At 43.6% G+C, this 51,832-nt stretch overlaps 4 protein-coding genes across 7 annotated transcripts in view; 1 reads left to right on the top strand and 3 right to left on the bottom strand.

The window, feature by feature from the left end:
* Nucleotides 1–960: 960 nt before the first annotated feature.
* On the top strand, nucleotides 961–18,171 carry KATNAL2 (katanin catalytic subunit A1 like 2). Of its 3 annotated transcripts, none has more exons than XM_048931609.1 (16): nucleotides 961–1,130; nucleotides 4,093–4,163; nucleotides 4,566–4,732; nucleotides 5,382–5,421; nucleotides 5,557–5,674; nucleotides 6,079–6,180; nucleotides 6,359–6,454; nucleotides 7,043–7,120; nucleotides 7,748–7,846; nucleotides 8,350–8,413; nucleotides 8,930–9,048; nucleotides 10,152–10,243; nucleotides 13,194–13,304; nucleotides 16,403–16,565; nucleotides 17,092–17,194; nucleotides 17,498–18,171. In XM_048931609.1, the coding sequence occupies exons 1-16, from the start codon at nucleotides 1,080–1,082 to the stop codon at nucleotides 17,635–17,637; spliced, it is 1,614 nt and encodes a 537-aa protein (XP_048787566.1). In that variant the 5' UTR covers nucleotides 961–1,079; the 3' UTR covers nucleotides 17,638–18,171. The 3 variants fall into 3 exon arrangements, with proteins under 3 accessions (XP_048787566.1, XP_048787565.1, XP_048787567.1); XM_048931608.1 differs by having other exon boundaries at nucleotides 5,379–5,421; XM_048931610.1 differs by lacking the exon at nucleotides 4,093–4,163 and having other exon boundaries at nucleotides 1,025–1,130; nucleotides 5,379–5,421.
* Nucleotides 18,172–18,847: 676 nt separating this feature from the next.
* On the bottom strand, nucleotides 18,848–25,895 carry HDHD2 (haloacid dehalogenase like hydrolase domain containing 2). Of its 2 annotated transcripts, XM_048931644.1 has the most exons (8): nucleotides 25,445–25,507; nucleotides 24,925–25,027; nucleotides 24,255–24,356; nucleotides 23,051–23,259; nucleotides 21,759–21,843; nucleotides 20,234–20,450; nucleotides 20,046–20,109; nucleotides 18,848–19,592 (listed from the first exon to the last, which is right to left on the bottom strand). In XM_048931644.1, exons 3-8 carry the CDS (start codon nucleotides 24,353–24,355, stop codon nucleotides 19,489–19,491), a joined length of 780 nt encoding a protein of 259 aa, XP_048787601.1. In that variant the 5' UTR covers nucleotide 24,356; nucleotides 24,925–25,027; nucleotides 25,445–25,507; the 3' UTR covers nucleotides 18,848–19,488. The 2 variants fall into 2 exon arrangements, with proteins under 2 accessions (XP_048787601.1, XP_048787600.1); XM_048931643.1 differs by lacking the exon at nucleotides 24,925–25,027 and having other exon boundaries at nucleotides 25,445–25,895.
* A 2,028-nt stretch (nucleotides 25,896–27,923) lies between these two features.
* On the bottom strand, nucleotides 27,924–29,470 carry IER3IP1 (immediate early response 3 interacting protein 1). Its single transcript, XM_048931653.1, has 3 exons — nucleotides 29,339–29,470; nucleotides 28,500–28,601; nucleotides 27,924–28,121 (listed from the first exon to the last, which is right to left on the bottom strand). The coding sequence occupies exons 1-3, from the start codon at nucleotides 29,427–29,429 to the stop codon at nucleotides 28,066–28,068; spliced, it is 249 nt and encodes an 82-aa protein (XP_048787610.1). The 5' UTR covers nucleotides 29,430–29,470; the 3' UTR covers nucleotides 27,924–28,065.
* A 9,627-nt stretch (nucleotides 29,471–39,097) lies between these two features.
* Nucleotides 39,098–51,832, bottom strand: part of SKOR2 (SKI family transcriptional corepressor 2) — an 18,916-nt gene continuing 6,181 nt past the window's right edge. Inside the window, exons 4-8 of the mRNA XM_048931716.1 lie at nucleotides 49,097–49,162; nucleotides 48,591–48,689; nucleotides 45,132–45,199; nucleotides 41,436–41,500; nucleotides 39,098–39,835 (exon numbers count right to left, since the gene is read on the bottom strand). Of these exons, the coding sequence (XP_048787673.1) occupies nucleotides 41,438–41,500; nucleotides 45,132–45,199; nucleotides 48,591–48,689; nucleotides 49,097–49,162 (296 nt within the window). The 3' untranslated portion in view covers nucleotides 39,098–39,835; nucleotides 41,436–41,437. The remainder of the gene's footprint in view (nucleotides 39,836–41,435; nucleotides 41,501–45,131; nucleotides 45,200–48,590; nucleotides 48,690–49,096; nucleotides 49,163–51,832) is intronic.

Raw genomic sequence — 51,832 nt, 5'->3', positions numbered from 1 at the left:
TACCATATACTCACTAATGCCATTGTTTCCCTCTCCTCTCAGCAATCACAACTCATGTACATGTGCAATTTGCTCTTGAAAGAAGTTCTTTACAGCTGCACAGCCCAATAAGAAGCTTTTTGGACAAGCAAGAGACCGCAGCCGCTTTATGTTTATGGTCTCTTCATGAACACAAAGTAGTTTGACAGAACTCTGGGAAACAGCACTGGATAATTCCAGCACTTGTGTGGTCCAGAAATAAATTTTTCCACAAAAATCCCGTTCTGCTTCTTTTTAAACTTTTTCTGACCACTCATTAACAAGGAAGCACACTTGTGACACCTTTCCAATTAAGTCTGCCGATCTACGTGGGGCTGGAAATGAGGAGCACTGCTAGAAAGAGCAACTCGTGCCTTGGGATGGTTGAGGAGATCTGTAAGGACCCTCAACAGAGATGAAGTTACACTGGAGCTGAGGGAACCTCTGTATTACGGGCAGTTTTGCTTTGGAGCAGCTCTAGCCCGGTTCCTACGTCACACATCAGAGTCCTCCAAAGCTGGATGCACCCCATGTGACAGTGAACGGAAGTATTTTCTTTGGAGGTTTCCAATGCGCTCAGCTCTCTGAACACAAAGCTTGACTCATTCCACTGCTACTCCATTTTTTAAGCACTGTTCTTCGGGCCCTCACGGGCTCCTGAGCTCTTCGCCTCCATTCTAACACCCACTGCCTCCGCCACGGGAGGCTGCCTTGGTGAGATGGCAACACCTCTCAGGTGTTTGGGTTGGTTTTGGTTTTGTGCGATTTCACCCGGTTTGATTTCAGCCAGCTTTGCCTCACCCGTCACCGCCCACTGCTCCTGTAAGCCCGGCAGCGATTGGTCAGTACCACTTCCAGCCCAGCCCTTTCTCCCGACAGTGATTGGCTCATCGCTTAAACCGCCATCACTTTCTCCACCTCCGATTGGGCGGCTCTGCAATCATTCATTTGCCTTCGGACGCTTCGATTGGCTGCGAGAAGGACGAGCGGAGCCGCGGGCCTCGGCGGTTTGCGGCGCCTCTGTCGTTCCCCGTTCACCGCGTCTTTCAGCTGCCCGTCCGATGGAGCTCTCCTGCCAGGCGCTGCGAGCCGCGCGCCAGGCGAGGGAGGCGGTAAGAACGCCAGGCCGCGCGTCCGGTTGCTATGGGAACAGCGCTGGGTTCTGCGCATGCTCGGCGTGCGGGCGCAGTGCGCAGGCGCTGAGAGCTGACTTGATGTCTTGCCTGAGGGGGGGGGGGGGGTGTGGGTTGTGGGTTGTGTTGTGACGTGGGGGCTGTTGCTGCACTTGGGCGACTTTCGTAACCCTCCTCTGGACGCGCTCTGACAGCTTTACAGCTTTCCTGTGCTGAGGGCACGCTCCAACTGGGGCCTTATGAAGGCAGAGCAGAGGGAACAGCCCCCTCCCTGCCTGCTTGGCCTTGTTGGACCTCATTGGATTCACGTGGACACGCTGCTCCAGGCTGTCCTGGACCCTCTGGATGACATCCCCTCCTTCTGTTGAGTCTGTATGCCACTTAGCCTTGTGCCATTAGCAAACTGCTGAGGGTGCATTCAATTCCATCATTTGTGTCACTGATAAAAGAGTACTGGTCCCACACTGGCCGCTGGGATGCACCACTTGTAACCAGGTGCCACTTCGACATAGAGTTATTGCGGCCATCCAACCAATTCCTTATCCAGCAGATAGCCTGTCCTTCAAACTCTCATCTCTCCAATTTAGAGATAGGAGTGTGGTGCGGGACCATGTCAAAGGCCTTGGACAAGTCCGCACAGGTGACATAGCCTGCCCTTAGTTTGTCCACCAGTGCCTCCTCTCCATCATAGAAAGTTACCAGAATGGTGGGAAGATTCAAATTGTGCTGCCATACCAACAACAACCACATCTGACATCATGGGCCAACATAACAAAGTGGGAGGCACTACTTTTGGAGCATCCCGTGTGGATGGTGTATTTACCCAGGAGTAGGGGGGGCTCCATGACAGTCCCTTCCTGGGCCCAGATACACAGAATCACAGAATCACAGAATGGCCCTGGTTGGAAGGGACCTCAAGGATCACAAAGTTCCAACCCCCTGCCGCACGCAGGGCCACCAACCTCCACATTTCATAGCAGCCCAGGCTGCCCAGGGCCCCATCCAACCTGGCCTTCAACACCTCCAGGGATGGACGGGGCATCACAGCCTCTCTGGGCAGCTGTTCCAGCACCTTACCAGTCTCTCTGTAAAGAACTTCCCCTGACATCCAACCTCAATCTTCCCTCCCTCAACTTCAAGCCATTTCCCCTTGTCCTGCAGTTATCTCCCCTTTCCAAGAGTTGACTCCCCTCCTGTTTGTAGGCTCCCTTTAGGTACTGAAAGGCTGCCATCAGGTCACCCCGCAGCCTTCTTTTCTCCATGCTGAACAAGCCCAGCTCCCTCATCTTGTCCTCGTAGGGGAGGTGCTCCAGTCCCCTGATCATCTCTGTGGCTCCTCTGGACCCTCTCCCAACTAGAGGGCTTAGGCAGCACAGAAGGGATCTGTTTTGAAACCTCCCCAGTGGGGATTTGTGAAAATTATTTCAAAGAATAAACTATAATGAACGTAGTCCAGCTGCAGGAGTGGGTGTTCACTGTTGTATAACTGAATTTGTACAAATTAGAAGGAGTTAATTCTTTCTAATTAATTTGTAAACTCAGCATCTTTAGTTTGTGTTATTTGTGTTATTTGTGTCCTTCACACATCATACATATTCACACCAAAATCTGGGACCAAATACTAACGAAATACTATAGAATAAAATTAGTCTTTTAGTAGCCCAATCAGTTTGAAGGAATTGCACAAAACTAAGTTGATTCTTGAAGTAAATGCATTTTAGTAAAAGGGAGGGAAATAAGAAAATGAATTCAATTAGAAAATACATGGTTCTGCTAGAATTTACTTTCAAATGCCTGCTAAGAGAGGGATATGTTGCATGCTTTTGTTAAGCAAGAAATAAATAAAATGTTCTCTAACTGTTGGAGATAATTGGTTAAGTGCTCAATTGTGTAGTTTTTAACAGAAGATCACACTTAAGTGCCTTAAGCTTTTATTAATTGCACGGACCCCTAAATCCCCTGTGGTAATTGAAAATGTAATTACATCCATTTTTTGTTCTTTTAAGAATAGAAGCTTATTAAACTTTAAGCGCTCAAACATCCTCTGAAATACCAGTGGCTCTAAACAACGTGCAATTCCAACGACTAATTAAACACTATAAAGCTAAGCTGAATTTTAAGTAACTTTGCACTCAGAAGTTCTCCTGTTTTTTCACGCAGCAGAAGATTTACCATTTCCTCTCTACACGCAGTTGAAGTCCTGCAGAAGTAGGAAAACATCCACAATTCAGAATGTTTACTGAAGATCAGCAGTTTGGAAAAGTGAAAGATCCCTCTACAGCAGGATGCTGATGAGGAATCATTGCTCATGAGCATGAACTGGTTCCTTTCTTTTTGCAGCACCTCACTGGAATACACCACCAGCCCCTTTGATTCCTTTGTCTCCAAAGCCAGAAGGAAAATGTTACTGATCTGTTTAGTAATACGTAAAATACATTTCCAACTGATAAGAAATGTTCAAACGAACTCCCGGCCCTTCCTCATTTTTCCACCAGATGGCCCCACGCCCGCAGGAAAATCATGGAAATACCTGTTCTGCTCAGCCACTGTTTGCTTGCTCTACCCAGTGCCTTTTGCTGGTTGTGCTATCTCAAATGTGTACCTTTGCAGGATGCTGTATGTTATTCTGTAAGAACCCTACCACACAATGCCCAGCAACTTGAAGCTGGTGGAGATCCACAGTCACAGCAAGGTCATAAGTTATTTGTCAACCTGAGTTTTTTGCTTTCTTCTAGGAGCAGTTTTCCACCCATCCAGTAGCTCTGATAACGTGTAAGAAAAATAACATGAAAGCCACATGAGTTCTGCTTATTAGCAGTGCATTGTTTTGCAGTTCTTGCATGCTGTTGCCTTGATCTTTTTCCATAGGCTGCACTGAGATGCTGTTTACAGCAATAAAGTGAACATTACATCTGATCTCAAGTCCTGTCTTCATTCACAGGATGAGCTGAGAGCAGAAGGTCGGCGGAAAAATCTCCTAATTCTCATCTTGCATTACTTAATGGAGGAAGGGTATGTTGTCTAAGCAACAGTGCCCCACGTCTGTGTCAATGTCTGACCTCCCACTCTGTCTTCTGATGGGTGAATGGACAGCATGGCCAAGCAGGAGCTGATCTGCTATTAAATATCTTGATGATTCTGCTTATTTGTTTGAGTTTCTGCAGCAACAGCATCCTGTGTCATTTTCAAGCACATTTAGCAATCCCTTGCTGAAAGGATTTTTAAATACAGTTTGTGGATTTGATGACAGGTAGAGGTTAAAAATACCATTTACTTACTAATGCCATTGTTTCCCTTTTCTCTCAGAAACCACAATGAGGTAATAATTCACAATGTTGTGTTCTGTAGTAACTCACAACTTTCCATTCTGTACAAGTCACAGCTTTTTGCTCATTGCTTTCTTGTAATTACCAGGTACATGGATGCTGCAAACACTTTGGAACGAGAGACAAAATTAGGTTTACGTGGCTTTGAAGTTTGTGACAACGTTGACCTTGAGACAATTTTGATGGAATATGAAAGCTATTACTTTGTAAAATTTCAAAAGTATCCTAAAATCACAAGGAAAGTCCTGGACACCGGTATGTATTCCAAAAGAAAGCCCTTTTTTTCCATCAAAACCTAATATGATACCCTCTTGGCACTTCTGTACCTCTGTGCTCACTGCGTGAATGCTCTTACTATACTTGTAGGACATGCACTAAAGCTAATGTGCCAAACAAGTAGTTGGCTTATTTTCTCCCGAGGGCTTAAGGGCTTAAAGGTGTGAGATATAAATGAATGATGCAGAATAAGGCAAACCAGAACATGAGCATTCTGTTACAACTCTGAGAGCCTGAGTGGTTCTGTGCTTCAGCGCAAAATGTGACGTATGGAAGTCCTAAGAAGTAAGTTCTGAAGAGCTTGGAGGGTGCAGAAAACTCCAACATCTCTTCCTACACTTCTTGTAAGAAAAAAAAACTAAAAAAATCAGCAGGATAGGGGTGAGGGTGTGGGAGTATCTCTGAGCAGCTTTCAACATTTCATATGTCTGAGAGCAACACTGAGATCCAAAGGAAATGGAGTATCTTGGGTTGGGAGGACCCACAGGGACATTCTTGTTTTTGCATCACTATTTCCAAGATCATTAAAATATGCTCCAAAATATTTCTGAGAGGGAAAGAAAGCAAGTTGTTATTTTTTAAAATTCTGTGTCTTAATTCCCTTTCGATATTGATTTTGCCACAGCAGAAAATAAACAGCAGCTGGGAACTGGAGGAAGGCAAAGAAGGTAAGGAGAATGCATGGGGCTTTTTCCAAGCAGGACATTTTCCTCTAACAACATACAGCACAGTTATAATAATGTTGTACTGAAGTAAGAAAGAGGTTGTGAATGCCTTTGAAGCCTTAATTTGTTGTATTGTAGGGCAGCGAGCTCTCAGAATCTCCCAAGGATCAAGCAGCAGCTGATGCAACAACCATCATCAAAAACCTCATTGGGGAGTACAGAACTAAAATCACCCACCAAGGAGAGCCCAAAACAGGTTGAAATGTGTTTAATCTTGGCAACATTGCAGTTGAGATCGGTGGGATTTTATCTGGAGTAGCTAGAGTCAGTGAGATGACCATACAATTTTTGTGACTTCGGGATTTTCCTAATTCTGCAATTTAAGCAGTATAGAATCATAGAATCATTAAGGTTGGTAAAGACTAACATCATCAAGTCCCACATCAATGAACATAATTGACTACTGAAGAGAAATTGCTTTCTAGCTGTCAGCTGGGGGGGCAAGTCACAAATCAAAATCAGAGGAAGAGAAGTCATGTAACTCAACTTATGTGAAATCAGTGGTCTTTCCGTTAATTTAAGCATTCACCATTAATCACCCTCGCAAAAATGTAGCTCTTAAACAACAATGTATTGTCTTAAAATGGTTATTTTTTTCAGAATAATGAGAGCACAGTAACTCTGGAGCAACCTGACTTTGGCTTAAGCATCTCAGCAATCAACAGAACTGGAGGAGGAGGAGAAGGCCCTCCCCCAAGAAGGGTTGGTGGAATCCTAACCTGCTTTATGATAGCAGTGTGTGCAGATTCCTCAGTCAGCTGTTTCCTGTATTTGAAATCTGCAGCAAAGAATCTAATTGCTATAGTGTTAAGCACAATTTTGACCCAGTGTGTTTTTAATAGTGGAGCTACCATCCCTATCACATTATCTTCTTCTTTAGGGCCAAGTAGTTGACTTGCATGGGATGGTCCAGGATGTCAAAGTATCCCCAAATGGAGTAGGTTTAAACAGCCTTACTTGGGATCCAGACCCATCGGTAAGTGTTCCTTTTTGTATTTCCTCTCAGCATACGTTAAAGTAAGGTTTATATAACCAGGAACAAAATAAAATACCACCGTGATGCTTCCAAAGTGCTACAGGTCTTGGGTTTTGGAGTGGTGTATTTCTTCCTTCAGTCATACCTGATGCTGCCTGACTTCTTGACAGTTTTGTTGGCTCTTTGAACACAAAAGTAGGCAGCAGATACAAATTGTGCCTTGTGATTCAGAACCCACAATACTTCAGTGGCTGGGCAGTTGCTACACTTGAAAGTTTCAAAACAGAGTCTGTGGCAATGTGATGACGTGCCTACATTTTTCACTTAATTTACGTATGGCATGTTCAGGATTACATCTGCAATAAGAGAGCCGCTCATTTTCATGTTAACTTGGGGTTAGGTTCTGTCAGTTGAAAAGATGAGTTACTACCAATATGGCTTGTTTCAAAAGCATTATTCTTACCCATATTCTACATCTTTCAAAGTTGCTATTGCTATGATGCACCGTTTTATTTCTGAAACTATTTTACGGTTTATCTATTTAAAAATAACTGAAGTCTGGTAAGAATTTATTCTTTTTAATTTTAGGAACGCTTACTGAAACCCCTTAGTGCTTTTATTGGCATGAATGGTGAGATGAGAGAACTTGCAACTGTTGTAAGCAAAGTAAGGTCGGATTCTTATTTCATTTGTTTAGAGATCTTGGCTATCTTTGTTAGCTGGAAATGCTGTTTGTTGCTTTATGATATGCTTTTTAAGGGATATGTTTTTTAAATTGCCTAGTTGCTATGGTAATCATCACTGTGTAAATCAATAAAAATAAATAGCATGTAGTATCTATTTCACAGCACAATCTAATTTAATTTGGAAACAGTTATGGAAGCCTCTACTTGGTGTCATAAATCTGATTCATCTTAATTTGCTGTTAATAGAAAGGGAAAGTGTAATCTACTCTATATAAATAATTTTTCTAATTGTATTAAATCAAATTTTCCCCTTGGACACAAGCACATAATTTTTCTTCAGTCTCTGGAGCCTGCCTGTTTTTATTAGAGAGCTGAATGTATCCCAAGTACTTATACTGAGGATATCTTCTGCAGAACAATTAGTCTCTGGAAGGCAAAGACACAAAGTACTACTAATGGAAAGGAAAGATTCGTAGAAGACTTGGATAGTTTGTACTATTACATAAGACTAAATGTTAATTATGTAACAGTATGACTTTATAACAGAGTTGATTTTTCACTTTGCCGGAGGCGAAGTTTTGCTCACAGGATGTGACATGTGTTGCAGGACATTTATCTCCATAACCCAAACGTGAAATGGGATGATATCATTGGCCTGGATGCAGCTAAGAGGCTCGTCAAGGAAGCAGTTGTTTATCCTATAAGGGTAAGACACTAAATAGATGAAAACAATTGTTGGTCTCGTTAACATTTGTCTTGTGATTAGAGTGGGGGTCACATTTTCCACCAATTTTGGTGCTTTTGTAGGCATTTCCTGCTAGAACTGTTCCCGCTTCCTAGAAGGGGCATTCTTGTATAGGAAAACATCCTTTCAGTATAAAAACTGAAGGTTGGGGTCCTATTCTTTGACACTTCTGGCAGTGTAAAAGGCTCAGGGTTTGGCCTATGCTAATTCAATGTGAGATAATGTACAGAAGAGAATATCCTTGAAGAATGGAAGCATTTGAGTGATAGACTTAAAACAATTTCAGATGGTCAGTGCAGTATTTTTCTCAATACTCAGGTTGAGTATATTGCATTGTTTTGTTTCTTCTCTGTTCTTAGATTCCCTGAGTGCAGTAGGAGCAGCAGGGGTAGGGTTTACAACCCCTTGTGTTTTGTTACAGATAATACAGTAACAATCCATGAATTCCTTTTTGGTTCCCACAGTACCCTCAGCTATTTACAGGCATTCTGTCTCCATGGAAAGGCTTATTGCTGTATGGACCACCAGGTATGGGGATCTTTACAACCCTTCCAGTTTTTTGTCCGTTCTATTTTTGTACTACAAATGAATCACTGATTAACGAGATCTTGCGTATTAATGTATTGCTAAGAAAATGTTCTGTAATTTGAAATGAGAGAGACAGTTAATGTTGGTTACATCTCTCTCTCACTCTCTAACCTGTCCATTTGCCTTTCTCACAATCCCAACAGCTTCTACATTGGAATCTTACAAAATACAATATTTCAGGAGAAACAAGAATTAGTATTAGATCTCTGCTGCTCAGCTTAAGCCACATGAATCAACTTTGCCTTGAGATGAAGTCACAGAGTCACACAATTGTAGGAGTTGAAAGGGGCCTCTGGAGGTCATCCAGTCCAACCCCTAGGCGATCCTGGGTGGACTTTTCCTACTTAATCTGACTAATAGGAAGATGAGGGGAACTATTCAAAAATTTAAATTGTATTCCTTTAGAAAGTGAATTTCTTCAACTTTTTTTTTTTACTTTTTTTTTTTATTTTGTAGGTACTGGCAAAACATTGCTTGCTAAGGCTGTTGCCACAGAGTGCAACACAACATTTTTCAACATATCAGCATCCACCATTGTCAGCAAATGGAGAGGTGATTCAGAAAAGCTTGTCCGGGTGAGAATGATTATCTTCTTCATTACACAAACATCAGGTTCCTGCTTAAAGAACTGGAGTTTAAAACAGAACTGTAAGGGTGTGTTCCTCTGATACTCATAATCCTTTCTGTCTCAGACAAAACGTAAGTCTGTATCTAGTTCTTAAAATGGGAACATCACCTCTGCAGAAGATTTAAAATAGATTCTTGGTGTGGAGTTTTGTTTTGTAATGCAAAATGAAGCCAGCAAACATTTTTTGGCTCATTGAATAAGGGATAGCCAAGCAGAACTGCTAACTGAACTTAATGATTCCTTCAAAGTGCTTCTCAGCCTTTCTGCAAGGGTCAGCTCCAAGGCTCCCTCGTTTCCCTCCTGTCAAAGAAGGGAAGTCTGTTTTTTGACACACCACCACCCAAAAGGTATTTGTGAATATGATACAGCACTTGCAATGATACCACTAAATCTGTGGTATTTCACCACAGAAAAAAAAGGACTATATGTTCCTACTACTAATGTAAATCTCTCCCCGATTCCAGAAAAAATAGGTGAAGTTTTTTTTTTCAGAATGACAGACCCAGATTTTGTCAGTCAGTTTAGTATTCCATTTTTTAATCTAGCCCTGGTGGTTCAAGCAGTTTATGTTTGTTTCATCAGGAGAAACAAAATAACTGCATAATTCTCAGCAAGGGAATAAGTCCATTTTTTTTCACTACGGTGGGGTTTGTTGGTTTTTTTTCCCTCAAATTCTTATTTAAAAAACTAGAAATGGAGCACCAGTAAAAGACAGTTTATTTAATATCCGATAACAATGCAGGAGTTCCCAGAATCCTCTGAGGGATCATTTTCTTCTATCCCATTATTCTCAGGGTACTCTGATAGGATTTGGCTAGAAAGATTTACATATAAAGACAGGATTACATCCTGTGTTCTTTATATCTCCTTTACAAACCTTTCAGAATTTGAGAGGATTCAGGGACCCTCAGCCTACCCAGAGCACATACCTTCTTTTTCCCTGCAAGCTTGGTGTCTGGGCTCTATTATTGATCTTCTGTACCAGAGTATCTTGTTGCTTTTTTTAATTTACTTTTCTTTATTTCTTCTGCCTCTTTTCTCTCTAAACAGGTGCTGTTTGAGCTGGCCCGCTACCATGCTCCTTCCACAATTTTCTTGGATGAACTGGAGTCTGTGATGAGCCAAAGAGGCACCATCTCTGGGTAACTAAGAAGAGCACTTCCAGTAGATTTAGGAGAGTATTTGTACCCCTTTTCAATGCATCCTTTCAATAGCACACATAGCATGGAAAATAAGCAAGGGGAGATGGAAACCACAGTGCAATTAGAAAACTATGGCCTAATTGCTGTTACAGAAACATGATGGGATATTACAGTTGAATGTTACAAGCTTTATACAAGGGATAGGCAAGGCAGGAGGGATGAGGAAGTTGCTCTCCACTAGTGTTAAGGAATTTAGAGATTGTGAAGAGTTACCTCTGAGTAACAGAGCTCTCTTCAAGAATACCTTTTGGGGAACACAAGAGCTCACCACCCCACAGTGTAAGAAATCAGGCAGAGGAGAAAGGGAGGTGGCATGGCTGAGCAAGGACCTGCTAGTCAGACTGAGGGAAAAGAAGGTAGTGGAATGTAGTGACTTTGGGTGAATACAAGGATGCTGTCCAGACATAAGGAGATAGGATGAGGAAAGCGAGGTGCAGATGGAATGGAACATGGCAAGGGACATGAAAAATAACAAGAAGAGGTTCTATAGATACTTTGGTCAGAAGAGACAGGCCATAGAGAGCATACTTCCTCTGATAAATGAGAAGAGTACACTGGCTCCAACAGACATTAAGAAGGCTGAGGTACTCAACAAGTTCTTTGCTTCAGTCTTCACTGTCTATCAAGGTTCCCACATCTCTTGTATTCCTGAACCTCTAAGTGAGAGTCAGGGGAGTAAGATTTCTTCCAGTGTAAGAGTAGAGCAAGTACAAGACCACTTCATGAGGCTGAATATGTACAAGTCTATGGGGCCAGATGGCATGTATGTCAGGGTCCTGAAAGAACTGGCTGATGAGATTTCCAAGCCACACTCCATCATGTTTGAAAAGGCATGGCTGTCAGGTGAAGTTCCTGAGGATTGGAAAAAAAACATCACTCTCACTTCTAAGAAAGATAGAAAGGAAGACTCGAGGAACTACAGGGTAGCGAGCCTCACCTCTGTGCTTGGGAAAATCATGGAGCAGATCCTCCTGGAGGACATGTTAAGGCACTTGAGGGATGAGCAGGTGATCTGAGACAGCCAGCACAGCTTCACCAAAGGCCTTGTCTGACCTATCTGATGGCCTTCAGTGATGGAGTGACAGCATTGGTGGACAAAGAAAGGGCAACTGATGTTATCTACCTGGACTTGTATGAGGCCTTTGACATGGTCCCACATTCCATCCTCTCTAAATTGGAGAGATATGGGTTTGGAGGGTGGACTATTTGGTGGATAAGGAATTGGTTGGATGGTTGCAACCAGAGGGCTGTGGTCAATGGCTCTGTGTCCAGACGGAGGCTGTTCACAATGGTATCCCCCAGGGGCCCATCTGGGACTGGTGCTCTTCATGATCAATATCAGCACCATAGAAAGTGGGATTGAGTTCCATCTCAGCAAGCGTGCTGATGGCGCCAAGCTAAGGAGTGCAGCTGACACCACAGAAAGAAGGGATGTCATCCCAAGGGACTTGGATAGGCTGGAACAGTGGGAACAAACCTAATGAAGCTCAACAAGGCCAAATGCGTGGTGCTGCACTTCGGTCGGGGCAATCCCAAGTACGTGTACAGACTAGGAGAAGAACCCCTGAGAGCAGCCCAGCAGAGAAGCATTTGGTGAACAAAATGCTGGACATGAGCAGTGTGCACTTGCAGCAGGAAGGCAGTAGCTGAGCTGCAACAACAGATGTGTGGCAGCAGGGTGAGGGTGCTGATTGTCCCCCTCTGCTCTGCCCTCGTGACCCCATCTGCTGTACTGCATCCAGGCCTGGGGCCCCTGGCACATGAAGATTGTGGAGCTGTTGGAGCAGATCTGGAGGAAGCCACGAAGATGCTCAGAGGGCTGGAGTACCTCTCCTATGAGGAAAGGTTGAGGGAACTGAGCACGGAACTATGAAAAGCATGCGTCTAGAAAGACTGTAACCAGGAGAGAGGTTCAATAATGCATAAACAGTGCTGGTGTATTTGAAAAGTTCTTCAAGACAGCTGTGGGAAACAACAAGTGTCTTGAGAGATGCAAGTAAAAAGCAGCTGGTTTATAACACTTAGCACAGGCTGAAGCAGAGCACAGTGTGATGCAGTGTCCACAGTGGAAAGGCATTTTCAGTTAAGGGACTAATTCTGGTGACATTGCCAGGACTTGCAAGGATAGAAGGATTTTATTACTGTCATCCATGGCGTAGAAAATTTATAGTTTAAAACAGATTGAAAAGATCAAACATGCAGGAGAAGCAGAGAAATACAAAAATATTGTTCTGACAGTTTGGAACCCGTTAGAGCGTGGGGTGTATGTACATCATCCGCTGTAAGTTGTATTCTTACAAAGATATGTAAATTGAATATGCTATATAGTAAAGATACAAGTTATAATAATTGTCAGTTAATAGATGGTGGACCAAATTTTGCTTTCATATTGTTTAAAAACTCTCATTAGCATCAATCAGTTATGTATTTCAGTAAAGACCTTTGTCAAAGATTATACAGCTGTTTTTACATAACCCTATTAAGCACTAACATCACGCTGATATGTGGGTGCTTTTGGAGAGGTAATTAAGCCTGAGTGGTAGTTCTTGCCATCTTCAAGCTCTGAGTTTGTCTCTGGATTTCGTCCAAGAGTTACTCTATGTCTGGGACCCGAAGATCCAACCAATTACCTGGATTAACATATATGTATACATTTTGTTTGGTTTCAGTAATGGTGAGTTCTCCTCACGTTAATGCTCTGAAAACAGTGCATTTAAGTAACCATTAGAAAGCTTGATTTTAATACTTCAATGTTAGCTAATGGAGCTTAATCATGCTTGGAACTGGGGCAAAGTGGGGACGAGGGCTCGGTTGCTGTGAATGACACTGTATAAATAAAGATGATTACTTTAATGCACTGAGCAAATAATGTTTCTCTGAATCTTGGTAGTGGTGAACACGAAGGAAGTCGGCGGATGAAAACAGAATTACTGGTGCAGATGGATGGCTTGGCCCGATCTGATGATCTTGTATTTGTTTTAGCAGCTTCCAATCTGCCATGGTAAGAGATCCAGAGAGTACGTTTTGAATACATTTGCATGAGCTTCTAAGCACAGATAAAGATTTTATTTAGACTTTTGCAGAAAAAGCCTTGATATTTGGTTAAAGCATTTAAAGATTAATTTGGGGCTTTTACTTTTAAACTCTACAATTCTTGCTATTTGTGCCATATGAGAATAATCCATAATAAAGTCAACATATGCCAGTGCTACCAGCTGCTAATATTTAAAATGGAGTATTTGACTTTAGAGGCAAGTTATTTACTATGTTTAAGCTAAGAAGGGTTTCAGCTTGGAACTGTAAGGTGCTTAAAACATCTAGTGCTTAGAAGGATACTCCATAAATAGGAAGTTGGATTTTATTGGTGACAACTGGGACTTTTGTAAGTTGAGGGACAAAATTCTTTGGTTTCTTTAACATAATTGGGAATAGAATCATAGAACCATAGAATGGCCAGGGTTGAAAAAGACCACAATGATCATCCAACCCCCTGCTGTGTACAGCATCGCCAACCAGCAGCCCAGGCTGCCCAGAGCCACATCCAGCTGGGCCTTGAATGCCTCCAGAGATGGGGCATCCACAGCCTCCTTGGGCAACCTGTTCCAGTGCCTCACCACCCTCTGAGTGAAAAACTTCCTCCTAATATCTAACCTGAACCTCCCCTGTCTCAGTTTTAGACCATTCCCCCTTGTCCTACTACCATCCACCCTCACAAGCAGACATTCCCCCTCCTGTTTATACGCTCCCTTCAATTGCTGGAAGGCCACAATGAGGTCTCCATGGAGCCTTCTCTTCTCCAAGCTAAACAAGCCCAGTTCCCTCAATTTCCTCATAGGAGAGCTGCTCCAGCCTTCTGATCATTTCAGTGCCCTGAAAATAGCGCAGCTATTTTCAGTGGATGGATTTGTAGCTCATAAAGCTTTTTTCAAAGTAGAAGATGTTAACACCTATGCAGGGAATTGAAGCACATCAATTAGCTTGCTTTTGAAGTTGGCTTTCATAGGTCTGGCACTCATCTGGATTTGCTTCATTTTTGCTTCACTTCTGGGTAACAACCCGGAAGGTTTTTATGATTAATGCTTTTCTGGCTGGTTCTTACAAGGGTGCCATAAGGACATATATGGGAAAATCCTCTCTGTGTTCATAAAATGTAATTTTTGCATCTAAGTAGAAGGTAGGTTTCCCATGCTGTGACACTATCAACAGAGAAATAGATGCTCTGTTTCTCTGCTGCATGGACATGCTCAAAACCTGACTTGATGTCTGCTTGGGGCTCACAGCCTCTTTAACTAGGAGAATGACTGTAAGCACTGAAAATTTATGTGGATGTTACATGTACAAACAAGCCTGGCTCCTAGCCTGGCCCAATAGTGTGAGTACAAAACCATCAATGGCTTTTATAGCCATAATAGCAGAGTACGCATGTGAATTTGGGGGTTTATGTTAAGACAATCTCATGAATTTAAGTCAGTACAAAATCCACCCCATTTTGTCTTTAGGGATCTACATGAAAGGAATTGAGCAGACTGATTTAATTATGTTCTAGTTGGGTATAAAAATGCTGAAAAATAAGTAGCTACAGTGTGAACAGTTAAATTTAAATAACACATCAAGAACCTGTTCATCTCCTGTGTGGTTCATTAGTAGAACATTAGAAATGTTTGTTACTGTAACATCGTTACCCTTTCAGATGGAGAAACTGAGCAGTGAAGGTCACCGCGTGGCTGGTGGTGGATCTCTGAGTGTACACTTAGAAGAGTATTTTAGGAAGATGGAAACGTAGTGAGAACCATGAGCATCTTACACCAACAGTGAAGCTCCTAGCCTTCATTTTTATTAATAAAATTAATATTTTATTTATTATATTAATATATAAGATTAATATGGAAATTTTTCCTTCCAGATAGGTCAGTGGGATTTGAACCTCCTTTAAAGATCTCACCTGTTTACAGATGATTTTTGTGTGTATTAGGCTACCAGCAGTCTTAGAACCACATAGCCATTAAGGCTAGAAAACAGCACTGCAATCACCAAGTCCAACCACAACCCATCCACGCTGTGGCCAATAACAGCGTCCCCAAGTGTCTGCACTCTTCTTGGAAAAAGTCTTGAGCTGTGTAGGGGTATTTTATAGCAAAGTTTCAAAATACCCTTGGTATGATAGCACAGAGGTTGTGGCTTCCCAGCACAGCTCTGCATTCTTGCAAACATTTGGTATTAAGTTGGATTTCAAGAGATTTGTATAGCTTGGATATTTATTGATTATAAAAAAAAAGATAGTACCAAGCTGCTTTTAGATGAATGAAAAGAAGCCTAAACAAAGCTCTTTATGCTGTCCTAAGCTGCACTGCCGCTATTGATCTTCCCCTTCAGCCTGTGTTTGCTGCCCACCCTTGCTTCCTACTGCTTGTCAGCATGGCACTTTGTATGGACAAAAAACTTGTCCATTGAAACAAACTGGAAATGAAAATTGGTGTTGTTTATCTCGTCTATCTCCATGATATATGGCAGTGCTAGGAAGGCGTGATGCCTCATGATGTCAACCTCGGAGAGCACTGAAGAGCCACCCACCCTCTCCCATACGAGATGTATAGGTTCTTCATGCAGGGATTTGTTAATAACCTCTGAGCTCTTACTTCATATAATTTTGGGGTTGGTGTAGTGCTTATTATTTTGTTCTGGTTGTTGTCACTAAGCCGTACATTTGATCACTAACAGAACAATTCGCTCTTAAGATAACAAAAATATGTATTTTCAGTGGACAGAGGGACTCCTGATCCCTCTGACGTGAGAGCCAGGCATCCTGAGGTCTGCAGAACCTGGGCTGGCACCTTCTTGGAGTAGTGTTTGTATGTAGACTTTGCTGGAAAAAGGGTTTCACTCAAGGAATCAGTGTAGTCTTTGGTTTGAAAGAAGAAATTTGTCATGGAAGCTTTGAGAAAGGAACAGAAAGAATCAAACTTGTTTCTTTCAGGCTTCATCGATTCATCACAAGGAAGTGAAAATGAAGGGTATTCCTTTGAATACTCGAAATTCCATTAGAATTTTGGCTCGTTGACACAACAACGCACTGAGGTGATTCCTCTTCTCTGCTTGCAGGGAGTTGGACTCTGCCATGCTGCGGCGGCTGGAGAAGAGGATTTTGGTCGACCTCCCAAATCAAGAGGCACGGCGGGCAATGATCCAGCACTGGCTGCCACCTCTGAGCAATGGTGGAGGAGTGGAGCTGAGAACAGACCTGGACTACAGCTTGCTGGGCCGGGTGAGACAGCACTGCAGCAAGCGCTCGAGGTCCCAGCTCACCAAGCTGGGAGCACTTCCAATCTATTGGGGTAATGAACAGTTAATTGCATAGGGAAGGTTTGTGCCAGCTACACTGCTGCAGGAGAAAAGAGCACTCAGACAGGGATGAGTCCGACAAGGAAACTGGGCTTGCTTTATTCAGCCCCTTATCACTTCCTAAATTCTTTGGAAATACCTACAGCTTGTCCAATTTGACCATTTTTACTTTTGTTTAGTGAAAGGTCCCTATTTTGTTTCATGAAGGAAAAAGGGAAGAAATATTTTATTAACAGGGAAGATGAGGACACAGAAAGGTGAGTTTTAGTTTACCTACAGAAAATTAGGAAGAAAATTTTCATTATTTTCCTTGCACCTCCAAGGTGCAAGGAGTTGGACTCGCTGATCTGTGTGGTCCCAACACAAAACATTCTATGACTTGATGCTTCTAAATGCCATTGCTTTCTGATTTGTAAGCCTGTAAGCTGTAATGTATCGTTCTGTTGTAGGAAACCGATGGGTACTCTGGCTCAGACATCAAACTTGTGTGCAAGGAAGCAGCCATGAGACCAGTGAGGAAAATTTTCGATGCCCTTGAAAACCATCAACCAGGTACACAGCTCCAGTTGGAGAATGGGATCTGGGAAATGCTGAGCTACTGCTCCAAGTCTGGAAATTCTAAACTCCAGCAGGTGGAGCTCTGTCATCTGCTTAGAAAAGTTCTAACCTGTATCTTCCTAAACCATCTACCCAACAACATCTGAAATTGAGCCTGTTTTTTGTCAATATCCATGCTCTTTGCATACATATGAATTTTTCTTTATCTCATTAAGTTCACTGTTTCTTGGTAAACGAGGCAGGATCATTTTGAGTGTCTCTTGGTACTGAAAACCATGTTGGCTCTATTTTCTGCAGGTAACAGTAACTTAGCTACAGTCCGCTTGGACACGATCACAACAGCAGATTTCCTGGATGTGATCACCCACACCAAACCTTCAGCAAAGAAACTCAGCCAGAAGTACACAGCTTGGCAGAGAGAGTTTGAATCGGTCTGAGAAGAAAAATCCCCAAAGACTGAGTACTTCGAGGACTTTCACTATCCAAAATGGCAGTTATGTCACCTCCAAAGGACTGAGTGGTGATGGATAAGGGAGTGCTGAGTTTCTAGGAGAAGAGAAACCAATAGGAAATGTCAAAGGACATGAAAACTCCAGTCTTAACTTCAAGTATAAAGATCTAAAGATGGATTGCTTTTCAGTCCTTATTCTCAGTAGCTGTTTACAGGTTTGGAGTCCAAGAACCAGAGCAGGTGATGAGGGTAACCCTCCTTTCTGAGACTCACTAAAGCATCACAATCACCACAGCTCTGCAGAGACCTGTGTGCCTTTTTAACCAAGCCTAAGTAAGTGATTGCTTTCAATGAAATTGAGCTTAACAGTGCCTGGTACATTTGGTTGGTTTGTTATTTTCGTATGAAATCGAAGCCGAAGCCTATTACTTACTTGTTTGGGTTATTTCCAAGGTGGAAAGGGCAAAGGATTAGAAACAATTTGGAGTCGTGGTAGAAAAGCAATATAATCTAGCATAATCATGAGAGAAATTTCTTCCCAGGATTTTACTTAAGAGATCTCTCACCTCCCTGACCTGACTTTGCAGTCCACAAACCTCCTGTATGCACTCCACCAACAAACAACACAGATTCAGAAGTGCTGGCAGAACAGTGGATGTTTAAATTTATTCACAGCTGTAGGTTAACCTAACTGTAAGTAACCCACCACCTGGCTGCAGCCAGACTATCTTTCATTTAAGGCAAGCTTCCCATTCATTCATCACAATGATTTTTTGTTAACAAAGAATGAGCATGGCTCATTAACACAAACCTATATTTTCAATAAGCTTAATACTTCAGTACTGTATAATTACAATCTAGTAATTTAAGACTCAGGAGCACTATAAAACAACTGTAAAGGACTTTGATTATTACAGTTTGCAAATGGACCAGAAAAGCTATTTCCCATCATTACAGAGTTGGTTCATATTGGTGTGTTTAACACAGAGGAGAAGCAACACACACGACAGAATTAAATTTCATTTTACAGCTCTACTAACCAACTGTGTAAAACTTGAATATGTCCCCACGGCTCACAAAGGGTTTTTCCCATAACATTAAAAAGAAACAAAAGACAATAGTGACATTTTGGAACTGTAGCGTTAATAGGACCCTGCTGAAGTCTAACTTACTTTAAAAATTCAAAGTCTAAGGCATTTAATATCAGATTTTTGTTGGAGTACCATTCTTTTTAATAACAGCATCTAATTAAAACATCTGTACACTGCTGACACTTTTAATTTTATGCAAAATCTGAAAAACAAAAACCAGGATCTGGTCCAACGAGAGTAAAGATGCTAACAGTAGTTATTATTAACAATGGCACTATTTTAATATAGAAGTCACTTCTAGAGGCTCTTATCTCTGCCTTGAAATTAGAACAGAGAGATCACTGTAGACTGACTAAAGTGTTGTTAGGCTTTACAGTTTGAGTGCTTCCAGTGAGTTTTCCAGTTTTCAGAGTGGGCTTTCCATCAGCTATTTCATGGAAACTGAAAACAGAACTCTGTACCACGTTCCGTGCACCCTTCAGGAAAGCAGTTGTGCTGCAGCCTTCCTGTGCTACCTGTCCTGCCGATCATCCGAGGTCCCTAATCACTGCCTCAAGAAATGAGTGCAGGAAAAGAGCTGTGTTGTGACCATGATGGGGCCATGCACCACTACTCTTCCTTTCACACCTTGATGGGAAGGAGCTTATGGCTAGGTTTCTGATGAGCATGCACTGATCCTGTGACCTTAATTTTGGAAGCAAGAGTAAATTATGTGAACCAGGTGTTTCTTCAAACTATCCAACTTCTCATAGCAGATGCTCTAGGATATGTTCTACTGCCTCTGGGAAACTCTCACACGTTAAGTAAGGGGCTGGATTGATTTTGTTTTCATCCGCTGGTCGATATTTACCTAGAAGAAATGAACAAAAAGGTGCACTTACTCCTTTGGATTTCTTTTTTTTCCTCTAAAAATTGCAGCCTTCTGTGATCAGCAACAGTCACACATGACAACAGGAATGCCGATCTGCTGTCCTGCAACAACATCTCCCAGCTTTTCACTACAAGAGAAAGACCTTCCCTAGCCCATGGATCTATCAGAGTAATGCTGGTAATTCCTTCTGTCTGAAGGAACTGCCATATATAACTGCCAGCATAATTACTATGTGGAATGCCATCAAGGTCCTGAATGAACAGAGGTTACAGTGATACGACTGATTTTGACAATCAAAATGTTACAACAGTTCTCTAGGTTCCAGAGGCTCAGTGCACAGCTTTGTTTCGGGCACGTGAGCTGCCAGTACCCCGGACAAGATGATGGGACTCACCACTGTCTCATGAAATGACCAATTCATCACGTACTTACCAGTCCTGACCAAAATCCCACGCATGCCTGCATTCTGGGCCCCACCAACGTCATCCCTGCAGTCCTGGGATGGAAGAGAACAGTTAGGTTGTGGGCAGGGACACAGTTTCTCAACAAGGCTAGGGAGCCCCTCTGTACACTGGAGCTGAGCACTGCACTAGCAGGCAGGTAGTAGGGTCCCCACGTACATCACCAATCATGACAGCCTCCTCTGGGGCACAGCTAGTCCCTCGTAAAGCTTCCAGGAAGAACGTTTTTTCTGGCTTTCCCACCACTGTTGCTTTGACATCTGTGGCATATTCCAGTCCAGCTACAAAAGGTCCAGGTCCCAGAGCCAAGCCGTTTTTTTTCTTGAAATACCTGGCTTTATGTATAGCTATAAGAGGAGCACCATCCAAAATCAACCTGAAGGATGAAGAGGAAAATACGAAAAGTAAAGATATTTACAGCTGAAGTTCTGAGTCCTTTAAGTTGATGACAAAACAGCCACTGACTTTCATGGGGACCCAAATAGGTCTTCCAATGGCATTTAGAATCATGGAATCATAGCAAGCTAGCATTTATTTAGAGAATTAAGTAAAATTTCAGCAGAGATGGGTGTTCCTGTGAATCTCAGGTAGGAAATGGACCATTTTGCATTGATTTTCTATTTCCATATTGAAAAGGCACAAAGATATTAGGCACATTTATGTTCCACTGGATTCCCCAGTTAAGTATGCTTCAGAAACAGAGGTGGATTTGGGTTTTTTCCCATAGGCAAAAATCCCAAGTGGAAAACAGCTGCAAGCAACTGGTCACTGGATTCCCAACAGTTCCGTGTACCATAAAAGGGTTCTCATGTGCATCTCCCAGCTGGCCAAACTGTTAAAAACCTGCATGGAACATGGGACTGCCTGCAGCGAGTGGAGAAATGGAAAAGTAATTAAGAAATGACCATAACTTCTCTGATGTCAGTCAGCTCCTCATTTAATTATCACAAAATATTTCTATTGGATCAATGCATTCCAAAGCAAGCTGTCAGAAGAGAGTTGGCACATGTATCAGAGAGCAGCCAGCTATGTTCAATGGGAGGATGCCTCCAGGACACAGAAGGATTTAATCTGACAGTGGCACTACAACCACTTGCATTCAGCAGTTTACAGGAAGGATCTCGCCTGAGAGAATTCTTTTAAATGGCATCAAAATCCCATGTATATGAGAAAAGAAATTTAGTATCAGTCATTTCAAATGGTGCCTAGAGAATGGACTTACGCTACGTATTTTGTTTTGGGACTCGCGTCAGGTTGGATTTAGCCAGCCTCATGATAGACTTCAACCCAGCAGCTGCCTACTAGCCCAGTCATACTGGGCTCTTCACAGTCAGTGACTGAATTATCTGAGCAGTATAGGACGAGGCATGTGGTCCTGACACCAGGCTGAAGAAAAGTAGGATGCTGCCAGGCACTGATACTCCTTCAGACCAAACAAAGCTGACACCAGCAGAAGTTCCTCTGCCAACTTCCCTGTGAATGGGAAATGAGGGCTAGATGCAGCAAGAGACTCACATCCCAGCCTCTTCAAGTGGAAGCTAATGGTTAAGGGTGCAAACCCATAAAAGTTAACATCATCCTCACTGCGTAGTGGTGATATGGGAATATTTTCTGGCATTGTAGGAACAAGCAAGGAACCACTGTAGGAAAAGCACAAGACAACCACAAGAAGTGGCCGACTTACCGAAAAGCTTTATTCATCATGTCATAGTGAAAGTGTTCAGGAGCCAGTCCTATGACCACTGCATTGGGGTCATCAGTGGCGATCCCTGCAAAATCAGAACACGACAGTGATCATTTTGAATGAGCTGAATTTTGTTTGTACTTAGCAACAGACAGTCAGCAAATGCAACAAGTGAAATTGATCACTTTGCAGCAAAATTTAGCATTTTCTGACACAGATGTGTCTTGTAGACTGGCTTTATGTATTGTAGAAGTGAAGAAAAGCTTTGTAGAAAAGGCGTGGATCTATACACAGAATATTTTCTGCACTTTCACAGTGACAGCTCAAGCTCCTGGGTCTCCAGAGAGTACAATCAGAGCTGTTTCCTGCACACATCCTGCAGTGAGCTCAGACAGTAAAGCACAGCATGCAGAGATGCCACGTGGATTTGTGACACCACCCGAAAGCATCTGGGTCCATTAACCAAGAATGGATTACATTCATCCATCTGTGACCAACTTTACTGAGAGATTATCTAAGAATAATTCAATAGCAGTCACTAACAGGAATTTAAAATATTCTCCAGTGTACTTCAAAGTTTCAAGAGCAGCACTGAGTGTAAGCCAAAATGCCTGCAGAACAAAGAAACAAAACAACTCATACCCAAATCAAGCAGTGCATAAACTGTTGCCACTGTATTCTTTGTCATTTGACAGAGAATTAGCAACAACTACTGTAAAATTGATGGAAAGATCCCAGATATGTTAAGATTAAACTGATTTAACTTCAGTGAATTCTGCTGCTGTTTCAGCTGTTTCTAACCCCCCCCGAAAAAAGCCTTACTGAGAACACAAAACATTGCTGGGACTGTATTTCTCTGGATGTGATGTCAGATGGAACAAATGACTGGGTTTCACAGCTTTCATATTTACAGAGTTCTCCATGAGGTCTCCATGCAGCCTTCTCTTCTAGGCTGAACAAGCCCAGCTCCCTCAGCCTATCTTCATAGGAGAGGTGCTCCAGCCCTCTGAGAATCCTCATGCCCTCCTCTGCACCTGTTGGAACAGCTCTGCATCCTTCTTGTGCTGGGGGCCCCTGGATATTGGTAGGTACAATAAATCTCCAACAATCCAGTGATAAACATTACTTTCTACACTGTGAATTAATAACATGTGTAAAGTTCTATCTGAATTCCTGCCTATTTGAAGATTCTGACTGCCACTTGGAGCTGTGGAAGGGTGTCAAGAGGAGAGAGCCACGAAGACACACAGTGGTTCAACACCTCCTCCCGTGCTGCTCTCTGCCCACCTCACCTGTGAAATCAGGCAGGGCCTTCTCATCCACCAAGAGGAGCGGCCGCACCTGCTTCTGCTCCAGAAGATTTCTGGCTGCCGTCAGAGACGTGAAGATTTCATGTTCTGCAATGTCAAAGCCCAGTTTGGTCAGCCTCTCCAGCAGGTCCTTCTTGCACTCTTTGGTGGTGTTGGTCACGAACCGAATTGTAACTGGAGCGCCACGCAGCCTGACGGATGAAAAGCGAAGTCTCAACGCTGCAGAACACTTTGTTTACAGACTGCCCTACATATTACTGAACAGCCAAACCATTTTAGGAGACAATTTCAATGGCATCTCCTTTAATTATTCCCCTATCATCGCCATCTTCTGTTCGTTACTATAGAAACAAATGCTGGTATCAGGACTGTATGGAGTACATCAATATAAAGTTGGTCAATCTGGAAGTCTTGCTTGCACCTGCCACTTCTCTCTCATTCATTCTGCTGCACAGAAAAAAAAATGTACTGACCTTTCACAAGTGTGAACCAGCAAAAAACAAACAAGCAAAAATGTTTGTAAATATTTTTTAAAAAAACCTTTAACCTCAATACTGAAAGCTAACCCTAAAAATGGAATCTGTGCATTTATTTCCCAATCAAGTTGCAGGACTTTCATTTTGTCGTCTCTTTAGGGAGGACAATGGCATGGATTAACAAGATGCACTGAGTAGCGAATGGATATCCAACACTTCGGTCATGTTTAGTTCCTTACCATTGTACATCTTCAAAAAATAATGACTGACACACAATTATTTGTGGAAAGAACTGCAGTTTCCTAGTCCCTCTGTGAGATTTCCAACCAAACGATGGTCCAGCTTTGCAAAAGCTTAAAGCAGTCGATAAAACTCTAGTAAAAACTTTCCATGCTTAATTCAACCCTACCCATTCTTCCTGACTTACTCTTCCTACTGCCCATTCACCACTTCCTGTTGTTTTTCTTCAGCCTTTGCAAGATGAACTCTCCACAGAAATGGTGTCAGAACAACAACAGAAAGATTCCTGGGGTTGCACAGCCTGCTCTGCCCTCATCTAAGCCACGTGAAATTGATTCACTATGCCATCATTTCTTTAGACACCATTTTTTGAGAAGGAGAAGGCAAGACCTTCAGACCATTTCAAGAAGCATTTCTGTGCAAGCAGTCCTGGCACGACCTATCAGAGAGAACAGAAAGAGGCAACTTGCCTTTTAAGAGCTTCCTGCGCACCCGGCACGGCCGAGTCTTCGACGTGCAGCGTGCCACTGAGATCCACCAGGACAGCTTTCAGCGCGCGCCGAGCTGCCATCCTTCATCCCCAGGGAGAAGGGAAAGAAATGAAATGACAGAAAACTGGTTAGCAGACAATGGGTAATAAAAATAAGGAGCTCAGTTAAGCGCCTCATTGGTGCCAAGCCCGGGATTATTCAGAACATTACTCGTACTGTGAAATGGGCCCCTTCAGACAGAGAAATAAAAGGCAGCGTTTAAAAAAAAATGCATAATTGATGGGGTGGTATTTTCCCAAAGACTCTATATATGGAAATCAGGTGCTATTTGTTTGTTAACTGCCTTTCTTTTTCTGCGTCAAAAACTCTCTACGCAATGACGGCAGTTGGGAAGGGGATCATTAGGTCTGCGATTGCTGGTTCAAGGCCTCACGGAGCACATTGCAGCCAGTCCCAGCCACACCAGAGGTGCCGTTCAAGGGAAAACGAATACAGCCCTGCTAAGCTCCGACGATAAAGCTCAGAGCACTCTCAAAAAGCGGATGTCGTTCATTTTGTTCCTCGCAGTTGGATCTGCAGAAGGGACAGAGCAGTTGTGTGCCAGTTGTGTGGGGATTCTGCAGGCTATCAGCCTGGAGCTTCCTGGCACCTGGTGACTCTTTCTTGCAGAGGAGGCAGTCCAGCAGCTTTTCCGCGTTACAGAAATAGGTTGGAGAGATTCAGCGTGACACAGAAGCTTTGGCACTCCAAAGCTGGGGAAGAAAGCAGTCAGGTTACGTGTAAGTCTAAAAAGCTGTCATCGGAAAATACGATGTGACAGCTGTGCTGCGAGCCCTGCGGATTGAATCTGCAGCCCTGCTGAGCAAACGTCCAACATAGCAGCTTTCCTTCTGCCTGCCAGGCGGTAACGACCACCGACCCAACGGCTTCCATCTTCTGCTGAGCTGCTTCAGACAGACCACATGACTGCACGGGCTTGCTAGAACAGTGTGATTGAATAGACTGAACAGAACAGAACTGTGACTGGGTATATTTAATATCCCATCTGAAAAGGCTTAACACAGCGGCTTGGGTTGGAACGGACCCCACTGACAGCCACAGCAGCGGCACTCAAATCACACCCCGAACGGCTGGACCCCGACCCCGGCCCCTCCCCCCGCCGCACCCACCTGCCGCTCAGGGGTCCTCGCGGGGTCCTCACAACGCCGGACTGCCCTACAGAGCGCCGGTACGCGCGAGGACGGCGCCACGTTCGCGCAGGCAGTGCGACGGGCAGCCCGAGGGCGCCGTGAGGACCCGTGCGGGGCGCTGCGCCGTCACGTGTGAGGACGCGGGGGTTGCGGTGACGCTGGATGCGAGCACCGGCCTGCTAGTTCATTGGTGTTTATTCGCCGTTTGGCGCAGCACCGCATGAGATCCGAGGGGCAGAGGATGCGGATTGAAAGCCCGAACGATGCAGCGTCAGGGAAACGCGAATTTGGGATGCGCGCAGTTTGAGTCCCCGTTTTATCTCAGCGTCGCCGCCGCGCAGAGCTGCCGTTCCTTCTTGCTGCGCTCGTCTGATCTATTTCGGAATAATTAGCCACGTCTGTAAACCGTGCACTGAGACCTCAGCCTCCTGAGAGGGCAGGTGGAAGGAGGGCGAGGTCCTTTCTTTACCTCACTTTCAGAGCTGCAGCTCGTAGTCTTTAGCACTTTAAGAACCACTTTAAGACCGTACAGTTACAATGACGTGCCAGCAGTGCTGCAAACCAATGGGAGCATCCACCACTGCTGCTTCCCGAGCACTGCTTGGCCTGCCTTCTTCCCCACGCTGGAGTACAAGGCAGGCAGATTCTTTGCAAACTGTTACCTGTGTTTGAAGCTTTCCCCATATGCACCGTCCAGTTCCCATGAATCACTGAAACACAAAATCATTCGGGTTGAAAAAGGTCTCCAAGATCCCCAAGTCGAACCCCATAGCGTGCACCCCTGCTGTCCCCTGGTGTGTCCCCAGCTGCCACATCTCCATGGTTCTTTGCCACCACCAGAGATGGCGCCTCCACCAGTGAGGAGTGCTACCAGCACACCACTGCTCCTCAGAATGCATTTTTCCTAATATCCAACCCGAAGGAAGACAGATACACAAAACCAAGTGATCTAGACCATAACTTACCTCTTCCACAGAGGTTGCTGTAAGGAATCTTTTCCAACAGGCCTACCTATTCCAGAACCCAGCGTGACCCCTTTCTGCCTCTGGACATTGTTTTGGGTTCACTCCAAGGCCACAATACGACTTCATAGCAGCTCTCTGCTCTGAGCACGTGCTGAGGGTAAGAAAAAAGCCACGTGTTCTGAGAACAGTAGCTCTGCTACCAGGAGCTGGACAAAGCTGAGCTTAGAGATACTCCCACTGTGCATGGATACAAAGACTTAGGAAAGAGAGTGCTTAACTTAGAAATTCAAAATTTATTTATAAGTTTTCGCTAAAAAAAAAAAAAAAAAAAAAGGAAACAACATAGACTCTTCTCCTGGATATGCTCTACTCTGAAAAACACTGCAATTGGAGATCATTAAATTCATTTACACATAGTACAGATTATCCTTGTATACAACAACAGTGAATGCTACAGTTGCCAAGACGCCAGAAGAAGAGATGACAGACTGAGCTGCTTTAAAACAATGAACCTGCTGGCTTCCCTTTCGCCTTCCCTACCCTAATAATAAGCTAAATCAACTTCAGACACTTGATCAAAGATGAAAAGACACAAAGTCTAACTTTTCTAAGAAGTTATTGGAGTATTGGGCATCGTAAATTCATGACTGCTACCTAACACCAGGCCGAACGCAGCGTTAACTGAGGCCACCTCCTTACTGTGGTCATCTCTAATTTATCTGTGAAAGAACTGCAGGATTCTCACTTTCAGTACGCAGTTAAGTGAAAGGAAGACAGAGAGAAGCAGCAGCCTGCAAATTCGCTGTTTTTAGCAAAGAACTGCATTTGGAAAGGTATTCCTCCCACATTACCGGACAACCTCCAAACAGAGCAGCTCCCCATTCCCAACACACTGCTCAGCCCAAAGGCTTAACACACAGAAAAAATAACAGTGCTTGACAGAACAGTAACAAATACTAAACGTGAACAGGACCTGCTAAATAAACACAGAGTTGCCTTAATTTAGGTACAGCTTTTTTAGATTTTGCATAGCAATTGCTCCTATTTTCAACCTGTTTCACACTGAACATCATTGATCTGAGAAAAATCCTAGCTTTGGTCAGACCAGGAAAAATCTGTTACTAATTTGTGCTAAATCACAAATTTGCCCATCTTCATTTCACCTCCTGTGGTACTTCAATAATTTATAACACGTTTGGAGCCTAACTCGTATTCCCTTAAAACAGAACTATGGCAATAACTGAAATAAAAACCGCTGTAATTTTTAAATTCAGAAACAAACTGGGAAGCAATCTCAATGCTAACTCTCAATGCTAACCGAAGGAAGTTCATCCCTGAGTAACAAGACACTTCAAACCTGCTTCTACCTACAGCCACCACGATATGTCACTGACACCAGCAGACCTCGTCACAATCCAACAGATTTGCAGCGTTGTTGCGTGGATCCCATTACCTTGTTTAATGAAACTGAAAGTGAACATTAGGAAATAGGATAAATACAAACAGTGTCTTTTATTATTTTAAGTTCAACGGCAAACTGACAGTTAAACCGTGCTGTATCCCCGGAAAACTCAGAGCAATGAGGCTAGCAATTCGCTTCTTTGGATGTCCAAAAGATTTTGCCAACAGGAATCTTCAACCGAACAAGAGGAGGAGCACAATTGTCACGGAGTTCACAGCTATCAGTGGCACTGTAGAGAAAACAAGAGGAAGTTTGAACCTGTTTCCTTCTGTGCATCACAAACTGATGCAGTTTCACAGTGTCACCCTTCAGGGAGCAAAATCAATGTCTGTTGAAGACATTTCCCTACGCAGAGTCGGGATCAGTGGAAGGAGCCAGGACCATGGCCTGGTGTTTCTCCACTTTCTCTCTGCCTGCCTTTAGCACGATTCAGAAGAAATTTCGTGGTGAGCAAGACAATATTTGCTACAGGATGACAAACAGAAACAGCAGAACAGCAGCTGTTTGTCAAAAGGAAGGGGCAAATGCTGCCATTATTTCCTTAAAGCACAGCAACAGAGCTTCACAGGCAGTGGCTGCTCGTACCAAACGACCGCCGTCATCTCACCTCTCATCACGGTCCGTATGGATCGAATGAGGTTCGTCAGCTGTGCTTTGATTCCCGGTTCCTCTCCGAATCCTCCAATCCCTTGATCGCTTCCCCAGCCAACTGCGCACCGTAAGAACAGCCACGTTAAAAAGCAAAGAACAACAACCACCCCAGAACCGTCCAACAGATGCAATCTATCAGCAGTATCAGTGCCGTGAGCTGGAAGGGACACACACACACACATTGTGGAGCCCAACAAACACAAACTCTGCATCTGAGAGCTGTGCCCTGAGCCCCAGAAGATCTGGGGAAGGCCCTTTTCCAAGCGGCCAACCTGCCCTCCCCACAGAGCCCATCTGAAGGCAAACAAAGCTGTGGCATGCACGGCGGGACGCTCCAGATGGAAAGACCAGGAGCTCTGGAGACAGCGCTGGGGATTTTCTCGTCCTGCTTTGGCCTGGTTTGGAGAAATGAGGGCAAAAGCAGGAAACAGGGAGCCCTGTTACAAGGAATGGCGGCAGTCTGCAATTCTGCTCTGTGGCTTCTCCCTGCTCTGCGCTTTGGGTTTCTTTTGTTAAGGAGGAAAGCAGCGTTCACCCCATGTCAGCATACTGACACAGAGAGGGCATGGCGGGAGTAAATAGGAAAAGGCGTAAAGAGAGTGGAAAAAGGCAGGCGCAGAGCCGGCAGGAGGGATGCTGAGCACAAAATCCAACCGCAGGGCGAACGCAAATCCCAAAGCATCGCGTCTCTCCCCCTCCCCCCAATTTCTAAGCGGGACGCGAGCAGAAGGGCCCGGCAGCCACCTCCGGGCATGGCCGGGGGGCCGGGAGGCGGTGGGGGCAGGGGGTTCTCACCGTGGCGAAGGAAGCGCTCCTCGTGCAGCACGGCGATGGCATTGACCACCAACAGCCCGGCCTGCAGCAGCGCGTACAGCGTGAACGCCATAGTGAGGCGGGGCACGGACGTGGCGGAGAGGGCGGGGCCTGCGGGAGTGGGCGGGGTTTAGTGGCGGAATGGGCGTGGCCTGTAGGCAATGGGCGGGGCATGATGGAGTGGGCGGGGCATGGTGGAGTTGGTTGTTCACTGCAGAATGGGCGTTGCCTATGGTGGAATGGGCGTGGCCTTTGGGAGTGGGCGGAGTCGGGGGCAGTGCGGGGGGAGTTAGGAGGGGTGAGAGCCGAGTGCAAGGAGGAACTGGGGGAAAATGACTTTTTAATTTGCTTTAAATTCCCTGTAATGCGCTGCTCTCTGTGAGTGGGCACTTGCTTTGTTGCTCACGTCGCTCGTTGCGGCTCATGGGGCATTGTGTGACTCCAGTTCTAATCTCTCAACAATCAAACGTACCATGAGCTCCTTCCTTGGGCAGCAATAGAAGTGTGACTTGTTTAGGGCACAGCAATTGGCATCATCGCCATGATAAGACTCACAGTCGGGACGCAGCTCTCGGTAATGGATTTTGGATTTGGGCAGTGCTGTTTGGGATCCAGGGATGGACTCAGTGATCCCTGTGGGTCCCATCCAACTTGACTGTATGATTTTGTGACTCTGTGATATAGTTTTATGCTCTAAATAATCATTACCAATACATTAGTACTGTGTTCAGGCCTGGGGCTCCCAGTACAAAAATGTGGAAGCTGCTGGGGCAGGTCCAGAGCATCCGCAGAGGTGCTCAGAGAGCTGGAAACCTGTGCAGTTAAGGAAGGCTGAGGGAATTGGGCTTGTTCAGCCCAGAGAAGGTTCCAGGAAGACCTCACTGCAGCCATCGGTACTTCAAGGGAGCTTAACTGACAGGTGAGAGACTGAGTTTACATGAGCAGATATTGATAGGACAAGGGGAATGGCTTTAAACTAAGGAGGGCAGATTTAGGTCTGATGTGAGGGGGAAATTCTTTACCCAGAGGATGGTGAATCCCCAGCACTGCTGCCCAGTGCTGTGGGTGCCCCATTCCTGGAGGTACCTGAGGCTGTGGATGGGCTCTGGGCAGGCTGAGCTGGGGGGCAGCCAGCCCACGATGGGGTCTCTGTGATGTTTCTTCCAACATACAGTGACAGATACTAGAGGTCACTGACAGGCATGTCTGGTAGCCACTAGCATCAAGTGGAATTTCCTGGGCTACCTCCTACAGCATCCTGTCTATCTCTAGCTGCTGACCTCAATGTTTAGACTAATGTTTAGAATTACAGTGCTGGAAAAAAAAAAAAAAAAAAAAGTTTTTTTTAAAAGAAGTATTTAAGTTATGGCTTATTATTTTTTTTACCCATCATTAAGATGTGTTTCCAAAGAGCAGCTACTGTAATGCTTACATAAACTTGACGTGATTTTCCCCTTTCCAAAATCCATCATGGCAATTCAACACCCACACGAGTCTTAGATCTGAACCATCACACTGCGTGGTGGGGGGAAAACCAGACAAAGCTGCTGCATTAGGAGGAAAGCAGTTCTTTTCCTCATTAAGGTGTTATGTTTCATTGCAGTAAATTCCTCCGATGTCATCTGCAGAGTGCAGTCCATCACCATAAGGAAGAGTTCAAAACCACCCTACAGATGCCAGAGGATTACAGCTGAGGCTGGGGTAGTATTGAGAAGACCTTGCTATTTTTCATTCTTTTACATTTGGCATTGGTTTATTGTTCAATATCATCAAACAGAACACATTTCCTGGGGCTAAACCATCCTCATCTCCTCCAATGAGACTAAAACTTCTAGCATGCATGTTGTCAAGATTATGTTGCTTTATTCCTGGTGAGCAAAGAAAAAAAGTAAAACAAATGCAAAATTCAGAACCCACACATCCATTTATTGGTGCTATTTCCTAAGTTCATTGTGCTTGGCTACCTAAGCACAGCAATCTCTGATTGCTGTTTGTTGTCTGGTGCGTACATAGACATTATCCTGGTCTCCATGTGTTGGAATTCCATACTGGAGGTAAGAAAGGGAATAAGAGATACAAAAATTTATTCTCTGAAAGAGCGTTGATGCAGTGGCACAGACTGCAGGGAGGTGGTGGAGCCCCTATCCCTGGGGGTGTTCAAGAGCCATGGAGATGTGGCACTTGGGGATGTGGTCAGTGGGCATGGTGGGATGGGTTAGGGTAGGGCTTGGAGATCCTAAAGGACTTCCAACCTTCATGATTCTGTGATTCTATGATTCTATGAAAGAAAGTTTGGTTTCCACCTCAGTTGAGTTGCTCAAATTGTCACTTTGGTGATTGAAGAAGGAATGAACGATGCCAAATTCCTTTTGGGGGAACACTCATTGGCCAGAGGACTTTCCTCCTGCTTCCTCTGGAAAACAATGCTGGAGGTAGGCCACAAAAGTTTGTAAGATAAATGGAAAATTACATACCCTACAGGCAGTGAACTGATCAACCCCCTCTCCATGCCAGATCCCAGGGGCTGGCCTGTTCCTTGTACCTGAGTGGGGAGAACAAGCTCATTCCTCAGCAAGCTGATGTCACACCAGAGGCAGAGGTCACCGGTGCTGTAGCTCTTAGCTTAAAGATTAATAGATAGTATCTTCCTTCGGATTGTAAAGATGGACAGATTAAAAAAGACGTCACAGACCTGGAGATTTGACCTGCAGTGTGTCCAATAGTGTTGGCACAGCCACAGTCACATAGCTTGTTAGGAACCATGGATAGAAGGCTAAAATTTGTGTGTGAATCAGAAGGATTTGGGAATCACCCTAATTACCTGAATAAAAATCACCTGAAATTCCTCCATGTTTTTTTCTCATGACTCATTCAACAGAAAGAGATAATATGGAGAAAAGTAAATCTATAGTACATTTCTAATACATCACTCCACAAAGATAAGGTGAGTGAATCCATACCTTTTCTCCCCTTCCAAAAAAAAAAAAAGAAAAAATCAAAAATCCCCAGTTTTCTTTTTTTTCAATACTGGTGTCGTACAGGTTGGCAACCTGAAGTCATGGTGGATAAAATGTAGGACACACCAGCCCATGGCTTGCCAACGTGCACCCCAGAACCTTTTGTGCATGTTTGTCTCCAGAATAAAGCAGCTGACAAGAGGGGCCATCACTGCTCCAGTGGTGAATTCGGGGGAGTGATCGGCACAGCAAAGGAGAACGGGAGCTCAGAAACGGAAATTGCCTCTTCTGCACCTCCAGTGGGCCTGCTGGAAGCGTGACTCAGATGCACGGGGCCAGGCAAATTCACTGTTGAAATCTTATCAGAGCAGATGTTGGTCACCGCAATGTTTTCCATGGCAACTGTGGGTGCACTGAGATCCTTGGAAGAGTAATGTGGAGTGCAGCGGCTGTGAGACAGAAATGGAACAAAGCCGATCGCTGAGTATCACATCATGGGGAGCCATTTGCAGTTTGAACCCAATCCAGTTTATAAGAGGATATAATCAACAGCAGTGTGGTACTGGTGATAAGATTAATCACAGAGATGTCCTTTCCCTCTTATCTTTTTGTCCTTTTAACACAAAACACTTTTTCTGATCCCATCTCCCTCCTCCATTTGGCCATAGCTGCATTCAAACTGAAGCTCAACAAAACAAAATTTTTGTTTGGAGAGACTTCTCAGAGCGCATTTTCTATTTTTTTCCACGTGGAAATAAGCATCTCAAGGAATGTTCCTCATCTCGTGACTTTTTGAAAAAAAGGCAGTGGTGAGAAATTAAGGGTCGCTTCATTTTCCTCAGTAAAATGTCACTGTGTATCTCCATGTATAAAACCTGGGCAGCAGCTGAAGAACTTGGAGTCAGAATAGTTCATGTCTACGTATCTCATTTAACCTCTGGTTATGTATAGATTTAGGATTTTTTAGTATTTGTCAGATCTGGAATATTAATCTCAATTTAAGTGGAATCTAAAGAGTTCGTAGGTCCTCTTTAGAATCATAGAATAGAATCATAGAATCCTTAGAGTTGGAAGGAACCTCTGGGGGCCGTCTAGTCCAACTCCCCTGCAATGCACAGGGACACCGCAGCCCCCTCAGGTTGCCCAGAGCCTGATCCAACCTGGCCTTGAAAGTCTCCAGAGATGGGATGCAGCCCAGGATATGGTTGGCTTTCTGGGCTGCAAGGGCACATTGCTGGCTCATGTCCATCTTCCCATCCACCAGTACCCCCAGGTTCAGCAGGGCTGCTCTTAATCCTTTCGTCCCCCAGCTTCTATTGCTAGTGAGTACAACTTTAACTCAACTCAACCTTCCAACTCAAATGTGGAGTGCCTGCACTTGGAGACATAGTTGGTGGGCATGATGACAATGGGTTAAGGTTAGACTTGGCAACCTGAGAGGTCTTTTCCAACTTTAACGATTCTATGATCACTGCCCACATTTCTTTGGAGAGCCCAGATCGTCTCCTCTGCCACAGCACTCACCTCTGGAAAATTCTCACTATGACACTGATCACAAAGAGCAGCAGCAGACCTCCACAGAGAGACAACATGACGATTTCATAAATAATGGGTGACGAACCTTGAAGAGCAGATGGAAACCACAGGTGAGATTTGTCAATGAACAGCTTTAGGAAATGCAGCTTTCTGGGAAACTGTCACAGGTTCTTTTCCTGCAAATTGTAGGTGGAGGGTGTAATGGCCTGAGTTTGCACTGGAGAGGTTCAGGATTGCAATTAGGAACAATTTCTTCTCAGAAGGAGTGAAAACACACTGGCACTGCTGCCCAGGGAGTGGAGGAGTCACCGTCCCTGGAGGTGTTCAAGAACTGTGGAGATGTGGGAGTTAGGGACGTGGTCAGTGGGCATGGTGGCTTGAATTCCCCCATGCGCACCCATCTCCAAGCTTTTCACTCCCCCATTCTCTTGTGACAGCTCGTTTCATTTCCACTGTCCTTCCCTCTCTAAAACTTCAACAGAGATAGATTGAATACAGCTCATTCATTCGTTCCTTTTGAGCCCACTCTCTGATAAATCCTCAATGTTTGACAGCACTGCTATTACTTGGGGCCTCTCGGAGCTGTTACCTCACCAACAAACACAGCAACAGTGATTTTAAATGCCAGTGGAAACAAACAAGAAAATAAAGCACCTTCTTCCTTGGACAGGGGAGTGGTGTGAAAACCTTCTTCGGCATCATGAAGCATCCTGAAAAGGCAAGCCAGCACTCAGGTCACATTTTAACGTTTGAAATCAGTGTATCTGTTATAGATCCCTGTGAGCCCTCGGGATATTTCACCATCTCTAATGTGAATTATCTTTACAACTTCCTTGTGAGATAGGAGCATTACAGTAACACGGTTTTGCAGACATGGAATTAAAGCACAGAGGAGCTGAGGGACAAATCCCACAAACAGAATTTAATCTGACACCAAAAACTGGAATGTTTCTTTTAAGGTGGTAAGAGAAATAAGCAATGTGGGCACACATTACTTCCAGCTTGCATGCGTGATGCAAAGGCTTCCATTCACTCTTTTACTCCCTTCTAGTTCCTTTTTCAGGATAGGAATAAAATGTGCAATCGCAGGCTGTATTCTATAACATTCATTTTATTAATACATTAATAAACTGTCCACTGGTGTGCTCTTGGGTATCAGAACAGCTTGTTTGTAATGACTTTTATGCTACACTTTCAACTCTATTCTCATTGCGCAAAAAAAAGGTTTAAGCTGAAGTGGAATTGTTGTGAAAAATCTGTGTAGCCACAGGTTGTGTAAGAAAATCTGGGTACCTGAAGAAAACACTGCTTTATAGGAAAAAAAAAAAGATCTTATAAACCAAAGTCACCCTCACTTTTATACGAGGCATGGTACCAGCTCTGAAATGATGCTCAGAATGAAATCTCATAGGTCACCCGCATCAGAGTAGTCTGCAACAACTCCTATTAGGGAGTCCCTCCAGATTCCCATGGCACAGTCTGACTCACATTGAAAGATGTCCAAAGAAGCCCCTCCATCCCACCCTTCAGCGTGAAAATGTTACAAAATAAGCCGTGGCCATTTAAATCTAGAGCAGACTGAGAAGAAAAATAACAAATTTCTGGGTTACCTTGTGGCTGCTGGAGATCCTTGCATCGACACCAGGCTGGTATGACCAGAAATGAATGTCAATCTGATCTGAATGGTTCCAGACTAATTGCTCACTTCATTTGCCGCTGCTGATTGTTTTATTTCCTCCATGTTATCCTTTCTTTTTTTTTTTTTTTTTTTTTTTTAGGGCGGAATAATCTCCTCCTTTCACAGGCAGTTAATAAAGTGTGGAGGTGGATTAAAGATAGGCTTTACTCACTGTCCTTTTGTGAAGCAATTCCTTGCTTGCAGAGCAGTTGATGCAGCTGGACTCCACCTCCAGGCCTCCAGAGCTTTCCCCAAGCACTGGGCTCCTTCCAGCAGCCCCTCATGCACCCTCTCCTGCTGCAACAAAGCTGCCTCTGTTGTTTGCATCCAGAAGTCTCTGCAGAAATGTGCCGCATCCCGGGACCTTTGGGTCATTTCCAGCAGGATTGGTGGAGGTCCCTTCCTGGTTTGAAACCCAATCAGCTAAGAAGGCTCCTGGCCAAGGGGCAGCTGCAGGAGCACAGAACTCTGAACCCTGACTTCGTTTTCTGGTGCTACACGGACCAGTCTGGCTTTCACGCTGAAAGGAGCAGTGTTAGAATCATAGACTTCTAGAATCATTAAGGGTGGAACCCCACTGCCCACTAGCCGTATCCCTCATTGAGCAGCTGTCAAGCTGCTTCTCCATGATGGCCAAGTTCTGGGCTGCTGGAGAAGGGCTGAGATTGAAACGTGGTTTATTTTGGTGTTGGCTTAGCTTATTCTTCATTGTACCACGAGCAGGGTGTTGTGAATCTCACCGTGCAGCGCTCGCCTCTTCCCACACCTCCTCCAGGGAGGTGGCATCCCTGCAGATCAGGACCTCCTTTTTCTCCCTCCTTGCTGCTGGAGCTCAGCTGGCAACCTACACAGAGGTTTGTTGTGTTTTTTTTTTTGGCAGAAAAAAACTTCATCACTGCTCAAAGCATTTTTGCTTTGTGAGCAGAGAGGGTGGGGTGCTGCAGGGTGGAGACTCCTTTTTCCATCTGTACACTTTGGTGTTTTGGGCTGGCAGGTGAGCAGGGCTTTCAGAACAATGGAGACCAAAGCTTTTTTTTTTTTTGCAGCATGCAGGTAAACAGCCACAAAAGAACTACAGCTCCTCCTGCAAGTATCAACAGCACCAAAGCAGCTCTTCACAGCCCTTCCTCACAATCTTTTTTTGTGAATACAACTTCACCCTGAATGCATGTACTTTCAGAGTATAGTTTCGTTCTGCTTTGAAAGCCAGTGGAGCAAAAGTGCTGAGCCAGTGCTGATCTTTGCTTCCATTAATTCCTTTTTTATACAGCCCCAAACATGCAGATTTGCTGAGAAGGTACTGTTTTTTGTCTACTACTAAATTTATCCAAAATTTTTGATGCAACAGCCTGAAAGGGCGGTTGGACTGAATGACCTTTGAGGTCATTTTCAACATTGGTGTCTCTATGGTTCTAAAGTTTTACATAAAAATTATGGGAAGAAAACATTTGGAGGAAATCTATGGTCTTGGAGATGCTTTGAAAGCACCTAAATTTACTGTTCTGGATGGGAGAAATTTGTTCCTATGTTGTGAGCAAGGGAAAGCTTGTACCTCCATGCTTTTGCTTGGTGCTGAAGTATCACAGAAGCAAACGGTTTGGGAGTTGGATCCTGGAGAAGCAGCAGCACGTCTGAAGGGCAGAGCTTGAAATGGTTTGGAGGTTTGTGTTGGAGGGGGAAGACCAGTTCTGTGTAAGAAAAAGGGATAATTATCTGCTAATGAGCTTTCTGCATGTATTTATTATTCATCCAAATACTCCAAAAATTCAAATCACAGCTCAAAATGCAGTCTGCCTTGTGTTTAATTTGCATTCTTGGAGGATTGGACAAAAGAAAGGCTAAAGCCAAGATCTGCAGTACCTCTCACCTGTCGTGTTAGTGGCTGTAGAAGTTGAGATTTGGTTAAGTGTAGATTTTTTAGAGGTACTGACAGGCTGCATGTAACAAAAGCTGAATGTGTATGGATTTGCTACTCTATTAAGCTACCCAACACCCATGAAAATAGCTCACCAGCAAGCTCTTACCTTTCATCCCTGCATGGCCACCTCCCATGGGTAAGGCTGTGGACGTGGGCTGACTCGCCATGCCAGGCTCCCCAGGATGTCTGCAGCTCACCTATCAGGGCCACCATCATAATACACGGTCTGACTTTTAGCTGTGCTGTGTGGAGCCAGGAGCTGGGCTCAGTGATCCTTAGGGGTCCCCTCCAACTCGGGATATTGATTCTATGATTCTATAACTATCTGCAGAGTTGCATTCAGTACAAGCAGTGTTAGGATAGGCACACAGGTCATCCTACATAGGTCATCCTACAGGTCAGCTATGTAGGTCATCCTCTTTCTTTTCCTTATGACACCAGCTGGTGAAAAAAAACCAAACAACACATTGAGGGTTGAGTCTGCAGGGCACAACAGCTTACTGCAGTGTGGGGCACCTCATCATTTTAACATGTACCGTTTTGTCGCAAGAGGAAAGCAAACAAGAGCCAGTGGGCGATAAGAAGTTTCATGGGATGTTTGTTGAAGGAGAGCTGCTTAGGCGGTGGCTGCTCTGTGTTTGTTTTCTAGGATCACATTCTTGTGCTTTATCGGTGTGAGGGATGAGTTTTTAATTCAAGAGATTTTGTTCACGCTTCACCAGCTTTCCACCTTCACATTTGCAGCGGAGATCTGCAGGTTATTTATCAACAAGGCAAGTGGTGCTTCTGTTTTCTGTCTGGGAGCTTAGCATAAGTAACAAAGCAAGAGCTCAAAGTTGAAGTTTGAACATTAAATTAGAATCGTATTAGTTAAATATCCTTCATTTGTGTGAGCTATGCAGTTAGTGCACGCTGGTTACTTTTGCAAAACCAACATTGTGGAAGCACAGCTCGCAGTGGAAAACATGATGGGCTGAGCTCTACTGAACAGAACAGAGCAATAGAAAGAAGCAATAAATCTGCTGCAAATCCTTTGTGTCTGCTCCTGGGGTTGAACACATGGTGGGAGACAACAGGCTGCTCCGCTCACCTGACCACATCCAGGAGCTCTGGCACTCTGAGGCCATTAAGGCAGTAATTTCTTATTGAGCAATGGGATTGCTTTATGTCTGGGCAAAAGTTTTGATCTGTAGTGGTAAGACATTTTACCACGACACTACAGAAGAGTTCATTCTTCACAGAAAAGATTGGAAAACATCACTGTGTCACTCTACACTATGATCTATATGATATCCTGTGTCCTGAGTTCTTTGCAGATATTTCCCCATCTCACAAGGGATACAGCTGGTCAGAAAAAGGCAGAGGAAAGCTGTGGGATTGCTTCTGTTGGAGGAGCAACAACAACTCGTTGGAAGAAAGACAACCAGAGAGGCTCAGTGGCTGCCTATGAAACCATTTTGGCATAGAGAAGGTGGGCAGGATTGACAAGGACTCAGCTGGCAGCTGACATTGTCAGGCCTATGAGCTGAAGTACTTCTAAACAGCTATTCTTGGGGACAAATTTCCCCATCTTTTTCTTTTTTCCAGGGGAATAAGCACAGCATTGAATTACAGAGAAGCTCAGCTATGATCTCATAGTTTTCTTTGTTTTATTATAGACTTTTTATCCACATGAATGATAAAGAAACTACAACAGAGTTAAATACCTTTTTTGATAACAGTGATTATATTCTTAATTACACTCAATATTAAATTGTAAAATATTTCCAGAAGAGTACAATCTTAATTCATACAGCAGGCAAAATACCAGAGGAGAAAGGGACCAAGGAGGGGGGGTATGAGAGTTTCCAGTCTGCTTTTAAAAAGCACTGTGTATGGCTCACGCTTTTTTATCCTTCCATCCCCGTGAGGCTCCGTCTCAAAGCCGCGTGTTTCTTTCCACAAAACACTCTGCAAAAGCAAAAGATGATCTGGCGGATGGCGTCAGTGTCTGTAGCGTTGGAAGGATCGTCGGTTCTCTTCACTGCTTATGTCTGTGATTCATCAAAAGCGTTTCCTCTATTAGGTTTAGTAGTCCTTCTAAAAACACAAAGACTTAAACTTTGGTACCACCAAAAAAGATCCAGGACAGGCATTTTTTGATTTTTTTTTTTTCTTTTCTGTTTGTTTGTTTGTTTTGTTTTTAACTAATAAATGGCTGCTACGTTCTATTTTACATGGTTGTCCATGATGTTTTGAGGTCACTTGTCCTTGAGTTCGGAGGAACCTGATTTGTTTTACTTGTTCTTTATATCCCCAAGCACTTCCATTTTATCAGTCTTTATACAAGTTAGATTTCAGAACGGTGGGTCATTATTTACAAGGGAACAGCTGCAAAAGGTCCTGCGCTTCTAGGAATAAAAAAACAAACACAAAAGCTCACAAAACAAAACAAAGTGTTACCATCTCTAAGCCCGAATCTGACGTTTCTTTACTCACAGAATTACAACATTTACTCACAGTCCCAAGAAAACAGATACGCGAAAGTCACCTGCTCAGGGAAAGTTCAGGTTGGATCAGAGGAGGTTCAGGTTGGGTATTAGGAAGAATTTCTTCTCCAAAAACAAATGTGATGCAGTGGCACAGCTGCCCAGGGAGGTGATGGGGTCCCCATCTCCGGAGGTGTCCAAGAACTGTGGGGATGTGGCACTTGGGGACATGTGAGAATGGTGGGGGTTTGTTGGACTTGGGGATCTTGGAAGTCTTTTCCAACCTTCTTGATTCTGCAATTCCCTGATTCTGTGATAAGCATCCTCTGAGACTAGCTAGTTAAAATTCAGAGTCCCATTGAAATACTCCAGTGCAAATGAGGAGTAACCAACTGCAATATGACTAAATACAACAAGACCTGATTTGGCACAGCAGGTCCAGCAAGAGCAGTACAGGATTTCTGGAAAACAGAGGGCATTTACTGAGCGGATTCTCTGCAGTGCACAGGGTCCTCACTCCCTTGGTGCATTGCCTGGGTATGGATGTGCATGCACATTTCTTGCTAAGACAACCCTTTCCTGCTTGGTGCATTGAGAATCTGAAGTTGCTTCTGAGCAATGGAGTTGTGATTCTCTGCTTTACTGGTTTAGCTTAGCAGTTAAGTAACAACTAATCTTCCAGGGCCTACTCAAAGAAATCCCTGGTGGAATGATGCACAGTCCCAGGGATGGTGCATCACTGGCAACAAAACCAGCACAAGAAATACATCCATCCTTCACACTCAACAAACGAACAGGAAACTCTTGAAGCTGTGATGCTGGGACCTTCCTACAGGGATTACTGGCTGCTGGAAATGCAATGGTGAGAACAAATGGTGCTGTTCAGCTGATGCTGCTCTTCTCAGCTCAAGCTGCCCAGGGCCCCATCCAACCGACCCAGCCTTGGGTTCTTCTCATGGTGAAGCACCCACATTTCTCTGGGCAGCAATGCCAGGGCCTCATTGCTCTCTGAGTAAATGTTAATTTAAGTGTTAAATAATCTTTAGCACCCAGAATTGAATGTCAGGGCAGTTTCCCATTTTTGCTGAAGGTATATTTCCTTGAAGCCACTTCATAGTGTCAGAGAGCAGCTCTTGTTCAAGCCATTAGCCTGTGTTCAACCAGTGGTCAATTCTCAACACTCTGTCCCACCCCAGTGAAACCTCACAATTTGGGTGATGATTTAGGACAAGAGGTAATGGCCTCAAGTTGCATCAGGAGAGGTCCAGGTCGGATATGAGGTACAATTTCTTCTCCAAAGAATGGTCAGGCCCTGGCACAGTCTGCCCAGGGTGACGGTGGAGTCCCTGTCTCTGGAAGTGTTCAGGAACCGTGGAGATGTGGCAGCTGGGCACATGGTCAGCGGGCACGATGGGAATGGATCAATGTCACACAGCAAAACGATTCTCTAAATTCTTGTAACGGCTGCAGAGAGAAATCTGACGGCCAGAATACTACCCCACCCCTTCTTTCACAAGCTTACCTTTAGCTTTTGCTGAGGTGTGCACCCAGCTTTTCTTTCCTGATCAAGCTTGCTGCATAGGGAATCTGCAACGACACAGAAACAAAGCCACTGTTTTAAGCCAAGATTTGGCTAACAACATATGCAGGCTGGAATCTCTGCGCAGCCAAAATACAGCAGGTTGGGAGTATCAGTCTGCATGTATTTATATCCCCATAATTAGGAAGTTCTTAATAACTATCTCTGCCTTGCACAAACCCGATGAAAGCCACTGAAGTGGAACAAATAATTAAAGCAAAACAGAGAACATAGGTATATTAGGGAACGTAGTTATATTTAGGAACAAAGTGGGATGATGTGTTCGTAGGCTGCTGGGAATGCAGTATGGGACAGCTCTTTAAAATGCAACAAAACTAAATTGCTCTGAGATTTCCCTGTAGGTGGGAATCCAAATGGCTGCATGTTCACTATTCCTCAACAGTGAATAGCTGTCTTTTGGAAAGAATCACATTGGGATCACAACATTTATGCACCTCCACTCCCGGTGCTGCTGCAGACCGAGGTGACCCGCTTCTGCTTCTAGGAACTCTGTGATGTATTCAGAAATAATGTCAAATGTGTTGAAATCATGAATTCGCTTTCATGACTTATGAGCTAACAGGACCAGTCCAAAGCTGGGAGCAAAGGGAGCCACCAACAAGTGGCTGAATAAGCACGTTTCAGCTGAGGCTGTGGTGTTTCTACCTCCTTCTCACTCCCAACATCGCTCTGCATGGCCGTCAGTTATATAGGACATCTCCCAAGCTGTGCTGACCTAGATAACACGACGAGGTACATTCTGTCAGAAAGGGACTGTTCTCAATCCGTTTTTTTTCTGCTATATTTGGCACGTCGGTGTCTTTTCAGTGTGTGTTGTTTTGTGCATGCTCCCGGTAATAAATGAGAGTGGAAGGGGTGGTATTCAGCAGGGACACTTTTTCACAAGTTAAATCACGTGCAATGTCATCTGCTTTTCAAGTTGCACGAACATTTTGTGGATCCAGTGCTGCAATAGGACATGTTTAGGGCTGTTTGTGACGCTGATGTCCCTTTTTGTGCATCCAGAGCGAGTGTTCGGATGAAGATAGGATCAATACTTAAAAGGGCAAGATAAGATTCCTTATCTTTGATAAGATCCCTGGAGCACATCCCCTTTGGTTTCCTGGGAACTGAACTCTGCCTGGGATTATGCATGTAGAACTAATTTCCATCCTAATTTAACTACAGATGATTCCACCAAAATCAAATCAATATTTTAAAGCGCCACTATTTCCCATTTCCCCTCTCACTTACGGAGTGATAAGCATGCAGTGAGCAACATCTCTGCAAACCTACATAACAGTGTGAGTATTCCCTGCATGTATCATGAATACATTCATTGTACGAAGCCTCAACCTTCCATGTACATCATGAAATAGGAACTGAACCTATTAGAGCTTTTCTTAATTACAGTAGGACTCCAAGGAACATGATCTCATACCTCCAAAGACCTGAGAATGCCACACCAGGATGGATTTTTCCTTCTTTTAAAGACTTCTTGTACACCTTTAAAGATCAGGATAGAAGATGATGAAGAGAAATCAATTTCGCAGGCAGATAGTTCCTGATTTATTTTCTTGTCTGCCTTCAAAGAACAGAGGTGGCTGAAAGTAATACTGAGGCTAGAGGCTATCGAACATCAGAGGAGTTCTAGCTGGATCCAATTCTGAGGACTGAGCATTATTGTCACCCCACAGTTGGCCAGTAGGGTGGAAGCCAAGACTCTGTAGTGAATACAAAAGCCATCTGAACCAGATGAGAAGACAAAAGGCTGTCAGAACAACTCACTTTTCTAACACGTCTCGAAGACCTACTGCCTTTATCCTCATGGAAAAGTAGTAGGGTTGATCACAACCCATGCCTGAAGCAAAGTGGGACCTGCACGTACTCAGCCATTTGGGTAGAGGATGCTTAGAGACAGGAGGAAGAGAAAAACACACTCAGTGATTTAAGATCAATTTTCCTGTTAAATATGATGATCTATTGATCGCTTCTTGGCACTTGGCTGAAAGCTTGGCATATGGTTGCAGTGCTTCCTGGCAGCTGCTCCAGGCTCTCGGACCAACTCCTTATTAACAGAAATTGCCAATGGCCACACAGAGTCCAACACTTCATCCACCTACCAAGCCAGGTTGTGTCCAAAGAGGTCAATATCCATTACAGATGTTGTAACAGAACACTTTCTCAAAGACCTGAACCTTGCTCTTGACTTTCAGGAAGCCATAAAAGAATTTTTCGAAGTCCGGAGTGGACAAAGCATTAAAATTACAACTCATCGATTAAACAGTGAGGCTCTCAATGAGGAATGTTAAACCTGTGCCACGTCCTCGTTGCTGTGAGTGCAGTGGCTGCGGAGTGACAGCAGAGGGCACTTGGAGTCTGAGCCATCGCCTCCCTTCCGACAGCGCGACTCCCCAGCACGTGTTTGTTGGGGTGGCAATTTATCATCGCGCTCTGCATTGCAGTTTCACAACGTCAGAAGTGCTTTTAAACAAACAGATGCCTTCGTGGTCATGTTGAAATGTTCAGGAAGAGCTAGCGTAAGTTGTATATGCACACAGTGGTGAGAAAAGCAAAAAAAAAAAAAAACCCAAAACAACAACAAAACAAACAACAAACCAACTCATTTATATAATCTTAAAAATAAAAATGACTAAGCCAAATTCTGTGGCTAGCTAAGCCACTAACCTTTGTGTTTAATCCTACATATCTGTGAACAGAAAGTAAAATTGTGATTTGAGCATGCTTTAAAAATTTCATCTTCTCTCTCTGCCCCGCAATGACAAGAAAATTGCATGTGGGCAACTTTGTGAAAGCAATGCTACAGTGTTCCAGGAACATACAAACCAAAACAGCCTATCCCTGTTAAAAACAACAGACAAAATATAGCAAAATAAATCCTGCTTTTTAACGTGTCCTGCACCAAAAGATTTGGTTTACCCATAGCATGAGCCAAGAAGGCCAATGGGGTTCCAATGAAACTTTCTGCCAGATCCTGGGAGATGAGGGGGAACGCAGTAACAGCTGTACATGTTAAAGAATGGAGACCAGCAAAAAACCCTCCAAAATGGCCTGGAGTCGATTTTCTCCATGAAACAACCTCCTTCCAACACCCTCCATCTCTCATTGAAATCTCTGAAGTCAGCAGGAACAGGGAGCTCAGAGCTCTAAAAATAAGGCCACTCTAAATGCCTCGGAGCACAGCACACATGTTTGACAATCGTGGCCTTCAGCTTTATTTTTATGTCCTAACCCATCAAGTAGAAAATGACAGCACCAGAAGACAACAACCCCTCCCATTTTCAGCAAGAGGAAAAGTGAGCTTCTCAAGCAGAAGGCTGATTCAGACGTGGAGATTTTTGGCAAGCCTGACTCAGGAAAGCTGTAGTCTCAGTGTTCAGTCAGCACATTCCATTGAGTTGAAAGATGAAGACCCATCTGGTTAAGGTATGAAAGTAAATCTCCAGGTAATTAGGCTCTAAACTAGTTAAGAACTGCAAGCTGACGTGTTCCTAAGCATAAGGGAACGTGAGCTCTGTAATATTACATCTACATGGCTTCCAGGGGAAAAACTTGAGGGTGTACTTAAAAAATCAAAGTGATAGTTCATAGCATTTTTAGTCAAAGACATAGACTCACAATTTGTAGCTGCTGCACCATTTCTTCTCTGTATGCCAGCTCTCGTTTCATCTGATCTTGAAAATTATCTATTAAGAGGGAAAGAAAAAAAAAAACCAAGTAAATGCAGTAATTAAAATAGAGACCATAGCAGAATTCCTGTAAATCAAATGAAACCAAACCCAACTGAAGCACACCAACGCCTTTTTGTATGATATACCTACCAAAAACTTATCTGATAGGAGGTACTGCTGATGAGAAAAAAAAAGATTTGCCTGGAAAAAACAGATCCAGCTCTGTCCTCCCCACATTAAGATGTAGGCTCCTATGTTTCTCTTGCTAGCTTTCATGCCCACAGTGATGTTCTCAATGGACCAGACTGCAGTCATCACTCAAACTCGTACAAGAACTGGAGATAACAGCAAATGCTACTTTGCTTTGGTATAAATCTGCTGACATCAATAGGGATGTCCAGGATGTGAGAACAGAAAGTGTTCAAGGATGCAGGATTTGATTTGTAGTTTACAACATTGTGCTGACAACTTTGAAAGCAGCTCAAATTCCTTAAAAGAGTGACGTGGAATTCAGATAGGAAGAAGTCATTGAAAGACAGACCACACCTTCCCAGTCAGCTGGGTTGCGGCACAACCTTTCAGCTCTGGTAGGGTCTTGCTGAAGAGTACTACAAGGCCAAAGCAGCCAGAATGGCTTATTTGCAATTAAAAGACTTCAGCAGTCATGTTGGCTGTTGGGCCTTGGCTCCAGAACTCATGGAGCCTCAGTTCAGTATCTGCTCTCCAAGCTCTGTGCATATGTCTCCCCATGCTTGGTTTCTTCACCAGTAAATCAGGAATAATAGCACTGCCTCATCTGCCTGGAGCATAGGGAGGATTAATAGATTAAATGACTGTGGGACACTTTGATAGGGCAGTAATGGGAGCCACAAAAATACCAAAATTGCAATGCAAAGATTTGATCCCAGATGAGAAATGTGGCTCCTATCAATGCTCCGTGTGCTGCTGTGGGCCTAGGAACACACTCATTCCCTGCAGAGCCCCACAAGCTCACTACATTCTCAAACCCAAAAGCAGAGGCAAGAAGACAGAGCACATCACAGTGGAGTGGCAGGAGCTGCCTTGCCTTGGGGGAAAGGAGATATGTCACCATCAGGTGTGGGCACAGGGAAGAAATGGAAGAAACTAGAAGGGGGCAGAGCTCTGTTGTCTTTCACACAATAATTTGGCCTCGTCTAAATGAAAAGCAAAGGATGTTGCTTAGGAGGCATGGAGGCAGTGCAGGATGGTGAGAAAATATCAGGAAAACAAATGGAGAGAAAATTTGTCTAGCTAAAACCAGCAGGAGTCCAGCATGGTTACACTGAAAAGAATGCAATGACATCTTAAGGAAATCCTCCAGGTTTCATTTTATCAGCCTGTTTTTTCCTCTCCAACTTGAAAAGAAAAAGAATACAAGCCAGTTTGCAGTTTCTCCTCTGCTTACCAAAATAGCCACGTGGGACAAAAGGTGATGGTCTCTTGTCCCATGCTAGCTACTCTGTAGGTCCTCTTCCAGTTTCATTTCAATAGGAGCAGGCTACGCAGAGAAATGCCCCTCATCTACTCTCCTCCCTGAACATCTCTTCACAGGCTCGGTACAAACAGCTCAGAAATCCTGCTCAGTCCTGCGCTGCAAACTCGCTGTGCAAACGGGGTTAATGGTGAGGATAACGCTTTTTTTTTTTTTCCTGCGGCAGACAAAGCCGTGAGCAATGCCCAGGAGAAAAGAGATGAATATTTAAAGAGTTTTCTTAACACAAACTTAAATACTTTAACTGCCCAGGCTACGTTTCTACTGTTTTACTGCCACGTCGTTAAATGCTGCCGGACAAAAGGTGAGCCGGTCTGCACCAGAGGTAAAACCGGTGCAGGATTCTGCCTTCAGCATCTTCGGGACGGACAGAAGCTCAGACCTATGGCTGCTCAGGACTGGGATGCAAACCTGCTCTGCTCTTCCTCGTGCAGACCCACGTGTCTCCAAGCCACGAGAAGCCCATCAGCACGATTTTAACCCTACCTTCCTTAGTCGCTTTTCAGGTTTCTCTCCTTTAATTGGGTTTTCTGTGATTTTTCTCTCTAGCACCGTCACAAGCAGTTAGAAACTTTACTAGGGAAACCTGCAAGACAAATAGCTTCTAACACCTGACCTGAGGCAGCGGCCCCATCTCTTTCATTGCACCACACGCTGTTCTGGAGGACAAACCGCACTTATCTCAGATTTTACACTTACTTGCTTGACAAAGACCCATTTTCTTGTTTTATTGTATGTGGAGGAGGGTTTTTTTGGTAAATCTAAATCTGTAGATAGGTTTTACGGTCACTTACACGTATTGTTTATAGCACATTATCTGTTTTCTATTTTAATCCTGAAGAAAATTGACCACTGCTTTGTGGTATGTAGAAACCACATATTTTTCAAGTCAGCATATGCAGTCGCCACTTCCTTGGTCAGCCGAATGTGTTCTTTTCTTTTATTTGAATTGTATTTCATGCGGTTTAATTGCACTGTTTATTTACACGGCGATGACAGAGCATTAATTTTACTGTAGAAGAACAAAAGGATAAATGAGTGACCCGAATGGCAAAACTCCAAGATGCCGTTTTACCAATACCACACATCAAGCATTTTGATCTATACAAATTATTTGAAAATTACCTCACTCTCAAACCCACGTAATGACTGAATTTATACTGAAGGATGAGGTTATCTCCTTTCATTAATATCTATACCACTTCAGCCTCTCCTTTGTTTATGAAGCTTTCGAGATTTGAGCTAAAGATGGAGTCATTTCCAGAGACCTGCCTTGCACTTCTCTGAATCTACCTTATTTACAGAAAGCAGAAAAATGCATTTTCTTTAAATGACAAGAAAACACAGTCTGCACTCCCACCTCTTCTTGTGATCCAAACATTCCTCAGCTTGCAGCAGAGGTGTTTGTTGAATTGGGGTGCTTGCAATGGTGGAGTTTTTAGGAAGCAACTCGGACTTCTAACAGAACAGAGAGCTTCTGAACTCTTCAGGAAGCTCCAGGAAACCAAGCTGAGGGCTGGTCAGATATTTTCATCATGCAGGAGGTAAGAGAAGTTAGCAAAAAGCCAACTTGTGCATGAATGAAGGCACACTTTCCCCATCGTTATGTCCTTTACTGTTTCCTTGTGCCTGCAGTTCAACTTCCTGATAACTTCACGAAAACCTTTCTGATTGTCCCTTTCATTTTAGAATGCACACCAAAAGGGACACCTGGATTTTTCCTACAAAAGACTGATGTTGGCAGCCTGAAAAGCCCAAACAGCGTAAGTGCCATCGACCTCAGCTGAAAATCCTGGCAATACAACTGAGGACGTGCTTCTCCTGTTTTCCAACAACAAACAACTCTCAAAAAAAAACCCCAGAAAAGCCAAAATCACAGATAAGTGTTCTTACTGAATACTGGGAAAGATGCATTTCCTTTCAACACCTGGAACTCCTGCTCCAGCCTCCTCCGTAAGTCAATTTGTTCAAACAAAACCTTCTGGAGTTCCTCTAAGAAAAAGAAAAGGAAAGAGGAGAAAAGTGGTGTTACTAATCTGTGGAAATAATTCTTGAGAGAACGGTCACTGAGCAATTCATTACGATAAGACAAAATATTTTAGCAGTTATTAAAGGAGAAAAAAAAAAAGTGTTGCATAGACCTACGATAGATTTTGTGCAGAAAGCCATGAATATAAATCAATGTAATATATTATTTTAAAGTATTATATTACAGTGTCATGTATTGATTGATATATATGCATTAATCTCAATTATATCCACCCAAAGGTCCATATATTATTCATATGTTACTTGACAAGCTTAAAATATGGTGCAGAACAAAAATGCCCCCTATTATCCTCATATTCTATTAAAACAAATAGCAGTTTTATAACAGAAGAGACCCTGATTTATTTTACCTTTCCCCATGTTTTCTACATCCTTCTTCAGCGAATGAGGTGAATTGGTTTCTTGTGTGTGTTCACCTTAAGAAAAGAAAGGAAAGAAGTTATTGATTTACCAGTATCACTTTTCATCAGAATTGTCTTTATTGTGCAACTGCTTCAGAAAACATGGAGGAAAAAAAATAAAATTAAAGAAGAAAAAAACGATTAAGTCTTCTCTACAACATCCAGATGTCACTTATAAACACAACCCTAGCTGAGACCAAAGATGCTTTTCCTGGTACAGGCTTCTGAGGCTTAAGGGTCTATTTTGATTGTCCTCTGAAAATGTGGTTGGTTTTTTTTTTTTCTGTAGTTTCTATGAACAAGGTTTTGAAAGAAGCCAGGAAACAGGTTTTTAAATGACAAAATACCATTCTCACTGAAATTAATAGAAGATTTTCTATTACTTAAAGTTGGAGTATAAAAGGACTCTCAATAATTAAGAAATATTTGGTAAGGAGGCAGTTATTGAGCTAATTGGACTAATTCTTGGTTTTTGTCCAGCTGCTAAGTGCACATCATTAACTACTGATGAATAACCACAAGGAAGACATATGTAAATCTGCTCATTCATTTACGTATTTGAAAGAGTCATGGAGAAAGCATCTTGGGTTGGGGGAAAATGAAAAGCTCCAGCACTGAACACAACAGGTAAGACAGCAGCTGCTCAAAAGCTCACAGTCACAGAGCATCGATGGCAGTCAGCTGATGGTGAAGTCGAATTGGAAAGTCTTATTTCCTATGCAATCAGAAATATTTTTGCAAGGCATTTATTTCTGTTTTTAAAAACCAATGCACTCGTATGTCCCATGAAACATGAAATGTTAATACATGGAACAGATCCCATAGCTGTGCCCTTCAGCATCTGCTCTCTCTTCTTGTTTCTTTCTTTAACGTAAAAATAAACTCGTTCAGGTGTTTATTTACACAACTGATACCTGCTGCCATCAGTGCCATTTAAATCTGTTTACATAACACAGTTGTGATGATTATTGTATGATATTTGATATGGACAATGCATTTTCTGCAGGTGAGATGGCTCTCAAATTAAAAGAGGCAAAAGAAACAAAAAGAAAGCTATACATCGCTCTTGAAGCAGTGCTTTTAAGTAGTCCTGTAATGTAAAATGCTTTTTCTTTTAGTTTAATATAGTGCAGTCTTAAGCAGGATTGTTAACAAAATAAGTATTTTGTTAGGTAAGTCTGAAATAAATGAGAACACACAAGCAAAAAGAAAGAATTTAAGTTTAGGAAGTGTACTTGTTAAACTGTAAATATCAACCATTCTCGCTTCCCAAAGAAGTAAAGAACAGGATGGGAAAAGTGAAGGTGTTTAAATGCAAATCCCAGCGTTTGGGTTTTAAAGAATCAGCCTCATTCCTAAACTGCTTTCTGCTGCTCATAAAAGGGCCTCGACATTATTACTGTTAATGGCAATAATAACAACAATCGGATGAGTTTCACCTTCCCAGTCCCCCTCAAAATGATAATCAGGAGTCTGCTCTTCTGCTTTTCCATACTTCCCAGAGGCCTCATCAAGTGCTGTGTACTGTTATACCTTAATTGAAAGGGAGGAGGTATTGAATATTTAACCAGCTTCCTTTCTCTTAAATGTTAATTAAAAGCTAAATAGGTGTTTAAAAACAAACAAACAGAAAGCCCAACGAATTTTAATCAGTCTACAAAAAAATCACTTCCCCTCCTAATAGCTCCACCGGAATTCTCTTGGGCCTTCTCTATGCACAAAGTTGTGTTTGGCACGATGGAAAACAAAAGCTGTGCATACCCAGAGATGGATGGGCATCTAAGTTTGCTTTCAGAGAGGCTTGGTTTCAATTTAGCCAAAAATCTAACTGCACCTCAAGTCTGCTGTCTAGGGGTAGAAAGTGTCCAAAGCCACTTTCGTACCTCTGTTATTTCTGATTAGTGGCAGGTTTTTTTAATCTGGAGTAAGGATGGATTACATTTTGAGGTTACTCTTAATCTGGAATGTGGATATCCATCCCCTGCACGCTGGATGTTAGGAATAATTTCTTTTTTATAAACACAATCCTTGTTCCTGGACGTATTCAAGAAACCTGGAGTTGTGGCACTTGGGGTCACGGTCAATTGGCACAGTGGCAGTGGGTTGAGATTGGGCTTGGGGATCTTGGAGGTCTTTTCCAACCTTAGTGACTCTGTGATTCTATGAACCAAGGAGGAAAAAGCCAGTGATGCAGCACCGACGGTGTACCAGGACCAAAACTCAAAGTGCTCCATTATTTTTTGCTGGAGAGAACATGTTACACAAAGACCACGGTTACGACAGTGCTGGTGTCTTCTGTGTCCAAACATACAGTCATTCAAAAACTATGGGCAGATGTGAAACAGCAGACTTGGAGAGCTTCAAAGACTCCATCTGTATTTACTATTAATGACTTGCTGTAAGTCATACACAGTTTGTGCATTTGTCCTGGATAAATCCTTCCAAAACACACTCTTACTGAAAATATTCATGCATCTTGAATATTCATGCCCCATTCTGGGGATAAATAATCAGCAGGCTAGGCAAGGCTTTAGAAAGTATGCCTATTTTAGAAAATGCAGTAAGTATGTTCAAGTGTTTTTCTCCACTGGGGCTGATGCACACATCGTGCAAAATCCAGAGCTTCTAATGTTAATTTCCCCTCCAAGTGCCTCAACTTTAAAACAAGCTAGTTCTATTTTTTGC

Source organism: Lagopus muta, chromosome Z (assembly GCF_023343835.1).
Source record: "Lagopus muta isolate bLagMut1 chromosome Z, bLagMut1 primary, whole genome shotgun sequence".
Classification (NCBI taxonomy): Eukaryota; Metazoa; Chordata; class Aves; order Galliformes; family Phasianidae; genus Lagopus; species Lagopus muta.
Note: the sequence above shows the minus strand (reverse complement) of the source record. Positions and strands in the feature narration are given on the sequence as shown.

Bases quoted from the DNA above. Each gene is read 5' to 3' on its own strand.
- HDHD2 (XM_048931643.1), bottom strand. From the start codon at position 24,355: ATGGCAGCTCGGCGCGCGCTGAAAGCTGTCCTGGTGGATCTCAGTGGC. The intron at 23,260-24,254 runs GCAAGTTGCCTC...TTCATCCGTCAG, and splicing joins GCGCAGGAAGCTCTTAAAAG to GCTGCGTGGCGCTCCAGTTA. The intron at 20,110-20,233 runs GTACGTGGGGAC...CTTCCATCCCAG, and splicing joins AGGCTGTCATGATTGGTGAT to GACTGCAGGGATGACGTTGG.
- KATNAL2 (XM_048931608.1), top strand. From the start codon at position 1,080: ATGGAGCTCTCCTGCCAGGCGCTGCGAGCCGCGCGCCAGGCGAGGGAG. The intron at 13,305-16,402 runs GTAAGAGATCCA...CTCTGCTTGCAG, and splicing joins GCAGCTTCCAATCTGCCATG to GGAGTTGGACTCTGCCATGC. The intron at 16,566-17,091 runs GTGAGACAGCAC...GTTCTGTTGTAG, and splicing joins ACTACAGCTTGCTGGGCCGG to GAAACCGATGGGTACTCTGG.
- IER3IP1 (XM_048931653.1), bottom strand. From the start codon at position 29,429: ATGGCGTTCACGCTGTACGCGCTGCTGCAGGCCGGGCTGTTGGTGGTC. The intron at 28,602-29,338 runs GTGAGAACCCCC...TACGGTGCGCAG, and splicing joins GGAGCGCTTCCTTCGCCACG to TTGGCTGGGGAAGCGATCAA. The intron at 28,122-28,499 runs GTGAGATGACGG...TTTTCTCTACAG, and splicing joins CATACGGACCGTGATGAGAG to TGCCACTGATAGCTGTGAAC.